The sequence below is a fragment of the Pediculus humanus genome, genomic scaffold (genome assembly GCF_000006295.1).
Source record: "Pediculus humanus corporis 1103172108265 genomic scaffold, whole genome shotgun sequence".
In the NCBI taxonomy this organism is placed as follows: Eukaryota; Metazoa; Arthropoda; class Insecta; order Psocodea; family Pediculidae; genus Pediculus; species Pediculus humanus.
This window is the reverse complement of record NW_002987834.1, coordinates 371,747-443,835: the sequence shown is the minus strand read 5'-3', so window position 1 is coordinate 443,835 and position 72,089 is coordinate 371,747. Positions and strand designations below refer to the sequence as shown.

Genomic DNA, 72,089 nt, shown 5'->3' with positions numbered 1-72,089 from the left:
ATCATCATCATCATTATTATTATTAATAATAATACTAAATTTTTAAAAAAAGGGTGACGTAATATTAAATAAATAAATAATTTTTGATGATAATGATAAATAAATAAATAAAGCGTACGTTTTAATTTTTAATTTTTTTTTTTTTACACGTAGAATCAGAAAAAATTTTTTTTTTACGTTCGACGTCGGAAGTGACGCCATTGTTAAATAGTAGTAATTATTAAATTAAATTACGCGCGTTAAATGAAAGTTTAGAAAGGAATTGAAAACGGGGGGCGAACGGGGTGAATAACAATCGACGACAACGATTCCTTTCGAAATTTTTCAGTAATAATAATAATAATAATACATGATCGTGTGTTTGGTCAACGGTCATCATTTTAACCGCCATCGCCGCTACCGACGCTGACGTGGATGAAAGAAAGTAACTTTTTTTTTTTTACGGTGAATGGGCAAAATAATCAACATCATTAATGATTTTTTTTTGAAAAATCAAATCGTTCGATTGATCGATATATCGATTTTTTTTTTTTTTAATTTGGCACCTATGAAAATTTTTTAATTTCTTTTTGTAGTTTTTTATTAGTACGAAAAACATAAAAAATTTCTAAAAAGAAATAATTATTATTGTTACTACTACTATTACTATTACTAGTACTACCACCACGACGACTACTATTTTTACACAGCTACTACTACCACGGCTACTAATAATGCTACTTCTATTACCACAACCCAAAGGGTAATTTTTAAAATAAAAAAAAAACAACCGCAAAAAAAAAACGTTTTCGAAACTCGTTTTCGAAATTTTCTTTTTTTTCACTTCGGTTAAGAATTTCACTTCGTCTTCACATTTACGAGATGTCATTTTTTTTTTTTAGAATAGAAAATCGATATTCTAGTTTACGCGCGCGTTTTTTTTTTGTGTAACAACCCCGAAGGCAATATCGATCGATCGATAAAACAAAATTTTTATTTCGCATCCGTTTGTTCTACTTTTTTATTTTATTATTAATTTCTCTACGACATCCTTTGTTTTTCACCTCCCCTTCTTCTTCTTCTTCTACTAGAAAATTTTGTTACGTTAAAGAATACGAGAGAGAGAGGTAGAAAGATTAACAAGAAGCAGAAGACGATTTTTAACGATTTATGATATTTTCGCATTTCTTTCTATACATTTTTATACATGTATATAAACATAAATTTTTTTTTTTTTTCATTCGTACAAACAAACAAACAGACAACGTAACGCAAACAAACACAACACAAACGTCCTATACCTCGTCCTATCATCATCATTTATTTAACTTTATTAGTTTTTATTTATTTTTTGTCATTTATTTATTACTGATACAAATTAAATTAATTTAGAAAGGAATTTTTAAATTTTTTTTTATTTTCAGGTACTAACAACTTTTTTTTTTTTTTTATTCATAATTTAATTAACCTGCGACAACGACAACGTTTCACGTACTCGCTAATAATACTAATAATAATAATATAATTAATTTTATTACATCACGTTATTTACAATTACAATCTATCTATAATACGATAGAAATTTAAATTTTCCCGCCTTTTCTCTCTCTCTCTCTCGGATTAAAAAAAAAAAAAAAAAAATTTCGTGCGAGATTCGTGTAATTTAAAAATTACTGTTTTTATTACGTTTAATTAAATCGTAAAATTTTATTATTATTATTATTATTATTATTATTATCATTATCATTATTATTATTATTATTATCAATAATACATTAAAATAAAAACAAATATATTTAAAATATAAACTCGTTTGCATATATATACCCACGCGTTCGCGTTTGTTTGTTAGGTTAAAACACGATCGGAAACGGTTGTTGTCGTTGTTGTCGTCGTTGACAAACAAAACTCATATGTTATCATCATCATCATCATCATTATTATTATTACGTTTTAATTTATTTATTAAAAAATTTTTAATGAGGAAAAATTTTTTACCGAATTTTTTTTTTTTTTTATAAACGCCGCGTCGTTTTTCAACTTGTTATTGATGGTAGGTAATAAATAAAGGCGCTGATCGTTGTGCGTAAATTATTATCATCATCATCATCATCATCATCATCATCATTATTATTATTATTAAAAGGAGTCGAAATTTTTTTTATTTTTTTTTTTATTTTTAATTTTCGTAAAAATATTTATAATTTAAAAAAAGAAAAAAAAAATTTTTTTTGGTAACGGTTTTTCCCTCCCTATTTCTCTCTCTTTCTCTCTCTCTCTCCCCTCCTTCCCCCCATTTTCTCTTCCGCTTTTCCCGCCATTTTTTTTTTGGTGATTTCAAAGAAAAACTTACGCGTGCGTGAGAGTATATAAAAATAAATAAAATATTAGTCGGAAAATATTTACGTATATAAATATATATATTAAATTTATTATTATTATTATTATTAATAAGCGTTTATAATTAATTTCAGGTACGGCTTGAACAAGGTTTTTTTTCTCTCTCTCTCTCTCTCTTTCTCTCTTATCAACTTCCTAATCGTTGTTGTCAAAAAAAAAAAAACAAAAAATTTCGAGTCGGAAGAAAATTATCGGGGGAGGGGTAGAGGAGAGGATGGGGTAAAGAGGCGGTTGGCGGTAGTCGGAGAGAAAAAAACCGAACGAAATATTATTAATAATAATAATAATAATAATTTTTTTGTGTGCTTAATTTATTATCATTACACTCGTTTTTTAATTATTTCTACGCGCGTAATCACGTAAATAAATAAATAAAAAATTAATTTATTACGAAAGCGTTTTCATAAAAAACGAGTCCTTTCTCCCAAAAAAAAAAACGCATAATCAAAAAGAAAACATTGGAAAATTTTTTAAATAATAATAATCGTGTAAGTAGAAAAACAAAAAAAAAAAAAAAAAAACGGCGGCATCATCCAATCGTGACTTTTATTTAATCTCAATGAGATTTTCATAATAGTAATAATAATAATAATAATAATAATAATAATAATAATAATAATATTTTTTTAATTCACCTTTGACGGCTACCTTTTTTTTGTTCTCCTGCCCCGCCCCCTTCCCCCGTAATTAAATTATTGCATAAATTTGACTTTAACGTTTTAAACGTGGTTTGTTTCTTTTTTTTTAACCGCTGCGCTCCCCCCTTCCCCCCATTTCCGCCTTTTTTCTCTTTTTTATATCCATTCACGATTTAAAAAATTAATCGCGGGGTTAAAATCGTTTACTTAAGAGAGAGAGAGAAAGAGAGAGAAAAAACTCACGTTTAAGTAAAATAAAAATTTTAACGTGTAAATAACAGAAAGATATTAATTTTTTTAAATATTAAAAGTTTTCCTTGTGACACGACAACAAGACCAAAATTTAAAAAAAAAAATTTTTTTTTTTTTTTACTTACTTATAATAAACAATTAAACTGTGAGAAAATTAAGCAATTTGTGTTGTCGTCGTGTCAAACAACCTGACCTTGGTTGTGTTTGTTTTTTTCCTCACGGTTGTACGGTTGTCGTTTAATCCGCCCTTATTTTTTAATTTATTTATTTATCGTCGTTTGTACGGGAATTATTACGTCAAAGGCGCGCCATATTTGTTTTTTTTCGTAAGGAAAAAAAAAAAAACATTCAGCGATGTTTTGTTTGTTACGTAATAAAAATAATTTTTGTTTCGTGAGGCAACGCAAACTTCCGTTTTCCGTTAAATTGTTAGTAAAGTATATCCGTCGCCGCCATTTTGAAAATTTCATAATTATTTTTTCATTAATTAATTAATTAAAAATTAATCTTATTATTATTATACGTGTTTGTTTTTGCGTCGGGTCATTATCATGTCGTTTAGGCAATTCTTTTTTTTCCGAACAGAGTTTTTTTTTTAATTATCGATCGATAAAAAAGGGAAGAGTGAGAGAGAGAGATGGATAGAGAGATAGGGAGAGAGAGAAAGATATATAAATTTATTTAGCGAAGAATACGACGACGAGTAGGCAGGAGTAATAAAAAAAAAAAAAATTATTTTCTTGTCGTTTAACTGTAAAAATGGTCAGTTTTTCCGGTTTTTCTTTAAATAAACAAACTCGTCGTCGTCGTCGTCGTCGACGTCGACAACGACGTCGTTTAAATTGACAAATTCAGATCAAAAAAAAAAAATATAAAAAAAAAAAAACCGCCGGTAACTCGTTTTTTATTTTTAATAATTAATAAATAATTACATTTATTATTTATTACGTAATAAAAATAAATAAATTATTATTATTATTATTATTATTATTATTTTTGAAAACGTTTCACCCGATTTTTTAATTAATTAATTTATTTGTTTATTTATTCGAGTTAATAAAATTCGCTGTTTTTTTTTTTTTACTATTGCCACGACGAGTATTTTACAAAAAAAATTATTTGCAATTTTTTTTTGCTTTTAGTTTTCCATTTCCGGTACGTTTTTAACGTTTGTTTTTCTTTTGAAATTTTTTTCGATTTGTTGCCTCAAATTGTAAAGAATTATTGTCGGTTTTGATTCGAACTACTTCCGGTTTATTTTTTTCTATTTGCACGTTAAAATCAAGACGTTTCGTATTGTTTCGATGGTAAAAAGAAATACAATTAAATGATTTTATTAATAAATATAACGTTCAAAATGATAAGACCTGGAAAATCTCGCCATTTTCTCCAAAACGAACAAAGGCAACTACAACAACAACAAACAAACAAACGAGGACGCCTACAGGTTTCGCATACTCGCGCGAGACATGTAATTATAACAGGAGCTAACCAAATAAATATAATAAACGACACCGCCACCGCCACCACCACCACCCCAACCACTATCTCTCTCCCTCTCATGATGACGAGAAGGTATTGATGAACCGGATGTTCTAAAAAAAAAAAAAAAAAAATTAAATGCAAATTCATATCCGGTTAATAAAAAGAAATACACGTCGTAATAAAACACGGATGAAAACTTGTTATGCTTTTTTTTTTTTTTTTTTTTTTTTTTATAATAATTATAAATTTTCGAAAAAAAAAAAAGTTACGATTGTGTTTTCTTATTGGTTTTCTATTTATACATATATATATAAAAAATTTATGCAAATTTTAATTATTATTAATAATAATAATAATAAACGTTTAGAAAGTTAATAGTAACGATAATAATAATAATAACTTTTTGTTTTCTTACTTAAATAATTAAAAGAAGGAAAAATTGTTTTTATGAGGATAAAACAGTAAAATAATTTTCCTTTTTTTTTTTTTTTTTTTTTTTTAAATCCATAAAATCGATTTTTATTACCTAATAAATTATTAATGTAACGTTTAATAGTTTACATAAATAAATAAATAAAAGTTTAATTTAATAATAATAATAATAATGTAAACGCGAGGGGGGGAGGGAATCATTAACGACCAGGACGGAAACAAAGGGAAAAAAAATTGGTAGTTGAAAAACTAGAAAAGTGGAGGAAAATTTTGTCTTTTTCCACTTTAAAATTTACACGAAAACAAACCGTTCGCGAACGTGGCAAATTTTAAAAAAATTTTATAATTAAACGTCACGAAAAAAAACGGACGGGGGGAGGAGGGAGGGAAGGGGAGGAGAAAGAAGGAACTTTTTTTTGGTTTTAACGTTGGTGGGCGCACATCTCACACATGGATGGATGAATTTTTTTTTTTTTTCATTTTGTTGAATTCGAATCCGTCCGTGTCCGCGTTGTTGTTGTTGTTGTTGTTGTTGTGGTTGTGGTTGTTGCATTCTCTACAATAATTAATCTTCTTTTAAAAGATTAGAATCTTGTTTTTTTTTTTTTTTATTGCTTCGAATTACTATCTTTAAATTTCTTTTTCTTTTTCTTAAAACCAAAACCATCTTCTTCCACGTTATAGTTTATTAACGACATTCATTTTTTTTTTTTTTTTTTTTTTTTATCTAAACGTGAATCCGCGATTAAAAATTATTTAATTTCAAATATGTCGTCGTCGTCGTGCTGTCTTCTGCTGCTGATATTTCTTTTTTTTAAAAAAAAAGAAAACTTTCGCCAAATGGTTAAACGTAGCTTAAGAGAAAGTAGAAGAAGAAGAAGGAGGAAGGAATGGATTTTTGTGGGAGCTTTTTTTTTATATATATGTTTCGTAATCGATCGATCAATCAATCAATCATTCGAATTCGTGACCGCAATATGACAAAACAAATAAAATGACGTGAAAAGAAGAAAAAAGGAAAAAAGAAATCGATATATATATATTTTTTTTTTTTTTAAATTTATGTATCAATGGATTTATTAATGATGATAATAATAATAATAATTTATTGATCGATGATTTATTGTTTTCGCCATTAATTTTTTTTTTTTTTTTTACGGTTTAAATATAAATGATGGTTTTATCACGGATTTCGCGGATTAAACGTGACTCGAGGTTTTTTTTTATTTTATTCTGGTCAGAATTTCACAGTTTTGAAATAAAAAAAAAAAAAATGTATCATTGGAATTCATTGTAATCGTGGCAATAGAATCAAAGATTTTATTTTTATTTTTTTTTTTGTAACGTTCGTCAAAACGAAAGACGTGATTTTTAGCTTTTGAAATTTGACCGAATTGATAAAAAAAAAAAACTTGTAGTTTCGTCTCTTATCACTCCTTTCTTTTTTTATAATCTCACAATTTTCCAGTTTTTCTCCAGAAAAACTGGAAAATGTAATTAAATTTTAATCCTTAATTAATAAATAAAGTTTTAATGACAAAGTGTAAACGTGGAAATAATTTTTTTTATTTGTTTTTTTTTTTTGGTTTCAGACTGGCTCTGATACTTAGATTTGGATTCAGATGAGTGCAGTGGACGCCGCTTTGGCGTGGTACTGCGTGGCGCCACTGCCGCACTTTCGTAGCCCATACACTATGAGGGAAAAAGATAGCAGCCCGCGTAAAATGCTGGTGCCGTCGAGCGGACATAGTTCGCCAAAACAAGCAGCCGTTTATCCGTTGACTATCAGAGTACCTGATGATAATCAACAGCACAACGCCGGAGATGAAATGCCTTTTGATTTATCACGTAACACTAGGTCGGCCGGACCCCACATGTCGCCCGCTGGCAGACCACCTCCCGGACCGACGGACGAAGAACAACCACTAGATCTCAGAGTAGATTATAAGAAGCTGAGCTTGCAGAGACGACGGATTGAAGACGAAAATCAAAATGTTATTTTAAGATCTCCATCTCCGACTTCTTCTCCTCCGTCGAAGGAACAAATCATACCGGCGTCGGATATTCGACAAAGTCCCGTTTCACCGAGGAGTCAAAGTTCATCGGAGAGGAGCAAGGAATCGCCCAGCAGTCCGTACCCGTTGTTGTTCCCGCATCAACCTCTGCATCCTTTCATGTTAGAAGCCATGTACAGAAACGTTGACAAATCGGCAAGGTTACCAATACCGTTTCCCGTGAGTCCTCCGGGATATGCTCCTCCGACGAGGCCTTTCGTTTTTCCATCGCCCGGTATAAACGGTCATCCGAACGGGGGTCCTCCGCCTCCTCCTCCTCCTCCGTTCGATTTGCTTCGGGGCGGTCCGCAACATCCCGCTTTGCAGACGCCGAGTAAAAACTTTTCGATGGAAAATTCCGTCGGCGGAGGCAAACTTAAAGATAGGTACGCTTGTAAGTTTTGTGGAAAAGTGTTTCCTCGTTCTGCGAATTTAACCAGACATCTTCGGACGCATACGGGAGAACAACCGTACAAGTGTAAATATTGTGAAAGATCCTTTAGCATATCATCTAATTTACAAAGACACGTGAGAAATATACATAATAAAGAAAAACCCTTTAAGTGTCAACTTTGCGAAAGATGTTTCGGACAGCAAACGAATTTAGATCGCCATTTAAAGAAACACGAAGCCGACGGTCCGACTATTTTAGACGATCACCGTCACAGCCGGTCTTCGATGTATCAACATCCAAAACAAGGGCATAGATTGTCGTTGTTACCAAGTCAAGGAATCATGAGCGACGAATCTTACTTCGAGGAAATACGGTCATTTATGGGAAAAGTAACATCGGAGGGAAGAATGGTGGATCCGATGGCAGCTCTGCTAAGAAATCCGATTCCTCCTCCTCCGGGATATCCGATTCCGCTTCACGCAAGACTCTCGGATCCTCCTCATTCGAGAAACGGTTTAGAAGATCACAAGAGGAGCAGTTGCAGTTTAAGCGATAAAGATCAATGTTCGTCTAGATCATCGATATCCGAATCGTCGGCTCCGGGCTCGGTGTCGTCTCCTCCGCTCACGAGCTCACCCAAAGGAAAAGAAGAATCTCACGGCGTGAACAATCAATCTTATTCGTCACCTCACAGATCCGGTGCTTCCACACCAGTCGACATCGAAACAACTGAACAAGCAACTCCTACCTAAGTTGGTCGTCGGTCTACAAACAAAAAAAAAAGTGGCAGCAATGGGCATAGTGTCCTGCCCTTGTCACGCTTTTCTTTTTTTCTATATTCGAACAGTATTTTTAACGTTTTCATGATGGCTACTGTGATAAGAGACTAGTTGCTTTGTCAGGTGTTATATTTTTCCAAAGTTAGCTTTTTTTATTAATTAAAAAGAAATTTAATTTTGTCGCAAACAAACAAACAAACAAAAAACCATCGCAAATATGTATTTCGTGAAGTATAGTATACTATGGTCACCAAACAAGAAAGACGAGGAGGCTACTCTAGTGGTGGTAGTAGTAGTAGTAGTAGATAGTGTTTGTTGGCTCTATACTTTCCATTATAAACTTTCACTATAATTCAGAAAAACGAGAGCACAGAGCTCGGGGAGACAGATGACGCAGGGCGTGGCGAAAGTGTAGCAACCGAGAGATATAGAGTTGCGCGCACAGCCTCTGGTGTCACCATACGTGTTTCTATTTCATTTTTTTTTTTTTTTTAAATTTCCACGTTTTCCTTGTTTTTTTTTCAACTTTTTCTGAGGCGTTTCACGATAGTTTCGTATATACATATGTATTTATATGTATAATTACTTAAATGATTTCATTCGCACACGAAAATATTCAAAAGATTACAGCAATGAATAAAAATTTTCGATTGTTTTATTATCATTATTATTATTATTAACGTTTCCAAAAATTCTAGAAATTCGATAGAAACGATTGCAGTGCTTTATTAACATTCCAACGATCGTAATGATGATGATTTTCGTAAAAAAAAAAATTATGACGACGCGCGTCATTTTCGAATTTTCTTTTTCTTTTTTTTTACTCTAAATTGATTATGTCAATCGTTAACAATGAATGGGAATTAATTGTTTTTTTATAAAAAAAATAATAATTATTACTTTACCTGTTTTTTAAATTTCAAATCCTTCGTAATTTTTAGTCAATCAATTTAATTACATTGTCACGATCGTTATTATTATTATTATTAATATTACTCGTTTTTTAACCGTTTGTTATGTTGGTTGTCGTCATTTTTTTTTGTCAAGTGTGATACTCCCTTTTCCTACTCTCGTAAAAAAAAAAAAAAAAAAAAAAAAAATTAAACGTAACCGTTAATTTCGCGGTGAAAAAAAAAGAAAAATTACGTCACAGCAGTCGGTGTAAAAAAAAAAAAAATGGCGCGTAGGCGATGTAAAAATATTTTTTTTTTATTAAAAATTTAAATCAAGGTTTCGACGGGGAGGGAGAGAGGGAGGGGAGGGGAAGGAAACGATGACATGAAAATTTAAATTAACGGTTTTTTTTTTGGGTTTCTTCTTATCATTATTATTGTATTGGGAATCTTGTGTAATCCGGGATTACGGTTACGGGCTAACTAACATGAGAGTCATATCTTATAAAAAACCTTTCACCTACCTACCTACCTACGCACCTGCTTTGATTTTTGTCACTTTTTTTTTTCTTTTCCATTCGGTATAACGATTATTATTATTATTATTTTTTAATCTTTGAATGAAATATTTATTCGTGAACATCCGCCATATTCGACGATCGATTTTACTTCTTTTTCCCCTACACCCCCTCACCCCCACCTTGCTCACGTCGTCTGCTTACAAAAAAAAAAAGTACAAAACAAACCGAGTAGGTAAAAAAAAAAAAGAAAAAAAAGAAAATTTTTTTTTTATTCCGAATAAGCACTGCCTTCCCCCTCCCTCCCCCCATCTCAATCCCTGTGATATTTTATTATATTAAATTATTCGTATTTAAAACGAATTTCTTACAATAATGACGTCATTTAACGTTTACGTCAAGTCTCTCTCTCGTACGTAATAGAAATAGGAAAACTTTTTATTAATTACTATTATTATTATTATCGATGTATAAAATTAAATATATATATATACATAAATATATACGTAATATATTGAAAAAAAAATTATATTTTTGTACTTTTATATGTGTTCCTATAAAAAAAAACAGTATATATATATATATATATATATATTATATTTATATTTAAATGATAATAATGATAATAATTGCGATACGTATATAGATATATGTAAACAAAAATTTGTTTTATATTATTATTATTATATATATAAAAATTTTTATATAATGTTATAATTTAAATAGGAGTTACCCCATTTAGAGTCTTAAATTTTTTATAATTATTATTATTATTATTATTATTATTATTAATTAGAATAGTCGTTAAATTTATACAATAATATAAAAATATATATGCATATAAATAATATTTAATTGTTTTATTATTATTATTATTGTTATTATTATTATCGATATCAAAACGTTTTCCTTTTTACTCAATACGCGCGCGAGCACGTGAGAAAATTCTTTTTTTTATTTTCAAGGTCACTCACTCGGCGCGAATTATTAAATTCATTCATTCATTCGTTGGCCGGTTGGGTTTTTAAGGTGTCATCTTTGTCGCGAGAAATTTAAAAAAATTTTTTCATTTTTATTTAAACACTCTCTCATCTTTTTCCTCTTTCGAGTGTTTTTTGTTTTTTTTTCGTCTGCTACCACGACTTTTTATTCAACGATAATTATTATTTTTATTTTGATGTTTGTTTGTTTGTTGGGTATGAAAATTAAAGTAATTCCAACATCGCCTTCTCGTCACGTAAAAAAAAAAAAATGTACATTTCAAGGTCATTTGTATAAACAATGTAACTGTAGTATGATAATGATAATAATAATAGTAGGAAAAAAATACGGACCGGAAATGAAACCGAATATTAAAATGAATAAGAATTTATAAGGGAAAAGCTTCTCGGTGGCGAGTAACGAGGACGATTAATTAATAGACGCCCTTCTAATAAACAAGGTTGATATTTTTTTTAGCTGACACCGCCCCTGCTACCGCCCCTGCTACCGCCCCTGCTACCGCCACCGCCGCCACTTCAAACCTTTTACGAATCGAGTGTGAAAAATATATAGCAAACGTATTAATAAGTAAAATTGTTGTAAGGGTGGGTGTTGTCAAGGTTCGATAAATGATTCGGTTACAAACAAAAAAAAAAAATTAACAACATATGAACTTTGACCTATTATTTATATAAATAAATTTGATTGTAATTTATCCAGGGTCTCTAAAAAATGAGTGAAAATTTTTTTTTTATAAAGAAAAAATTTATAGCGCTGTAAATAAATACTATGGGAAAAAAAACAAACGTTCGAACAAACGGTTGATAAATGCGTAAACAACCAAATTTGGTTTTTTTAGTTGTATTTATACAACCGTCGATAATGACACGATTTTACGATAAAAACAAAAAAAATAACCGCTAAAAACAATTCTACCAACTTAAAAAAAAAAAAGAACAGATCATCATCACCATCATCATCAGGAGCATCATCATCATCACGACCATCAGCATCATCAGCAGTATCGTCACCATGATCATCAATATCAGCAGCATCAACATCATCCTCATCATCAACAGGAGCATCATCACCATCATCATCATCATCATCATCATCGTCATCATCGGCAGCATCACCATCAGCAGCATCAACATCATCATCAAGGATAGAAGCATCATCACCATCATCAGCAGCATCAACATCATCATCAACGATAGAAGCATCATCACCATCATCAGCAGCATCAACATCGTCATCATCAGCAGCAGTACCATCATCACCATCATCAACATTCTCATCAAGAGGAGCATCAGCAGCATCGAAACGATTTAAGGTACAAACCCAATCCTATCGTTTGTTGTTGTTGTTGTTATTGTCGGCATTTATAAACGTTTACGTTATTACACAACAAACGGGATTTTTTTTTTTATTTTTCTCGACGACTCATCTCTTATTAAACGATGTATATGATTTTATTTAGTCGATCGGTCGGTTGTTGTTGTTGTCGTGGCACAATAAACGCCTACACAAATACATTATTTTAAATATTAACTGGCTCACAAGTATGTAATAATAATAATAAAGCGGCTTATTAACTTTAAAAAAAAAAAAGAGAGAGATCCCCTGTTGAGAGAGTTTTTTTTTTTTTTTTATCGATATGAGGGATTCTAATTAACGCATAAAAATCAATCTTTTCATTCGTTTGTTATCTCCAGGTAACAAACAACCACAACAACAAAAAAAATTTTTTTTTTCATTATCTGATATCTTTATTATTGACTACGATAATAAAAATATAAACGTTTATATCATTTCTTATTTTGGAATTTTAAAAAAAAATATATGTCTTATCAGTTTAATTCGTGTGATAAGAGATAACAGTTAAATAATAATAATAGTAATAATTTTCCACGTTTTAAAAAAGGAAAAACAACCAAACGAAAAAAATCTTCGGGAAAATTTCACAAACGATTTAAAATATCAAACGAGTCGTTTGTTTCAAAAAAAAAATTGTTGTAATTTTTGTAATGGTCTCAACAACAAACAACTGTCTTTGGAATGTTTGTTCGAATCGAAATGTAAATAATAATAATAATAATAATTGAGGTCATCGTCTTTGGTCTGACCATCAACAGAAAATTGATTTTTTTTCGTAACGAACAAACGAGAAAAAAAGAGAGCCATCATCAATTTGGGACACGCCCGGTTTACAAGGAAAAAAAAATACATACAAACAAGAAATTGAAGATGATAATGATGATGATGATGATGAACCAAAACCTAATTATCCTGGAGAAAGATAGAAAGAGAGAGAGAGAGAGAGAGAGAAACCGCAAAAAAAAAAAAATTCACATTTTTACGATCGTTCACCCAAACCAATTCCGATAATCGATATCTTTATAAATCAAACAAATTATTTTCTGTTGTTCATTACACGATAATAATAATAATAAAACAAGTAAACAAACAACAAACAAACAAATAATTTCTTATATTTATATACAAACTTGTTTTTTAATATTTAAAAAAAAAATAATAAGAAACAAATTTTTACTTTTTTTTCGAAAGGGATTTTATTTTTTTTGGAAAATGTCATCACGAAAACAAACAACAAACAAACGACAACACGCGCGTAAAAAAACGTTATTAAAAGATTTAAACTTTTCGTGATTAAGTACGAAAAAAAAACGCAGGGAGCGTTAACGTGCGTAACGGATGAAAAGGATTAAAAAAAAAAAAAACCGGAAAAGGTTTGACGTCATCACGTTTTTATGATAAAAAGAAAATTTTTATCACGGGAAAGTTGTAGTTGTTGTTGTTGTTATAATGATAGTGTTTGTTGGTAGTAGTTGTAGTTGTCGATAGGATAGTTAGAAAAACCAATTAATTGTCAACACATAAAAACAAACGTACGTCGTCATCAACAAACAAACATTTTTCAACCATTTTTTTTTGACATTTTCAGAAACAAACAAACAAACAAACATAACAAGAACAACAACAATTTCGTTTTTTAAAATTATATTATTTTATTTAATAAAGTCATGATATTTAATTTTCTTCTTCTTCTTCTTCTTCTTCCACTTCTTTTTTTCCATAATTTTCCAGTTTTGGAGAATAAAATTTTTAACGAAATCATTATTATTATTATTATTTGCACAATCGATTTTTGATACCATATAGAGATTATTTTCGAATCATTATAAACGTGATAATTTTTTTTTTTCATAACTTTTTTTTTTATGAAAATAAAATTATCGTGGTATTAGAAATAAATTATAAAAACATTCTTTTTCCACGTTAACCGAACCTTAGCTCTACCTTAAAAAAAATAACACTCGACTTGAATGACAAAGAAGGAATTCTTTTTTTACTTTTTCCACCATCTTTCTTTCTCTCTCTCTCTCTTTCTTCTTCGGTATAAAAAAAAGAAAGGTAGATGGGTCAATGCCAGATGAGAATAACATAAAAAGTTATGAAAAGGAGGTTACGAGTAATAATAATAATAATAATAATAATAAATCTCCTGATTGACATCTCTTTCAGTTGTGTGTTGTTATGATTTCTTCGAAGAGGAGGAAGAGAGAGAGAGAGAGAGAGCCAACGGTCACCTCCAACGATTTTTTCAAAAGAATCCGTTTTAAAGTTGACAATTGTTTTCTTTTCTCCCCCTCCCCTCCCCTCCCCCGATAATAATAATAATAATAATAATAATAATAATAATAATAATAATAATAATAAGGACAAGAGTGAAATGTATAAAAATTTACGTGGCACACGCGCACTCACTCACTCACGTTAAAGATTTCAATCAGGTACGTATATATATGAAAAAACTACTTTAAAAACATAAAGAGAGAGAGAGAGAGAAAATTCTCTTTACTACTAGAATATATTATTATTATCATCATCATCATCATTATTATTATTTTTTTTAATTTATTTTTTTTCTATGAATGACTTTTGACTTTTTTTTTAAACCATTTCTCTGGATGAAATTTGGAACACATTTAACGAAAAAAAAAAAATTGACTTTTTCGTCAAGGTTGTTGGTTGTTGGTTGCTGGTTGTTTCGGTTGTTGTTTGTTGCCTCTATAATGAAAGTAACCCGATACGTTCAGTCAGGAGCTTTTATGCGACGATTCATGTGTCAAAAAATTCTTGGATGACTTGATATATAAAAAGTATTTATTACGAGGATTACGTAATTTTTTATTGTTGTAATAATAATAATAATAATTTAAGATGAGTTTCACGGTTGTTATGTATAATAATAATAATAATTTTGAATAGACAATGAAAAGCGTTTAGGTTGTTGTGGAAAAGTCACGCCTTTTCAACAAACAACAACAACATAATCAAAAAAAACGAGCAACTCGAATTTTTCTCTCTTTCTCTTTTTCTCTTTTTCTCTTTTTCTCTCTTTCTCTTTCTCTTTCTTTGTTATTTTTTTTAAAATGAATTCGTTTGATTGTCATCGCAATAAAGAGAGAGAGAAAGAGAGAGAGAGAGAGAAAATTTTTTTTCCCAAGTTATTAGACAAAGACAATTAGTATCTCTCTGATGATGATGATAATGATTTAAAATAAAATGATACCCATTGAAAATTAAGTATTGGCTTATCATTATTATTATTTACATTATTCCCTTTTCGAAACGATTAAAATTTCTCCAGTTATGTGATTTTTAATTTTTCTCCAGGATCATATTAACACGTTGTTGTTTTTTTTATGTAAGAATGATTTGACCTTTGACACAGTGTTTCGTTTCCGATCGGTTTTATTTTTACGTAATTATGGGTCATTAACGCGATTCCATTACGAATTTTGCATTTATTATTATTATTATTTAAACTCCAGCAGGTTTTTATTATTATTAAAAAAATATTTATTACGGAGAATTTTTAAATAATAATAATGATTAAAATTACTAGAAGGAATTTTTTTTTTTTATTTCAAGACACGAATTCATTCGATGAATATTAAAAGTCAAAAAAAATTTTTTTTTTTTTTTTAGGTAGGTAGAATGTTTAATGGTTGCTAGGCAAGTACCTACTTGAGTAGCTCGTGTACCTCCAACAATCCACCCAGTTTATCCAGGTTCTACTAGTTTGCGTGCGTGTGTGTGGCTTTAGAAAGAAAAAGTTCCGAGTTACGCATCCTCCGATTTCCGGTAAGAAAAATTATTGTTTATTTTTTGGGAAAAACTAATACAAAATTTTTTGGTCGTGGGGGGTTGGGTTGGGGAGGGTGAGGGGGTGTACTTAAATTTGGAAATGAATGGAAAAAAAACTGGAATTTATTATTTATCATCGATTTTTTTTTTCACCGTGCCTGGAATAAATATTAACCGGCGTTTGTTTTCTCTCTCTCTCTCTCTCTCTATCTCTTCGTGTTTGTTCATCAAAAAACTGCAAAATCATTGGAAAACATATTCCAGTAAGAAGAAGGAGAAGAAGAAGATGTAAAGATGAATCAGGTAGTGAGTATCTTCTCTATCTCTCTCTCTCTTAAATTCTGGAATGAATAAAAATATCATGACGGTATAAAAAAAAAGCGATGGAATTAATAATAATAATAATAAATGGTTTTTGAATAACGAAACCGTTGAGAGATGGTTAGAGAAAGGTTTGTCATGTTGATCGACGTGAACTACTGACACGAAGTTTTGATAATATTCGGCCTGTAACCACGACTAATGGCACCCCATCATTATTATAACTTTCTTGTCGGCATCATTCAAATCCACTTTTTTTTTTTTTTAAACCGAGGGTGAACCTTTGAATACACTTATTGAAAAAAAACTTCCATCTTCAGGTTGTCTTCTGCTTCCCTTCCCTTACCCCTCCTCCTCCCTTCCGGTAAGAATGTACCACGTGAGTGAGATTTTTCTAAGAAAAGCGCGAAGCCGAATTATTAAATTTGGAGCGCGCGAGCAAGCAGACAAACCGAACGAAATAATTGACGTCATATTTTTTTTGTAAACCGATTTGAACGTTAATAAATCAACGGGGTCAAAGGTTATTTAACTTTTGTTTTTTTCATCAATTAAACATATTAATTATGAAATGAAAAACGTGTCAAATAAAAAAAAAAAAAATTTCGCGTTATTTATTGATGAATTCATCGAATTTTTATTATTATCACTACTCGATCGAATAAAGAAATTTTTTAATGTTTAACTTATATGCGGAAGAGAGAACGCGTTGGAAAGGGCGGGGGAAAGAGGGAGAGAAAGAGAGAGAGAAACGTGGCGGTTAAGCCTTTTTCTTTTAAAAAAAAAAAAAAGGAACTACATTTTCGTGACGTTGGTTGGTATCTTTTTTAACACCGCAGGGTACCTTATTATCTTTGAGGTATTAATACCTCCCTCGCAATAAAACTCAAGTAATGCCGGTTTACTTACTGACCATTTAGACACTAATGCTTTCTTTGATAGAGATACGTCAAAAAATAATAACAACACGATTTTTGAACAAAATTTTTTTTTTTTTTTTTACTCTATGGAGTGTCTTAAGTAATTATATCAAATGATTTTAAAAAAAAAAAAAAAACTCCTGACAGACGACATTAACGATTTTATTTTGGTAGCTTGACTTTTTTTTTTTTTTTTGTAAACAGTAAACACCACTCTCTACCACCTTGACAAGAAGACCGAATTAATAATGTTCCCCACCCCCCTTCCTTCTTCCTTCCTTCCTTCCTTTCGTACTTAAACTTTTACATAAGTTGAATAAGACATTCCCTGTCAAAATATCAATCATTTATTATTATTATTATTGTGGGAGAGATAAAATCCTTGATACGTTGTTACTAAATCCTTTTTTACGGCCCTTTTAATTATTTAAACTACCACGGCGGCCATCTTTATAATTCGCATTCATGTTGTACAAACGGTTTTTCTTTTTTACCCAGGAAGATGATAATGATGATGATGATGATGAAGCACGATATATTAGTTTGGTTGCCCTACAAATACGAATATGGTAACGCCCACATGGCCTTCGTGCGCTCGCGCACATCTGGCCGGTGGGAGTAAGTAACAACTCGCCTTTTTTTTTTTTTTTCTTTATCATTTATCACACCTCGAGCTTTCTTTGGCATTGATTAAAAATCTTTTTAGGTTTTTATATAAAATGGTTGGTTGCAAAATTTTTTTTCTTATCCGTACCTGAATTTAAATAAAAAAAAAAAATCATCCGCCGTTATACGATTCGAAAACGTATAATATTAACCGAGACCGCGACCTTCCATCGAACTCTCAATTATTATTATTATTATTACGCTCAGAAGAAATATTTTCATTATTATTATTATTATTATTATTTCACAGTTCAGAAAAGAATTTTTTCTGTCTCTTTCTCTCTCTCTTTTCACTTTAATTATCATAAATAATTAATTTTTTTTTTTCTTTTACATTACGTAAAAATTTCAATCCGAAGAATTTTTTTCCCTTCTCTCCCCTTATTCTCCCTCTCTCTCTATCTCTCTCTTTCTTTCTTTCTCACCTGGAAAAAATTATAAAGAAGTTAATAATCGATTAAAAAAATTAACAATGTGAAATATTTGTAATGATAATAATAATAAATTTTTTTTAAAATGAATTCCTGCGAAAAAAAAATTTTTCACACGATATTAAAAAAAAAAAACGTAAAATTTATTATTATTATTATTATTATTATTATTTTGAAATAATGGAGACGGTAAATTTTTTTAGAATGTTCCAGATTTTTAACCGATTCCTTAGGGATAAATCCTTTGACATCGAAGGGTGATGATTTGATTTTAAAAAAAAAAATTTTTTTTTGTGGAACCTGGAAAAAATAATTCTTGTCACTTTTACAAATGCGGACGTTAAATGATTGAGGATGGAACGCGACTTCCGGTTATTAACGGATTCACCATTTCCGGTTTTCGTTTTTCTCATTCCATCCGGTAAAATATCGATTTCCGGAATTTATAAAGTCGAAATTTCTTCGGTTTTTCCGCCGTCACGTTTATTTCAATCCGATTTTCGGATATTTTTTTTAACGATAACGACTTATTATTATTATTATCATTATTATTATTATTATTATTATTATTATTATTATTATTATTATTATTATTAATATTAATAATAAATTTTAAATTTACGAAGCAGACGAAATTTTTTTTTTTTTAAACATATCCAAAACAAAATTTCGTGACGAAAAAAAAAAAAATGTTTCAAAACTTTTTAAATAATTTTATAATCGTATCAATTCACGCGAATTTTTTTTTTTGACGGATCGGGAATGTTTGGCGGTTGTACAACAAACAAACAAAACAAACACGAAAACAAACGGAACAATCAAAAATTATAAATTTGAAAGGTTGTTCCACTACTACTATTGTAATAATTTAAATAATAAAAAAAATTATAATAACGTCTCAAATATTTTTTTTTTTTTTTCTTGTAATTTTTTGCTTTTTTTTTATATCGTACCTTTAACCGAATTGAAAACTCGTTTCTGCTACCACTTCGAGTTTACCTCATAATAATAATAATAATAATGATAATGATAATTAATTAAAGAAATAATATTATTTAACGTCATTCTCTCAAATCTCTCTCTCGGTGTCTTTCTGATAGATTTTCGATTGTTTTTTTTTTTGCGAACACACGCACGCACTTAGACACGCACTCACGCACGCACTCACGCATAAATTTGTATATGTAAATTATAATTTAATCATCATTATTATTATCTCTCATGTGATAACATCAAAATACCGATAAAGTTGATTTGATTGCCTCGATTTTTAAACGATTGTTGGGCGTTAACTAACCGACGTTAGGGAATCACTGTCAGAAAATTTTTTTTTTTCATAATTTTTTATATATATTAAAACCGGTATTATAAGTTATGATAATTTTTTTGTTTTTTTATGAAAACATTCACAAAAGGCGTTTTCATAAATTTTCTTATGAAAAAATTAATAAATAAATTGAAAAAGTTGAAGAAGAAGAAGAAAAAGAAGAAAACTTGGTATTGGTAGTAGTAGTAGTAATAGTAGCCAATTTAATTTTTTTTTTTTATTGTTTGTTGCTACTCTGCATATAATCGTCACGCCTTTCCCATATTTTAAAATTACAAATTTACCGTTAAATTTTTTTTATCCCGCCCCTCCCCCTCCTCCTCCCTCCCCCCAAAAAAAGTTTTTTCGTCGGTTTGTTTGATTTTAAAAAAAAATTAAAAGGTTTACCGACGATTTAAAATTATAATAATTATTATTAAAGATTATAAAACGGTTATTAAATATAAATTTGTATGATGTCAAAAGGTCAAAGGAAGTTTTAAAATCCCTCCCCGCTTCCTTTTCCCCCGGCTCCCCCCCATAAAAAAAACAAAAAACAAAAAAATTATCTCGACGATGAAAATTTCGTAAAAAAATTAACGACAGTATAAACTACGTCATTACGACGTCATACGGAATACCAAGTAGGAAAAAGTTTATTTGGGGGAGAGAGAGAGAGAGAGAGAGAAGTAAAGCAGAAAACAAAAATAAAAGAGTCAAAAGGTCTTCGCCATTATGTATGTCAAACGATATTATAATGTCAAGGACGAAAAAATTGCAATTCGAAATTTATTTGATGGAAAAAAAAATTTTGTGTAAAATTTATAAAGTGACATTTTCTCATCGTAAATTATCATTATGAGATTTTCGTTTGTTGTTTGTTGCGTTTGTTATCATCCCACCTGGATAAATAAAAAATCGTGGAATATTAAGCGGTCAACCTTGATTTGTTGCTCATCATTTTTGAATTTAATTAAACAGGTGAGAATAATTAGTTTTGAGATAAATGGCAACTTTATTACACCTAATTATTATTGGTTGAATCGATGAATCGATCGATGTATCGATCGATACATCGATAACATATCCAATAATTATTGATCGACCTTACAACCCTGACTTTTTCTTTTTTTTATTTATTATTATTATAATAAATATAGGAAAAAAAAATTTCGTTTTTTCCTCTTCGATTTTTTTTTTTTTGCGGCGGTTAAACACGAAATTAAATTTTTCTTCTGCCACTTGATAACTTATTTAATTACACGTTTCTTAAATTATTTTTTTACGAAAAAAATTTTTTCGATATTTTTTAAAAAATTAAATTCAGTTGGAAGTTGTCCCGGTTGTTGATAAAAAAAAAAATTTTCTTTTTTTTTTTTTTTTGCTCTTATTTAATGTTTTTGCTCTCGTTCAGGTCGAGAAATCTCGACCATCGTTGAGAATAATAATAATATCATTAAAATTATCTACTCACGAATTTTTATATTTTTTTTACCAAACGATCTGATTTTTCCCCCTTGAATTACGTCGTCGTCTTTTTGCAAATAATAAAAATAATAATGATAAAAATACTAAAAAAAAAAAAAAAAAAGAAATTTTCCCTTTTTTTTTTATTTAAATTATTTTCAATGTTGCCAACATTGCGAAAGTAAAAAAAAAAAAATTGGAAAGTTTTTAAAGAATTTTTTCTTTTTTTTTGCGTTTAAAAAAAAATTGATACTAGAAAACTATTAGATTTTATTAAAATAACGACGAAATTTATTAACGTGGTTTTAACTCGTTGCTCCCACGTACTAAAAAAAAAAAAAAAAATGAACCGATAACCCGATTCGCATTAAATTATTTTTTTTTGTCCCGTTTTTTTTTTCTTTATAAAAATTTTTTTTTTTTTTTAAAATTTTCCCAAGGGTAACAACATTTGTATCTCGTCGATACGAAAAAATTTTAATATCACAAATTATTATTGACAATAAACATATTTAAAGTAGCAAAATAATTTTTTTTTGTCGTCTGTAAATGTCTACTGCTTTTGTTTATCGCTATTATTATTATTATTATTACGTTTTGGAAAAGGTTATAAGCGACACGGTGAAAACATGACTAACATAATAAATTAATAATAAAAAAAAAATTTTAATTCTTTTAAATTAATAGTAGTTTAAACGTGGAGTTAAAATATTTAATAAAAAAAATGGCGGGAAAATTTTTTCAAAATTTTTTGGTGATTACGTCATTATAAAAAAAAAAAGTGGCAAACGTACCTCCGAAAAAAAAAAAACGATTGCATTGTTTCGCTCGCGTGTTTGCTCCAGTTTAAAAGATTTTACGTAATGACGATGATGATGATGATAATAATGATGATGATAATAATAATAAAGGGTTGGTTTAGCCTCACGTGTGACGGGTCATAAATAAAATAAAAAATACTCAGGATAATTTTGTTTGTTTGCCAAAACGAGATAGATCGAGGCGGAAAAAAAAAAAATTTCAATTTTTGCGACTTGAAAAATCATCATCGACAAATGAAAGTTGATTTAAGTAAAACCACGACGAAAATTTAAGAAAAGAAAAAAAGTCACGCAACGAAATCGCGGCGTACCAATTTTTTTTATTTATTTATTAATTGACATTATTTTCAAAAAAAAAAAAAAATTCGCGTAGATTTTTTTAAAAATTATTTTATAATTGGCCGCCGCCTACAAACAATAGCAGACGATGATTTTTTAATTAAATTACTTTATTATAACAATTATTATTATTATTATCGTCATAGTCGACGTCGTTTGTTTTTCTTATTAAATTTTTTTTTTTTTGAAATTTCCACAGGCGTAAAAAGTAGAAGATAATTAAAATTTTTAATTTCGGATCATCCATCATATTTCCAATAAAAAGGACAAAACTGATAATTGATAAGAGGAAAACGCTGTTGGGCGTGGTGGTGACCTTGAGGCGTCATTTCTTTTTTTTCTCCAGAGAGCAAACGACATCAAAAAAAAATTTACGAGTCGAAATTTTTGGTTACTTTCAAACTGGTTAACTATTGGCCATACTTCGGGGCATTAGAAAAGAGAAATTTTTTTATTCTCTCTCTCTGTCTCTTTCTCTCTCTTTCTCCTCCTCTTTCTCCCACTCGAAAAAAAAATAAAATAAATGATGATTGGTCCATCGATCGATCGATCGATATGCCGATTTACACTTTCGATAATTACTATAAAAAAAAAAAAAATTTTTTTTACTTTTCCAGAATGATAATTTCGCTTTGTTATATTTTCTAAAAACCTTCTTTCCATATTATCATCATCATCATTATCATTACCATCGCGTACTGGAAAGAAAATTAAAAAAAAAAAAAAAAAAAAGAAAGAACGAAAGCGTTTTATACGCGTTTAATAAAATGAGATTTTTGTTTTTGTTCTTATCATTGTATTGATAAGAAAGACAACGAAGAGTCTCTCATTTTAATTGATATCATATAGTCGGCCCTTTATTCTCGTCTACACGTTGTAAAAAAATTTTTTTTTAAAAATCATTTGTAATTGTCTTTTTACGGGCAACAAAACATCGAGCAATTACATGTTAGTTTTATTATATAATCGTGGCATAAGAATAAACTTTCTTTGTTAAATGCTAACACCACGTTATGGTTAAGTCGACAGTTTTCGTTCGAAATCCTTTTTTTTTTTTTATTGTATTGTATTGTTCGTTGTTGTATTAATTTAGTCGAATGATTATTTAAATTTTAATATTGAAAACTAATTAAATTTTTAATTCGAGAAAGCGATCGATCGATCGATTGAACGATCGAACGATCGTCGTCGTCGTCGTCGTCGTGGCAGCAGGGTCAAATAAATCCGGAAAAATTATTAATAATAATAATTTGTTTTGTCGTCGCCGACGCCGCCGCCGATTCGTTCCTTACTTTAAATAGGTTTGTTTGATTTTTTGTAACGTTAAAAGAAAGTGAAACGTGGAAGCAGAAGAAAATATTTTATTCGACACCATACGTTTTCTTTTTGTGTATTGTGAGAAAATAAAAGACTGACTCGCTTCGTCAAGTTGTCCAGTTCAAGGGGATTCCATAGACGATCTCCTTCGATCTGGTTTTTTTTTTGCAATAACTTTTACATATCGATCGTTTTTAAAAACTTATGAAAAACAAAAAAAACAAAGTGGCTTCCTTCCAACAACAACAACAAAAAGTCTTTTTTTTTTTCGTCTAGCCAGAAGATAAAAAAAAATTATTTGCTTCCGTTCACAGAAGCACGACAGTTACAAATGAGTAAACTTTTAAGTTGGTAGCCATGGTTTTTTTTACTGATGATTTATTTTAATATTTTTTAAAAATGCGATTAAAAAAAAAATCATCGTCTATCCAATTAAATCACGATTCGAATCCACATTATTATTATTATTATTATTATTATCGAAACCTTTCGTAAGGTTTGTTTAGGCGCCATTTTCTCCCTTCTTTTTTTCTCCAGGAACAATCGTGATGATAATTAATAAACGAACGATTAATTTCCTGTTTTTTTTTTTTCGATCGTCGCGTCATTTGTAAATTTTTTAAATTTGTCATGTTGGCAACAAGAATGAAAAATAATAATAATAATAAAAATCACCTTCGAAAAGAAAAAAGAAAAAAATTTTTTTTTAAAACTGGAGGAAACCTCGACCCGCGCGAATTCGAGGCTTTCACTTAAACCACATAAAAAAAACCAAGTCTTTCTCTATCTCTCACTCTCTCTCTCTTTCTCTCTCTCTCACTCTCTCTCTCTTTCTCTCTCTCTCTTTTCTTCGGTTAATTATAATAATTTTTTATTTTTTTTTTAACCGGAGCAATAAAATCTGATAACTGATAAGCATCAATTTATATGTAAAAATTATTTCGGTCCGTGTTATTAATATTTATGAAAAAAAAAAAAAAAGTGGCAGCGGTATAAAATGAGACGAATAAAAATGGCGGGAAATTTTTTTATAAAAATTGATGACGTATTTTTTTGTAATGACGTAATGAAAAAATTTTTAAGATTTTATTGCTCACAGGTAAGGCGTTTTTTTTAAAAAAAAATATTTTTTTAATTCAGGCAAAATATTAGAAGAACCATTTTGTTCAATTTAAAAACATGCTCGAGGGGTTTCTTTTTAAGAGAAGAATTTTTTGTTGTTTTTGTCCCGAAAATTTAAATTTTTAGAAATTTTTTTTTTTTTTTTTCCCCCCAATAATTTTATTTACTCATTTTATTAACCACGTGATATTTGCGATTCACTCTCTCTCTCTCTGTCTCTCTCTATCTAATTAAAAAGAAAACGACACAATCAAGGGCAATTTCTCTAAATTACGAAACATTTTCTTTATTAAAAAAAAAAAAAAGGGAATTGTGGGTGGAGTCGATGGGCTTTGCCTTCATCAATATAAAATTTCGTAATAACCGAACCTGAAATCAAAATCAATTGAAATTAAAAACCGAACCGACCCTTTGATAAAAAAAAAAAACAAGGGCAACATATTTACGAAAAAGGAAATCAGGTTCTGCAGGATGGTTTAAATAGTAGCGGAAGAAATATTATTATTATTATTATTATTATTATTAATACGATTTGTTTTTTTTTTTTTTTTTTTTATCCGAAAACCGAGAAAATGGGTAGCAAGGACGACAACATTAGGACAGGGCGTTGGTTGATTTTATTTTTTTATGTTTGCCCAACACATTTTTTTAAATTCCGATGATCGAAAACTTTCTTGTTGCGACAACAACAACAACCACAACAACCATGAAAATTTAAATAAATTTTTTTTTTTTAGTATAGAATTGAAAAATTTTTATGATTTTTCCCCCCCGCATTTAAATATTTTTAAAGGAAAAAAAAATTCATTCCTTTTACATTTGCCCATCGTTGAACAAAGGAGTGCCCTCATCGATCAATCAATCAATCAATCAAGCGATCAATCGATCGATAAGAATTACACATTGTCCGAAAACACGTAAATCCACACTGCTAATAAAAAAAATTTTTTTTTTTGCTTTAAAAATTCTTCCCGGTATAAATACGGGATTCGATCTTGTTTCAAGGAGGAGACCCCCACCCCCCGGGTAAGGACAAACGCTTTTGTCTGTTTGTTTTTGTTTCGGTTTCGAAAAAAAAATTTAATCGCGGAAACGAACGAATCTAATTAATTTTCTTTTTTTTTTTTTTTGTAAAAACATCTTTTTACTAAATAATTTTTATAGATTATTTTTACAGGTAAATATCAATAGGTAACCTCGTAAATTATTAAAATAATAATAATAATAATAAACCGTCCTTCGAGAAAAAAAAAAAAAAATTTCTCTCTTTTGTGCCAAAAAGGAAAAGGTTTTGTTCGTTGAGCTTACGTGAGGGTTTTAAATAAATAAAAAATTTGGTTGATCGCCTTGTCGTTGTAAACGGATTATAAGAATCAACGTACCCCTATGTTTACCTTACGAATAAAAAACACCATTTTATATTTTTTAAAAAAGTTCCTTACGGTAAAACTATTGATGAGTAAATGAAAAGTTTTTATCAATTTGATTTGGTTTGTTTGTTTGTTTGAAGTTTTAAGCTATTTTTTTTTTTAAATCATTATTTTACTGTTTGAAAAGGTCACGAGATGAGGTCACGATTGGGAAAAGAAAAAAAAATTAATCGTTGACGGAAGAAGAAAAAAAAGGAAACGAACGTGTTAAACGTCTAATAAAAAGTAATAAATTTAAAAGTGTAAAGTTTTTTTTTTTTTTTATATGTATTTAAATTGATGTCGTAGATGTTATGCAACAACCATAACAACTACAACAACAACAACAACAAAAAAAGAAATTGAATGTCGTTTGTCTCGGATTAAGATGCGTTGAAAAATGAAGAAAAAAAAAAAAACATTTTTCGTTCACACGTTCGTATTTCTTTCTTTCTCTCTCTCTCTCTCTTTCTTTCTCATATGTTAACTACCTTGAAAATTACCATGTTATTCAGTGGTTGAATCATCATTATCATCATCATCATCAAATATGTATTACTGTCATGTTTATAAAAAAGCTCATCATTTGAAAATTTTTTTTTTTTGGGCGGTTCGCAAATTCTCGATGAAGTTCCATGAGAAAATAAAAAATGAAAAAAAAAATGTTTTGAACTTTTCAGTCAAGGATTTTTTTTTTTTTTAAATAAATAAATCGATAATTTTTTGTTCTAGAAGTTTCTTTTTTAAAAAATAATATATTCACGACGAGAAATACGTACTTACGGTTAATTTAATTTGAATTAATCACGTGATAATTGAGAAAATTTTGTCATATTTTTTTTTTTTTAACTTAATTCATTCTCCAGTTTATTACGATGATGATAATGATGATGATACACGTGAAAATTTGAAGACGTTTTTTTATGCGCGCAATCTAAAACTAAAATGATGACCGAAATGATAAATATTGTCCGCCGTTTAACACGTGGGTTAAATAAATTTACGGCCTTTGACCTTTTTTTTATTTTGTTTTGTGAAGAGAAAAAAAAAAATGAATCCACATTTTAAAAACAAGCAGAAGATTTTTTTTTTTTATTCGTGTCCCATATTTAGAATTGTCCTTCGCTTTTTGCGTTTTCTTTGTTTGTTGATGTTAAAAAAAAGAAGAGAGAGAGAGACAATAACATTTAACCTCATCTCGAAAAGAAAGAGACAAAAAATGACGAAATTGATTTTAATTTACGCCGCGTTTTCCAGTCAAAAAAAAACATTCACGTGTTTAACTTATGACTGAAAAACCCTTTAACTTACGAATCAGTTTTGATTTTTTTTTTTTTTAATAATAATACTAACGATTTGGGACAAGTACGTCAGAACATAATTTTCCAAACACAACAGCAACAACAACATAAACATAAAAAAAAAAGAAAAAAAAAATTCACAACATTCGCTGGAAAAAAAAAAAAAATACTCCGACCTTTTTCTCTTACTCAAACTGACCTCCGAGTCAAACAATCGGATCATTATCATTATTATCATTATTATTATTATTATTATTATTATTATTATTTACGCATATATATCGATAAGGTACATATAGGATTTCGGCCTGAATCTGCGATGGCGATCGCAGTGTGTCGATCGGGGTGTGGCAAAAATTTTTTTTATTAACAATTCATTCGATTTTTTTTTTACCACACACACCAAGTTTCGAAATATCAACGTTTCATTATCATCATTATTATTATTATTAATAAATATTAATGCGTGCGTGCGCGTACACGCACGTATTAATTAATATTTAAATGGGAAAAAGAAAAAAGTAAAAATAAAAAAATCGGACGTGCGTAAAAAATTATTACGTCATCACAAAGAACCGTATTTTATTATCATCATCATCATCATCATTATTATTATTATTATTATTATTCGCTACAGCGTAATTTATAAATATTAAAAAAAATTTTTTTTTTTTGTAATTAATTTACCGTCATTTTATTACCGGGTAATTTTTTTTTCCCATGAAATTTTTTAAAATTTTCTGCTACTAAAACGGTCGCTTCGTATCTCACCGTCAATTATGTACATAATGTATTTATGTATACGACGTTCGGTGTTATTAAAAAAATATATATATTATAATTTTACGGTTAATTTTTTTTTTTTTGTACAACAGGTACGACAACTTTACAAAAATAAAAAAAAAAAGTTACCGGATTAATTGATTAAAAAAAAAAAAAAAATTTTTTTTTACCGTTCGTAAAACGTTTTGAATTCTTTTTTACATTTGAAAATTCGCGCGCGAATTTTTTTCTTATCACCATTTCTTATCAGTTGATGATGATGATGATGATAATCGATCGATTAAAACTTTGAAAAAAAAATCTCCCCACCTCCTCTCACGTGTTTCTTTATTTTTACAATTAATTTTCTTTCGGAATTTATTTTTGCGACATAAAAAAATAGTTTTCCTCGTTGTTATTATCATTATTATCATTATTATTATCACTACTACTTATGCATGCTCACCTGGTTATTCGTTCGCGATTCTATTTAATTACATTCGGTTGCATCACTTATTGATTTTCTTTTTTTTTTTTAATCACCTCGTTGCAAAATTAAAATTTACCGTAATTTATTATCATTATTATTATTATTATTATTATTATTATTATTAATATAACTTCCTCGGGGCGGATAGTTTAAAAAAAAAACTGTTCTAAAGGAATAAATATCGATTTGTTCAGTATGGAAAAAAAAAGTCATGACGTAATCACACTCAAGAATTAAAAAAAAAAGAAGAACAAACACCGAAAAAAGAAAAGAAAAGAAAAAATCGGTGCAAATTGTGTAATTATTATCATTATCATCATTAACGATTCCTTTAAAAAAAAAAAAGGAGGGTAAAAGGAAAAAAGGAAAGAACAAACAAAAAAAAACGTAAACGGAAACGGATGAGTCGGGTGATTATTAGAAAAATTTATTTATTTTTTTTTAAATAAACGCGAAAAGGAGCAGGTTGTCCGGTTACGATAATAATAATAATAATAATAATAAATGTGTTTGTTCGTTAACCGTTAAAAAAAAAACGGATGGGAATTAAATTTGTTTTTAAAAAAGAGCCGCTCCGGGAGTAATTTATCATTATTATTATAATTACCTATAAAATCGCGAGACATTTCACGATATAATTAAAAAAAATGAGAAGAAAACGAGGTAGGACGGGGAGAGGGGGAGAGGGAGGGGAATATTTCGTCGTCGTCGTCGTCTTGTTGTCTTTTTTAACGATAACGACGACAACCGCTAACAATAAGAGAGCACATATATATCCTTCCGTAATTTTATTACGCTCTTAGCAACGATAGAAACAAACAAACAAAAGAAATAAAAAAAGGAGCTTCGTCATTGACTACTATTCAAAGTAGATCATTTGCCGCAAGGAAACAAACAAAATTCGAAAGAGAGTCGCAAACAACCAAAGTTGTTGTTGCATCAGATGGAATGAAAACATAAAAAAAAATTTTGCAATAATAATTTCAGAACGTATAGAGTCATATTATATATCGATCGATGATGGTTTTAACCGTTTAGAACCCCCGCGTTGTTTGTTTGTTCGTTTGTTGTAACAACAAACCAAAAATTCGTTGTTCCAACAAACAACTTAAATTATTATTACCCTAAGGCTTTTTTATACGTTTACGAAATTTTACCGTTTTGAGTCTTTGTGTCAGAATTTTTCATGTAATTAATGAAAAAAAAAAAAAAAAAATGAAAACATTAGTCATCGATCGATCGATCGATCGATTCATCGATCCATCGATGAATCGATTTTCCAAATAAATGAAAATTTCATTAACAAACAAACAAAGGAAAGATTTAAGTCGATTGATTTTTCATGTATTTTTTCATCCTTCTTAAAAAAAAAAAAAAAAAAAATTTATGTTATCTTTATCCATCCTGTTTGTTTGTTGTTGATTGGTTAAAATTTTTTTTTCAATGGAGAACGATGATGATAATAATGATGATGATGATGATTAGAACTTGTTATGTTTAAGTATGCGAAACGGTCAAAGATTAACATGCCGTATAAGTTTAATCAACCTACCTACTCTCAAAGTACTTATATACCTAGATAGATGATACCTAATTCGAAAAGTTTTTTTGTTTTGTTTTGTTGAACGATAGCAAAATAATAAATTTTATTTTCCTGGAGAAAAAGACAACATAAAAAAACATAAAAAGTTTTTTTTTTTTTTTTAGTTTCGTTTTGTCATCGTTTTGTTTTAACACACACACACACACAAAAAAATTAGTTTTTATAATTATTATTATTATTATTTATTGTTAACATCGATCGGGTTTAGAAACAAATATTTTATAAAAAAGTTTTTATACCATATTTGAAAAATGTTAAAAAAAAAAATAATAATAATAAATAATAAATTGTATTGTTTTTGGAATGGCTGGAGGATACAAAAAAATTTATTTTTGACGTGAGAAAAATTTCGGCAACTTTTTTTTTTTTTTTTTGGAAAGTTCTAGAATGTATTTTTCTTCTCGAATGTTCTTTTCCATTTTTTTTCCCCATAAAAAATGAAACATTTACGGGAATTTCTGGAATAGTGGATGAAACGTGACGATGACGACTATATATGTAAGCGATGAAAATACGCACACACACAAACGATTGAATCATTTTAAAATATTCGGATCGTTGTGAGATGTAAACCCGGGTGACCTTGACCCGTTAAAAAGCGCGACCTTGAAAAAAATTTAGGATAAGATTTTGGTTATAACGATGATGATGAACTCTTGGAAAATGATCATCACTCCTTTGTGTGACCCCCAAAAAAAAAAAAATAAAATCTTTGAAAATTCAATCGATCGATATATCGATAAATCGATAAATCGGAAATGAAAACCTTTAACTTCCGGTCCGGTTTTTTTATCGAATTTAATTCAATTTTAATTTTCCAGTTTTCCAAATTAATTTTTTAAAAAAAAAAAAAAAACAAAATTTATGAATGAAATAAATTTGATGACGTAATCATTTAAAAAATTTTTAAGAATTTTATAATAAAAAAAATATATTAATAATAATGATGATGATGATAATGATGATGGAAATCACGTTTCGTTCCCGATTCTTCCAGTGTAAGAAAAAATCAGGTATAGAAAAAAATGTTATAGATTTGACCTTTGGCCGAGGGTGACCAAGGTGATCAAAAAACGGTGGCCATGGTATATATTTATCTTCTTCTTTTTCTTCTTCTTCTTCTTTCTTTTTCTATTGTTTTCAAGGTTCTCAAAGAACACCTGAATTTTTTTTTTTTTACGGTTTATTTATATAAAATCAAACTCGTGATTTTTCCCACAGTTTTTTATAGGCCAAATCCATGACCGCTAAAAGTTAAATAATTTATGGAACAAAAAAATGATGAGTTTTTTGTTGTTGTTGTTTATGACGTCACGTAAAGGTATAATAAAAAAAAATGAAAATACTTAAATTTTATATTAATTAAATTAAACGGTTGGAAAAAGGCATAAAATAAAATAAAAAACTTATTTATTTTCACACACCGGAAGTTGTTGATTTAATTGAAAAAATTTTTTTTTTTAAAAGGACGAATGCCGACTCGCCGCCGACGCCGACGACGAAGTTAATAAAATTTTTAAAAAATTTATACAATTGGAGTTATTATCATCATTATCATCATCATCATTATCATCATCATCATTATTATCATCATCATCATTATCATCGTCGAAGGGATCCACCCATCCGGTTTAATTGTTTTTTGACCTTGATGGTACCTCCCTAACGAAACAATCGTCGATACGAAATTATATTTTTGACGGTAGCAAAAAAAAATTTAAGAAAATTTCATAAAAATCGAATTAATAATGATAATAATAATAATACTGACCTTGAATGAGAATTTTCTGGAATGTGTATTAAACTCTCCCTCGGGTTATTAATAATTAAAAGAAAGAAAGAAAAGGAGGAAGATGTTGCGAAATTTTTTTTTTCTGGATGAATCAAATAAAAAACCACATAAGCTAAACATAAGTTTTAAAAAAAAACGTAAAACACACAATCGGGTGCGGGAGATTTTTAAATACTGTTATTATTATTATTATTATACCACGTTCGTTCGGTTTATTTTTTTTTGTTGTTTCAAAACGTCAAATAATAATAATGATAAAAGAATGTTCTATGGCAAAACGAATGAGGAGGACTAACCCAAAACCAGTTGTTAGGTGGCCATGGACGGATGGTAGATGGATGGATGGATGGTACAGACACGTGAATCGGGTCACGAATCGGGTATCGGTTTTTCCTTAAATTTTTTTTTTTTTTACCGGTAAAATTAAGATATCAATTAAAATTACCGTTTATATAAGACTGGTAATGATTTTTTTTTTTTAAATGGCAGCATCCTATCATTAATTATAAAATAGTAAAAATAAAAAAATAATAATAATAATTTTTGTTGTTGTTTTGAAATTTAATGCGCGTCAAAACAAGTTTTTTTTTTTCTCGTTAATATTTCAAATGCGATTATCCTTTTCGCAAATGCCGCCAAATTTCATTCTATCTATCTATCTATTTCCACGTCAAAAAATATTTATTCGGTCGTGCGAATAATTTAAAAAAATTTAAATAAATTTTTTTCCACGAGGGGATGTTCGTTTGTTCTTTAAAAATGATACGTGGGTGAATTTTCCTTTTTTTTTATTTTAAAAAAACCATTTTGTCAATTATAAATCAAATAATGGAAAGGGTTTTCTTACGTTGTAAAAAAACGAAAAAATTTATATAAAAAAATTTAATTCAACGGATAGAAAGCATTTAAAAATAAATAAAAAAAAATTATGATTGTGTCAAAATTTTAAATTTCCCTCGAGGACCAACAACAACAACAACCGCAACAACCGACACAACAAACGCAAGCTTGTTTAAAAAAAAAAAAACCTTCCATAGAACTTTCTTTACAAGAAAGGAAACACCTCGTTCTTCTTCTCTAAGACAAATCTAAATATAATAAATTATTTTATTATTATTATTATTATTATTATTATCCGTAGTCTTTCGGCTATCGTTTAAATAAATTTTTATGAATAGCAGACGATAAATAATAATAATAATAAAACAGTGACATTTTCTTTTTTTTGTTAAAATGCAAAACCGATAATTAGTTTAAACCTGTTATTGGTATCACGATTGGTATTTGGGCGCCTCTTCGTCACGGTGCTGTCGTTTGAGTGGGGGGTAGGAGGGAGAAGGAGGAAGGGAAGGGGAGAAGGGATAACTGGATCGATCGATATTTTTTATCTTTAGTTGTAAAAAAAAATAAAAATAATCAACCGTTAATCGAGGTCAAGTGAGAAGACCTGTTGGGGCACTCCTAACTGACGCCGCCCTTATTTAGGCGTCTCTTCGTATCATTATTATTATTATTATTATTATTATTATTATTACAGAAAACGTTTTAAAATGTTGCATTTTTTTGTCGTTTTGAAATCGAGTGAGTAATGATGGTGGTGGTGGTGGTGCGGTAGTAGTAATATTAATAATAATAAAAATGGCTACTCGATTACGATACTGACGTAATGGTTGTTGTTGTTGTTGTTGTTATTATCACCATTAAATACATTTTAATAAAAAAAAAAAAAACTTGAACTTGTTACAAATTTAATATCATTTCGATAAATTTATTAATAATAATAATAATAATATTTTTTGTAGTGGTCGTAGTGAGAGTAGTTTTCCTCGTTTTTAAATTACTTTTTTTTTTTTTTTCATTTCGAATAAACGATTTGTGCCACGACAAAAAAAAACTCATCTCGAGTTTTCAACAAACGCAAAAAAAAATTCCGTTAAAATTTTGTTCTTTTTTTTTTCAAGAAAAATTAACGGGAACTTTTATCGAAATGATAATAATAATAGAATAGAATTCACCAGCAGCAGCAAATGAATGATGATGATAATAATAATGATAATATATTAAATAATTTCCTTTTTTCGTTTCCTGGCCCAAACTTTCCAATTAAATTAAAAAAACGGATTTTTTTTTTATCAATCGATTCGAATTTTTTCTGTTTTTATTGCCTCATTGTTAACTTCCGTTATCATTATTATCATTATTATTATTATTATTATTTGTAATAACCGTTTCCATTATGTCCTCCTCGTTTTCCTCCCCTCAAGGCTCGCATTTTTCAAATCGGTTTTTTTTTTCTTTTTCTTATTTTTTTTTTTTCGTTTCCTTTCTATAATTTTCAGATCAATAACTCAAACGTGAATGATAATAATAATGATGATGATGATGATAATAATAATGATATTTAATTGAATCGATAATAAAAATAAAAAAAACTTCCGCCGAACGCGCGCGTAACAAAACAAAAAGTTTTTTTTTTTTTTTTAAGCGGCGAAAATTATATTTAAAATTAACCTAAATTTTTTTAATTTGCCCTCTCTCCCCCCTCTTCTGTTTCTCCTTCTTTATCCGCTCCTGCTGTATACCTTTCCCTCCTTTTCCTCTCTCTCTTAATCGCCGGAGTGTCTTTCACCATCGTGCCCTTGTATGCCTCGTAATGATCATTTCTTTCTTCCGATTTTTTTTTTTTTAAATATTTTTTTTTTTAAAGTTTGTGTGTTTCCCTTGATTTTAATATAATTATTAATTTTATCGATTCGACTAAATATAGACCGACGGCCCTGATCCGTAAAAAAATTATCATTATTATTATCATTATTATTATTATGAGTTTAATTGTCAACATTTTATTTTCACGTACTAAACTGTACCACCCAATAAACAACACGTTTTAATTACCCCCCATTTTTTCCTTAATTTTATTTTCATTCCTTTTAATCTCCTTTTGAATTATTATTATTATCATTATCATTATTATTATTATCATATTATCGAATTAATAAAATCCACGCGTAGAAACTTACGAAAAAAAAAAGGATCGTAAATAAACTTTGAACTCGATGAAGAAAAATGTTTTAATTTTTACTACTAACAAGAAGTAGCTTTAGTCGCTACCATGAAGGAAACCACATCCTCCTCCTTCGCCACCACCCCCACCACCGCCACATCGTAGAATAAACAAAAGGTAAGAACAATGTTTCATTAAACGATGATTTATTTTTTTTCTTCTCATCATCATCAAAGTACGAGTGTCATAAAAAAAGATTTTAAATTGAAAACAAAATTTTTTTTTAGTTTCATTAACGAATGTCAAAGATCACGGACAAAGAACAAACGAACAAACAAACAAACAAACAATAACAAAAAAAAAAGAAAAAAACAAAAACGCAAGTCGCATCTTTTTCGCATTTGTATATCGGGTTTGCTTGTAAGCCCCCAAGTTCGTTTGTTTATTTTATTTTTCTCTTTAAAAAAATATACGTCGTCTGCTTGCGTCGTCTGCTTACGTCGTTTGTTTTTCCATATCGAATGATAACGTTTAAAAAAACTTGATAAAATTTTCCATCTGCGTTTCGAAAAAAAAAAATAATTGGTAGTAAATTACATATACAAACGCGATTAGGTTCGCGCGCGTCAATTTTAATCAATGCGAATACCTTGAAGAGTGAGAGAAAGAGAGCGAGAGAGAGAGAGAAAATGAATTTTTTTTAGTTAAAATCAGACGTCGAATCAATTAATCTTCTTTCCATCATCTTCTTCATCTTGTTAATCCGCGGCGGATGGATGGATGGATGGACACGTACGGACGCATTTTCTAATTTATCTAAATATTAAATTACTAAAGGCCACCAGTTAAGATATTTTATTATTATTATCATCATCATCATCATCATCATTTAAAACTTGAATTTTTTCCAATTATTATTTGCCAACCACAACACAAAATCGATATTTAAAAAAATTTTTTTTTTTTTTACTCTCTCAAATTTGATCGATCGAAAATAAAATTGCATTAATATTAAAATCAAAACTTATTATTATTATTATTATCATAAAATAAAAACGAGAGAGAGAGAGAGGAAAAAAAATACGAAAAATAATAATAATAATAATAATAAATCAAATCAAACGCGAAATGAGAGAAAAGATGGCGACGAAATGTGAAATGTTAAAAGTTTAATTAGTTTTCCACTAAACAAAAAGTTATTATTATTATTATTATTATTATTATTATTATTATTAATAAAATTCAAAACGTTCGGATTGTTTGTCCTGTCGAACGGTTTTTAAACAGTTCGGATGAATTTTTTATTTTAAACACTATTAAGAAATTTAAAATAATTTTGACAAGAAAATAATAAATTTAAAAAAAAACCGTTTGTACTACCGAAACGTATTAACAATTGTAATTATTTAAAATTATAGTTTGTTAGTTTGTTAATAAAGAAACTTTCGATCGTTTGTTGTTTGTTTGTTTTGTTTCGGAAGGGAGAAAAAAATAAACAAAAAAAAATTATTTATTCGCATTAAAAACATATCGAAATCGATAACGAATCATATAAATTTAAAAAAATTAATTCAAAATATCCAATTTTCTTTTTTTTTCTCGTTTCAGTATATAATATATCTATCGTATTTAATATAAATTTATACTTTAATAATATTTACGTATACGTTACATTATATTTTGAATTAAAAAAAAAAAAAACGATTTCGAAGGTCGATAACGAAGACAATCAGAAGACAATCAAACGTTTAAAATTACGTTTCCGTTCTTAACTCTGTCCCCCCCTCTCTCTCTCTCCCCCTCCCTCCTTTCCTCTCTTCCTTCTCTCCCCTCTCTCTCACACTAATTCGTAGTATAAATATATATTATCATAATATAAACAAAAAAATTTTGTTAAGTATTCGAATGTCGTTCGAGTTCTTATAAGATTTTTCCTTATTATCCCCACTTGTACGTTCATCATCATCATCATTATCATCATCATCAACATCAGTATCATCATCATCATCATCATCTCATCGCTTTGTTTTTTTTGTTGCACATACATATAAAAAAAATTCACAAATTTAAATAAAACTTAAAAAAAAAAATTTAATTAACATCTGAACAAAGTTTTCCCCTCGAAAAATAATAATAATAATAATTATCCACCATGTTTGTTTTTTTTAGAAGGAAAGGAAAGAAAGGAAAATAAAAAAAATTCGAAAGCCATAAAAACATATAAAATATTATTTCGAAAAATAAATTAATTGCAAACGTGAAAAAAAATTTTTTTTTTTTATTTTTTTAATTACTATAAAAATAAATAAAAAGGGGAGGTAGGGAGTGGAGGAAAGGGAAGGAGAGGGAAGAAATAATATTATTTATTTACTTGATTTAAAAAAAAAAAAAACGAAATTTATTAGGTAATAAAATTATAGCGCTATATATATATTTACAACACGCGAGATGTTTATTGATTTACTTAATTTTTGAAATGATGTGTGTGCGCGCGCGTTTTCCCCTCCCCTCCTCCCCGAAAAATTAATCCGATTATAGACTATAATATAGTTAGTTGGCGGTTGTGAAACTTTGGGTGGTTTCGATTAATTCCATTCACAATATTTGCTAACGAGATGAACGAAAAAAAAAAAATTAAATTCAAGATGGATGGATGCGGATGAAATGATTTCGACGTGAAGAATTTTGATTGTAGGTGGTAAACCTGGATGTTGTTCAACGATGATAATGATGATGATGATGATGATAGTTTCGTAGTACTCTTTAACCAAAAAAAAATTTTTTTTTATTCATTTTAACAATATTGAAAAATCCATTAAGATGTGTCACAAAAGATGAGATCTTTGTAAACTCTGACGTAAGCATTTGAAGGGGGTGGGGAGGAAATGGAGGGTAGGGAGAGAGAGAGAGGTGGAAGGGGAGGGGATTACATTCGTTGTACTCGAAAATTAAAACGTCGATTTTTTTATTACGAATAAGATGATGATGACGTGTCATTATTAAACGAAAATGTAACAATTCAAATTCCTTTTTCATCTCTCACGCACGCGCACGCACGCACGCACGCACACACACACACACACGCCGTCCTTGCGATATATAAATTTTTATTACCTTTTTTTTTTTTTTGTAAGAAAAATCGGCGATTCAAAAAAAAAAAAAAAATTTCTTAAGAATAAAAAAAAAATTTATTTTTTCAAGTGGGCGAAATTTTTAGGTAGGGCGTTACCACCTTCGTAGTCTCATATATTTCACGATGCGGGTGCTCGTTCCACGTTGTTATGTAAGAACTTCTTCTTGTTTCAACTGATTTACAATGTCATATGAATCAAAAACTTGTTTCGGCACATAATAATAATAATAATAATAATAATAATAATAACAATCCGACTCAATTTTATATATACATATTTAAAATAATCAAGCAAACAAGCAAGCAAGAACGAATAACAACCACCGCCACCACTAAAACCATTAGTAACACGGTTGGCCATCATGTTAAGAGAAAGAGATTGTTGCGTAACGCACGCACACACACACATTTTTTTTCAAAGGAGGAGGTGGAGGAAGAGGAGGAAAAGAGTGTGTGTGTGGAGGGTGTGATATGGTCGTTAATACTCGTTTTTTTTTTTTAATATTCGTTCGTAATACATAAATTTAAATTATTATTATTATTATTACACGGTACGACGTTATGGATTCCATATTTTCCTCTTTCACAACGATTCTCACCCCGTTTTTTTATTTGATTTTATTAAAATTATCGAAATGCAAAAAAAAACTCGAATCTCGAATCGAAATTCAGGTACTTAAATGATATTTCGACCTTGAAATTGCATCACGAAAATATTTTTTGAAAATTAAACGAAATAATTAATTTCTCTCTCTCTTTTTCTCCTCGTACCGTTTATTATTATTATTATTATTATTATTATTATTATTATTATTATTATTATTAGTAAAACAAACAAAACTCGTTTTTTTCCAATAACATTATTATTATTAATACGCAATCGTCGTAATTAAACGAGAGATGGAATTTACAATAAAGAAGAAAACAAACAAACAACGATAAAGCAGAAGACGGATTTCAAGGGAAATCAAAACGGTGGTGCTGAACTAAAAGGTATTCATGTGATAATCTCATCCTTCCCCCCTCTCTCAACCACTTCCGGTTTGTCTGTTTTGGGAAATTAATTTTTTAACGAACGGAGTTATCGGCACGTCATCACAAATTTAAACGTTTGTCACGCGAAAACGATTTTTCCCCTCTCCCTCCCCATTTTCGAATTAAGTACCAGAAGAGGTCAAATGTCAAAATATTCTTAATAAATGTCAAGAGTAATTATTATTATTATTACTTAAAAAATTGTTCACGATTTTGAGAAAAAAAAAAAATTATTTGACAATACGTTAACGTACCTGAACTCTGTTTAAAAACAAACAAAGAGACGTTGAAGGTTTACTGAAGATGACAACAACAACAACAAACTTTTCTCCATAATTTATTTAAATTTTTAGGGTGGATTTGCAATTATTATTATTATTATTATGGGAGAGGTATAATGACGAGGAGGAAAAAAAGAGACGAAAGACCTTTCGACCCATCTTCGAAAATTTTTTTTTTTTTTGGTAATGAGAAAGTCATTCGTAAGGTGGTTCGATTAACCTCAAGTTATCGAGGTTGAAGAGAAAGGTTGATTCGGTTGTACAACAACAACAACAACAAACAAAAATCGATTTGTTTTTTTTTTGTTGGTATCATTTATGTGGAGAGTCACGCTTTTGATCTAATTTTCTTTTTTTTTTGTAATTACGACGTTTGTTTCAAGGAAAATCCCTCATTGATAACAAACAAAGAGAAAGTGGAAATTTTTTTTTTTTGTCTCGTCCCGGTTGTTGTTTGCCTCCTGTATAAAAGAATAATAATAATAATAATAATAATAATTGATTGACTACTTTGTATTTTACACTCTCTTTGTTTAACATACTTTCGACTTTATTATTATTATTATTATTATTATATTCTGTTGCGTTGTTAACAAACGAACTTTTTCGAGTGCTTTTTGTTGTTGTTGTTGTTGTTTCGATTGTTCAAAATTTTTTCGATTATAATTTAAACTTTCTCCGCAGCATTCAAGGAGGGTTACTCACAAAAAAAAAACCTTTTGTTATATCATTATTATCATTCTAATTTAACCACCCGACTTTTTTTTGTGTCACGTGATTATTATTATTATTATTATTATCGAGAAAAAAAATTTCTTTTCAATTCCGTTCGACGATGTCCGAACGTTTCTTTTATTTTTTTTTTTCAACGAATGGTTTGTTCTGACCAAATTTAAACTCATCCCTACATCTCTCTCTCTCCCCTCTCCCTCCCTCTCTCCCTTTCTCTCTCTCTCACTCTCACCTAAAATAAGGAGAGAAAAAATAAATAATAATAATAATAATCGTAATTCGTTTTCAATTATAACAGTTTGTCATTTTGTTGTTGTTGTTTTATGTTGATTTCATCTATTTCAATATAAATATTGTTTGTTACGTCCGCCGCCATTTTGTTTTTTTGTTTACTTAAAATGAGATTAGAACGTTCTAATTTTTTTTTTTTTTTTGTAAATATCAATTAATGAGTATTTTGTATTCGTTTGTTTATATTTTTTTTTTTTTGACGTGACGTGATTGTTACGATCGTTTGTTTTTATTTTTTCATTCGATGCGTTTGAGGCAATTTCTATTTCCTTTTATGGTCAACCTTTTGTTAATGTTTTTATCTCGTTTATTAATCCGAAATTTATTAATAATAATTATAATAATAATAATAATTAATACGTTTGTTTAATTTATAAATAAATAATTTTGTGTTAAAGAAAAAATGTCGGATTTTATTAATAATAATAATAATAATTTTTAAAATAAAATTTTCGTTAATTAGTATCTTTTGAAATTCTTTTTTTTTTGTTTAATTGGCACCCCTGCATCGTGTGTTGCCTTTATAAAGGTTGTTTTATTACACGACGGTATGTCTCACTCACGCGTTTGTTTATATTTGAAAGTTTTCGTAACAAACGCGTAATAAAAATGGACATTTTGCAATTTATGCACTTCGTGATTGTGCGTGTCGTTCGAAAAAAAAAAAAGAAGGACGAGAGATTTTGCTCTGGAAAGATGGCGACGACGACGACGACGACGTCGTCGACGACATGACTTTTCCAGCCTTCGGTACGTCAAAAAAAAAAAAAAGCAAAATCCGACGACAGACGAGGTTAAGGTGAACAACATAACGCGTTATTATGAATTATGTCACATAATAAAATAATATTTAACAACGAGTTGTTTGTTTGTTTGTTTGTTGTTGTTTTTTAGGTGTCCGGAAAGTAAAGCAACCGCATTAAATTTTTTTTTTTTTTTACATAAGATTTATTATTAAAAGCAAAAAAGGAACAACAAACGTAAGAATCTTGTTATAAAAGAAAAAAGAGCAACTACAAACGTTAATTTATTACTTAATATAAAATCGGCACGCAACACACGAACGAGAGTAAATAAAAAAATGGTAACGAAAATAAGAAAAAATGTCGTTCGTCGTTTGTTAATACAAACAAACAACCAGAATAAAAATTTTTCCGGGTTTTTTTTTTTTTAAATAATTACACACCTTTAAGTCAAACGAATCGACAAAAACTGGTGAAATTCTGGAAAATTATTTTTAATTTAAAGAAAGTTTTTGAGAAAAAAAAAAATTAGAAATTTTGCCTTATGTTACAACCGGTAAACAAACAACTAGTTTATTTATTAATGAAACAATTTTTGATCCAAACAAACAAACAAACAATTAAGTAAAAAAAAAGAGTTAAAGGGAAAAGATAAAGGGAAGAATCAAAAAAATTCTGGAGGTTTAATAAAATTAAAAAATTTTTCTTCTGCTTTTAGTTTTTAACAGCAAATAAAAACTCGATTTCTTTGTACAACCAACTACCAAACGAAAAACAACAATGAGAAGGAACGAGAATGAATGAGAATAAAAAAAAAAAGTACCTGAAAATGCGTAGGAGTTCAGACTCTCTTGGTGAGTACAAAACAATCTAATTAAATTGAATAATAAAAATTTATGAAAAAAAAAATGGGGGGCAAGGAGAGGGGAGGAGGGTTCCCCGAGAGATTATTGACTTATTTATTATTTAGCGTAGGATATAAATTCTCATTATGCCATTTATGAAAAACAATCGGCCATTAATAAACCTATTAATTAATTACCTTTTAAATTTGGCAATCGAATTCGCAACTGAAAAAACGCTTGCAACAACCACCAACCGACCGTCTCTCAATTTTATCTCGCGGACAACTAAATCCAACCGCCCCCCTCCCAAACAAACAACCCCTTTATTAAAAACAACAACAACCAGAGCGTTTGTCGCGAAACGACGAATCATAACAAATGTTAAAAAAATAAAATAAAAACAAAATATCGTAATCATAATTATTAATTATTATTTAAAAATTTTAATTAACTTATTTTATTTATTTATTTAAAATTTATTTATTTATTTTTTAAACACAAATATTAATAATAACGGAGTCGTTTAAATAATAATAATTATTATTATTAATATTTCATTAATAATACCGGGTTTCAAAAAAAAATTTTCTTTTTTTAACCTCTCCTTCATTTTTAGACATTAGTCTATTTTTTAATCTTAAATGAATAGCAAATAAATATAAGAAACGTTATTTTAAAAGTCTATTTATAATTATTTATGTGTTTAAAAATTTTTTTTTTTTTAAATTTTTCTTTTTTTTGTCATTTATTCATTTATTTAATAAAACTTTATTGATTAATTAATTAATTAATTAATTTTTTTTTTTGAAAAAATGGGGGGGGGTTATGTGGGGGCGGGGGGCGAGATAACGGAAATAAAAATCGTAATTTTTCTACGCAGCTTTTTTTAAAAAAAAAATAAAAAATAAAAATTTGAAACTTATTAAATGTTATTAATATGTATATCCTAAAATTATTATTATTATTATTATTATTATTATTATTTAAAAAGTTAATAAGTTTTTATTATTATTTATACGTCATTTACGATTTTTTTTCGCACGTAAAACAAACAAACAAACAAAAAGAGATTCAAACGAGGAGTCGATTAAAAAAAAAAAAATTAATAATAATAATAATAATAGTAACAAAAAAGTTTAACGGAGAGATAAAATGTATATCGAAATATAAACAAAAGTTTTTTTTTTTATACACGCGAAAGGAAAAGTTTTGCGCTAGGTTACGACCTCTATGGGTTCCTGATCCGGAGTGTTGTTGTTGATGGCCTCCTGTTCTGCTTTTACTTTAACGTCATACGTGAGCGGAAGCGAATAATCTTTGGGTGACAATGTTTGTCTGTCGTCGGAAAATATGGTCGGCGTAGTCGAACGTTCGTCGGAAAGGGTTTCCGAATCTTTATCGTCCTTGACGACGGCGACGCTCATGTCTTGGCTCAGTTTCGGCGACATGTACGGATAGTTAGAGTACATGTGAGATGGAGTATCTCCCGAATAGGTAACCTTACCCATGAACATTCGGATTTCGTCGAAGCAAGCATCTTCGCGTTCGCTTTCGTTACTCTCCGGACTGTCCGCGACGTGAGAATTTCCGGTTCCGTCATCCGCTTCGTGTTTTTTCAAATGTCTATCTAGATTCGTTTGCTGTCCGAAACATCTTTCGCATGAGGGACATTTAAATGGTTTTTCTTTGTTGTGAATGTTTCTAACGTGCCTTTGAAGATTCGACGATATACTAAAAGGTCTTTCACAATACTGACACTTATAAGGTTGTTCTCCGGTATGGGTTCTCACGTGACGTGTTAAATTCGCCGATCTTGGAAATATTTTACCGCAGAATGTGCATCCGTAACGATCTTTCATTTTCGTCGAACCTCCGTTTCTCAGTTGCGACGATAATACATCCTGATATGGTTTAACGCCCGTGAATCCGGGCAATGGATTTCTAAGAAGGTCTAAGGAACGTTGATTTGACTGTCCGTTTGGCAATCCATTCATTAAAGATCCCAAAAAAGGAAATGTTCTGGGAGGGCCGAATGGCGGAGGCGGAGGCGGAGGAGGTCCTAATAGTCTTTCACTGTGCGGTGGAAAACTTTGTGGAAAACCAGCAGAAGGTCGGTACATTGCTTCTAACAGCATCGGGTGAATCGGTCTCGGGTAAGCCATGGTGGGAGGAGTACTGTTGGTACCGAGCGTTGTCGATAGAGAAGTAGTAGTGGTGGTTGCCGAACTCTCAGGTGTTGATGGCGGCGGTACATTTAATTTTAACTTTGATTCCGAAACATCGGGAGTTTTTGATTCTTGAGTAGTGGGAGTGGTGTTAGAGGTGGGAGACAAAGTTTTCGATGAAGCGGATTTATTGTCAATGGTTTTTTCTTCCTCTGTAGAATATACAATTCTTTTTCGAGACACCCTCAAGTCAAGGGGTTGTTCTTTATCTACCGTACTACGACTACCACCACCACTTTTACTACTACTAGTTGAAGTGAATTCGCCACTCGATTTGACCGAATTCGATTCTTCTTCCTTAACTTTTGAATTTTTTTTATCAGGGGAAAGTACTTCTCTAGGATTTGAAAAAATGGATGTAACAGCGCTCACCTGGGGTCTAGCAGGAGATGGTTTTTCAACGGAAACTGCTTCTTCAGCAGGTGCGGGAGATATTTTAGATTTTAATATAGAAGATGATGGTGGCGGGGGAGGAGGAGTTTGCAATTCTTTTTCATGATGATGAACATTATTGATTAACCGACGTTTTCTATCGACGGGAGATGCAGATCTATCATTTTCATTCGAGTACGATCTTTTCCTATGAGAACTCACTCTGGGTTGACTGGGAGAAAAGAAAAGGGAATTGCTAATGAAAGGTGTCGTGACCGAAGTGCTATTGGAAAGACCGCATAAAGACGGATAGGGTGAAAGCAAAGATGTCGGATAAAAGGGTAAATGTCTCGGGTACATAAATAACGGATTGCTAGGATTCGCTCCTTGAATGTTTGTCGAAGGTTGAGACATTGGTGTTGCCGTAGTACCCGTCGCAGGTGACGACGTAGAATCGCAAAATCTTTTGTGTTTAGTCTGAGACGTGACACTACTAAAAGATTGTCCGCATTTTCCACATTTTATTTGTAGTCGACAGTCTGCATGCATTCGCCTGTGTCTGCAAAGGTTCGAAAATTGCGTGTACGCCTGGAACAATAAAAATTTCCTCATTTGAAACACGAAAAACAAAACGAAGACGAAAAAAAAGGTTTCACTTTCATTACCTTAAGGCACACTTCACATTGAAAAGGTTTTACGCTAGAATGAATGTGCGTGTGCTGTTTAAGACCGGAAGAAGTTGCAAATGTTTTACCGCATTCAGCACAGGCATGAGATCTGGCTCCTACGTGATGTGTCCTTATATGACGCTGAAGATTGCTAGGATCCGTAAATATTTTATTACAATTTTCGCAGGGATATTTTTTTATTGCTCCGTGTTTTATGGTTTGATGACGTAGGAGACCGGGACGCCAGGAAAACGCTCTAGGACATCGATCGCATTTAAAATGTTCGTAAGGGTACCTATGAGTCCTCACCAAGTGATCATCTAATCTGTAAGATAAAAAATATTTTATTCACATTCCTCTCTCTCTCTTCTTCCCCTCCCCCCCATTCTTTCGCAATTGTTTACAGAGACTAGAGAAAATACTCGCTCGCTGGAAATGAAAATGATGCAAAAAAAAAAAATGCGTTTGTTCTGGATTAAAAAAAAAGTATTTTAGATTTGCGTGACGTGGTCTCATTTTCTCTATGGAAAAATCAATGTCTGACCGACGATTTTTGTCGTGTTGTGACACTTTTCCTTTTTTCCTTTTTTTTTTTTTGTTTTTATTGCTTTTATCAGAGCTGATGTCGGTTATTAAATCCAAAGAAGCCTATTAATTCGTTATTTTGTGTAGTTAATGTTTTCTTTTTTTTTTTTTTCCTCCAGCGAAACGATTAAGCTTTTTTCCCTCAGTCCAGTTTTTTTTCTTTTTTTTCCCCTCTTCTTTTTATCTTTATTTTATATCAACTTATTTTATACTTTCATTTGGTCTTTAAACTTAATGGATTCTTTTGAATTTTTATTTCTTTTTCCTCCCCCTCCCCCTCCCTCACCCTCCCCCCGAGAAATTATTTTAAGAAATTTTTATCTTCGCCGTCGGTAAAAAAAAAAAAAAAAAAAATAATAATTAAAATCATTTATTTTATTACGACACAGTTTATGCACGCACCTCACCTTCCCCCTTCCTTGTTTTTCGCACCCCCCCTTGTTTTTACCCCCCCTGTAACCCCAAAAAAAAAAAAAACTACTCACTGTTCTATATCCGGATAAACTTTATTGCAAACCGTGCATCGAGTTTCGTTTTCTTCGTCTTCTATATCTTCACGATTGTCTTCAAATGTTCCAGAATGTTGAGAACCTGTTGACAACAAACAAATTTAATAAGTTAACAAAAAAAAAAATGGCGGCGGACAAACGTTAAATTTACAATTTTACTACCCCCCTTGGCTTTTTTTTTTTGGTTTGCAATCGTTGTGTGTGTTTGTGTGTTCAACAATAATTAATTATTCTCTTTCGACAACCAACAACCAACAACCATTGATGCAGTTTATTTATTTATTGTAATCGATACAAACGAACAGAATAATAATTAAATTTAAAAAAAAAAAAAAAAATTTACAAAAGTAATTTAATATATATATATTACTCGAGTGAAATATGTTTGGGGAGGAGGGGGGGCGGGGCGGGGTAAGTAATAATTTTAATAACCGCCCCCGAAGTAATTTTTTTGTTTATATTAATTTATTCATAGTTATAAATAAAAAAAAAAACAAAATGAATTATGACTAAATTTTCCTTTTTTTTTTTCATATAAAATAAACACGAAAGATTTTTTTTTAAATCAGGAGGTGACTTTAAATCGGCGACACCGTCGGCAACCATTTTTTTTTTTTTCGCTAACCATCAGATAAATAATCCGCGCGTTATTCGTTACGACAACAACAACCACAACCACAACAATAAATTTTTTATTTTTTTTATCTGATGTTTAATAATAATACCTGTGATTTTCCGTACGAGAAAATTAACGATTGAAAAAAGAACAAAACAAAAACTTATATTTTATTATTAATCACTTAAATTATTATTATTATTATTATTATTATTATTATTATTTAAATCGACACTTTGGATAAATGAACAAACAAACAAACAGGAAAAAAAAATTTTGTTAATGTTAACTTACTCACTCACAATCACCATTAAAATACAAACTGACAATAAAAATAAAAATGAAAACCCGAAAATTTTTCTCTCTCTCTCTCTCTCGACTAAAAGGAAAAAGGGGTGGCAGTCGTGGTGGTGGTGGTGGTGGCGGCGACGACAGTGACAATATCAATCGCGTTATAATTTTCCAAAATAATAATAATAAAAATTTTTTACGATGACTGACTCGTCGTAAATTTAAACAAAGGCTCAACGTGTTTTCCCTCCCCCGAACCCATCGGACTTACTTCCGGTTAAACGTAAATTGACTAAAAAATAAAAAAAGGCGGAAGGGTATATGCGAGATGGGTTTACGAGGTAGCAGAAAATATAAGAAGACGTCGTTTAAAAAAAATTTCCCGCCCTAACGATAACCCTATCGAAGCGATAGGGTGGGGGGAAGGAGGAGGCGTCGTTACTGCCCCCTTATTCCAAACCGGAAGTTAGAAAAAAAAATAGTGGGGATTATCACCTTTATTATAATTATTAATCGTACATTTTTATGTTTTTTTATTTTTTATTTTTAACTTTTAATCAATTCATCTCGAAAGGAAAATTTTCGAATCTTAAACAAGAGAGAGAGAGAGAGAGAGAGAGAGAGAGAGAGAGAGAGAGAGAGAGTGTGTGAGAGAGAGAGAAAGAAATTTTAATTAAATTCATATTCATCGAACTTTTCTTTTTTTTTTTCGTTTTTTTTTTTTTTTATTTTGTTGACCTTTTTGATAGGATCTTGACTGCTGGAATCGGGTTAGCAACCGGTAACCAAGTATTAATAATAATAATAATAATTATTATTATTATTCCTTAACATTTGTCATTTGAATTTGAATTATCGTTGCATGTCAAGATCATCTGATTCTTCTTATTAAGTCACACACACGCACACACACACACATAGAAAAAAAAATGATTTATGTTATTATTTTTTTGCAAAAACGACACGAAATCTTTTCATAATAATATTTAAAATAATAATAATAATAATAATAATAATAATAATAATTTTAATAATATTCTGATGATAATAATAATAATAATAATAATAATAATAAATTTCTATGGACGAAAAAAAAACTGGATAAAATACCCTTTGGTTTTGTTTTTTTTTTTTTTTTTTTTTTATAAATCCATTAAATTATTATTATTAATAATTATCCGGTCGTTTTATTTATTTAAATAATTAAATTAAAGTAACCGCACACACACGAAAAAATTATTATTATTATCATTATCATTATCATTAAGGCCCTCAAAAAAAAAAAAAAAATTTAATCGCGAATTCTCCTCAAGTTGTTATTAATTATGAATTATTTAAAAAAAAAAAACCTGATTCGATTTCATTAAATTTATTGAATTTTTTTTGTATTGAATGAAAAACGATTTCATCCCCTCCCCTCCCCTTTTGCCCCCCTCAGAAAACTATTAAACAAATAGATGATGATGATGATTGAAGATTTTTAGCGAATTTTGTGAAATTAATGCACGACGAGGAGAACAACTGCGACAGCCAAAAACAATCCGGAAGAAAAAAAAATCACCGACCTTGAAAAACGGGGGGGCAGGCGGGGAGCAATGACGGAAAATGACGGAAATGATTTGAATTATTGTGGGAGCAAGGGGACTCAACGCTCGATAAAAGAAAACCCGATGAATGATTTTTCTAGAAATCAAAAGTGAAAACCGTGTAAGGAAATGTCGATGTGTTATACGCCACCGCCCCCACTCCCACATTTATTCCTGTTGAATTAAATCGAGACACCTGGAACGAATCCTGGAATGTTTCTTAATTCGTAAAATTCATTAAAAGTGATAATAATAATAATAATACGATCAGCATATTTTATTCACTGGACTCGGTTACATCATCGTCATTATTATTTTTTTAAATTTTTAACTCCTCCTTTCCCCCTCCTTTTTCTTTTATTTTAATGGGCGCAAAATTTCTTAATAAGTTATCATCATCATCATCATTATCATTATTATTATTATTATTGTAAAAAAAATAACGACTCATTTCATTACCGGCTACCTGTGAAGTTAATAACTCGCCCACAATCTAATTCAAATTTAATTCTCTCTCTCTCTCTCTCTCTCTCTTTCTATCTCTCCCATTTATTATTATTATTATCATTATGTTTTCTTTTTGTTCGCTACACGTTTTCCCGACTCATTTTTAAAAATCGGCCCATATATTTCAATATTGTCGTGTCGATATTTTTCCATTCAGGTTCAGGCTTTCAGCCAAGTAGGAGAATTTTAATTTCAAATGCGAAGGTCGTTTGTGTGTGTGTGTGTGTGCGTGTACATGGAGGATGAAAAGTCACGTGGTTTACGCGTAAATTCCACCATATAATAAGGTTTCGCCGTTAAAATTGTCGTTTATAATAAAAAATTTATTTCCAGCATCCGAGCATAAAATTTGAGTATGTATGAATAGAATAACGTCGGCGGGTAAACTCCGAGTGGATGCCCTAATAAAATTACGTTGTTAATAATAATAATAATAATAATTTATTTAAACGAATGAACGAACGAACATTTCCGCATATTTTTACTACCTTGTTATATATATATATATATATTTAATAAGTTTATTAACTTTTTTCAAATTTAAATAACCGATAATAATCTATTGACACGTTTTTTTCTATATCGAACGCACAAACTATATCATTATTATTATTATTGCGCAACGTAATAATAAAAATAATGAATGTTTAAGACGAGGAAAATTTCATTTTTCAGAAATTATTTTAAAAAAAAAATATTTGTGAGTGTGTGGGGGACCGCATCCATGAAATAAAGAGAGAGAGAAGGGCAAATGATGACAATTTTTTTTTAAACGGGATCAAAAGGTTATCGGATAAATGAGGGAACAGGGGAAGAGGAGAGAACGGAAGGAGGGGAAAGAAAAACAAAATCGGAAGACCCATTCGTTCGTTTGGACAAAACTAATTTTCCATTTCGGAATTATTTATTTTCCAAAAAAAAAGAAAAATTAAGGGTTGAATTAATCGATGAATTGCCTGACACTAAAACGAACGGCTACCCTTATTCTCTTCCGAACGTCCGTTTATTTATTTATTTAACGTGAAATGATGATTTTCAAATTACGAACGCAAACACACACACACAAAAAACGGGAAAATTATTATTATTTTTTTGTTATTTTTTTCTGTTTAAAATAATATTGATAATGATGATGATGATGAAAAAATCGTACGGTTTAGAATGACAACGGTCGTAGAAAAAAAAAAAGGTCAAAATACAATGTCAGAAGCGTTTGACACCTACGCAAAGAGATATCCAGGTGTGTTGTAAACCAAAGAGGGAGTGATCCGGATGTTGGACACGTTTGTACGTCGAAGGAACAAAAAAAAAAAAAGTTAATAATAACGCAAGCCAAGGTGATAATAAATACATTATTAAAAAAAAAAAAAATAAATAAATTCTCTTCCGCGTACATAAGACGTTACCGTTGGGGATTTCAACAAAATGGCGTCATTTTAATAATGATCCCAGGGATTTGATTTTATATAATAATAATTCACCTGCTTCAAACGTTTTTACCGCCTGTTGGCAAAATTCATGAACCAAAACGGAAAATCCATTTTTGGAATATGGCACACATGACACATATTATTATTATTAACATGAAAAATTCCGGAAAAGTCACGGGTGGAATGTGGGAAACCTATCCAACGTACCTAACGTTTTTAACGACCGGTACGGTTTTTAATTCACGCGGCGTTAAATTCCGTTCGAAACGATTGTAATCCTACTACTATTACCACTACCCCCACTACTACCACCCCTACCACGAATTGACAATAGAAAAAGACGTCGCCATCATCGTCACCCTTTGTGTGAAATTATCCATATGTTTTCGTGGAAGAAGAAATCAAAAGTTTATTTTTGCTCTTTTTTGCGCGCGCGCCAGATCACCCGATCGAGAACTTCCTATTGTGTTTATTATTATTATTTTTAATATTAAAAAAAAAAAGGAAACGGAAATTAAATAAAAAAAAAAAGTTTTTCAATTATGGGATTTTAAACACCTGAATAAAATTTAAATATCCGAACTAAACTTAATTATTATTATTGTCATCCCGCTTAAAACTTTCCCGTTCCTTCCCCAAAAAAATTGGAAAAACAATTTAAATAATTAATAAATATTATTATTATTATTATTTGAATTTTTTTGTGACGTTACGAAGTGAAACTATGGAACGATGAATCCATCTGTTTCCGTTTTTGTTTAGGGGTAAAAAAAAAAAGTTTTCCAGGTTTTATCGAAATTTTTTTAAAAACAAATCTTTCGATTTTTGTGGAGTGACACGTCAGAAAGTGATAAGTCGAGTGGAGGGGGGGTTGTGATGTCATCGTAATCGTGACAACAAACGCACAACGTCACGTAACGGAGAGTAATTAAAAAAAAATCGTTGAAAACGGTCACGGTCCGACGAATCGATAGGGTAACAGATGTTAAAAACTTTTGACTTTAGTTTTTTTTTTTTTGATTATTTTTCCAGATTGCGTTCGGATTGGATGAAAAGTGGCGGGTCGACAGGTGCTATCAGGTCAAATAAACCTGAGGGAGAATGGAAATCTGATAGAAAAAAAAATGTTTGTTGGCAATGCGCAAAGAACACGCGAACGACAAAAACCAAAATAAATTTAATCGAACGTTAATACGTTCGTTGATCCTCACGCACACGCACACGCACAATTTTCCTTTTATTATTATTAATAGGTGTTGCCGACGCGAACGGCGATTTAAAATGATTTTCAATGCCTTGGTTAAAATGAAAAATGGACCATCATCATCAAACGACAACACCCCAAGTTTTTCTAAACCCAAAATAAATTGATTCTTCTCATTATACAAAAAAAAAAAAAAGGTCGTCGGTCCGCGCGGATTAATTGATATACACTTACAAAAGCAGACGAAAAAAAATCGTATATGGCTGACGCATAATAATAATAATAGTAACAACATTCAGTCAGTCGAGGGGGTTGAAACCTTCGATATAACACGCGTGACAACGACACACACACACACAATAACGTCACCCCGCGTTTTTCAATGAAGTTTTAATGCTACGTACGCGTGCAATTTTATATTAAGGGATTTTTTTTTGCTTTTTTTTTCTTATTACGATTTCGTTGCTTCGTGAAAAATAAAAATAAACGCATTTATATTTAACCCTTTTACCACATCGGAGGAAATTCTAGAAGAATTTTTGGAGAAAAACTGGAGAAAGAAAAATTCATTTCGAAGGTTATGTAATAAAAACTCACAAAAATACGACAAGTTGCTTAAACGACGTTTCAAGGAGTTACAAACGACATAGTTTTTGATTAAAAGATGGCGGGCGTGCGCGGCCGTCGTAGGAAAAATAAAATTTTTTTTTCCTCTGTTTTATTCTTTATACTACGATTCGTAAGAATATAAAAAGGAAAAAGGAAAAACAATAAAAACTTCTCTTTCATTCATCATCATCATCCCTCTTCTTCTTCTTCATTTTCTCTTCGTATAAAATATTTAAAAAAAAAAAAAATGGTGGAAGAGAGTTTTTAATTAAATTCTATTAACATTTTAATTGTTCGTTAACATCGCGTGCGTCGAATATTAAATCTTGTCACAAATTTTGCAAAGGATTTTTATTGGTGAAACTTCAACTCCGACAAACGACACCCTTCTCACAGAACAAACTCACAAATAATCTCTTTCTGCCACCACCCCAACCACCATCACCACCGCCTTCTAATAAAATCCTCGTCGTCACCGTTGCCGTTCGTCTTTCCTCCGTACGACCAAAAAAAAAAGGAAAAAATTGTTTCAAAATGAAAACTTTTCTTTCATTATTATTATTAGTAGTAAAAGGAAAAGAAAATAAAAACAGAAAAAGAAAAACCCTTTACGAGGGGAGGGGATGCGGATTAATACGTTTAAAGACAGTGCTGCCAACTGTTTTTTTCCCTCTCTCTCTCCCTCCCCCTTTTTTATGACAATTTTTTTTTCTTTTTTTTTGTACATTTAACGCAGATTTTCTCTTGTTTATTATGACATTTATAATTAAGAAGGTTTTTTTTTCCTTTTTTTCTTTTCCTTTTTTTCCTTTTTTCCTTTTTTTATTTTTTTCTTCTTTTGGTATTCTCCATATTTACGACTTTTTTTAATTACTTTTTCTTTCGATTATTTAATTTTTAATTTTTGTAATTTAATTTCATCCACCACCCTTCCTTTCATATTTTTTTTTTCTTTTTTTAACCTTCGGCATTTCGTTATTATCATTATTTTCTTATGTGTCTTTTTCCCTCTCTCTCTCTCTTTCTTTCCGAGTTAAAATAATAATAATAATAAAATAAATTAATTTTTATTAATATTACAAATCGTAAATATTACACCGTGACCGTTATAAACAAAAACATTCAATGACTTTAAACTTTTTTAAAAAAAAGTCAATAAAAAAAGTTTTCGGATCGCTGACGGATAAAATCGTCTGCTGGTTCATAAAATAAATCTTCTCCGTCGTTATTATTACTCATTTTTCTCTCTCTCTCTCTCACTCTCTTTCTCTCTTTTAAAAAAAAAAATTAATAATAGAAAAGAAAGAAAAAATTGTAAACCGTAAATGAAGCTGACAACATTATTCGAACCGCAATTGAAAGATTAATAAAAAAAAAAAAGAATTATCATAATAAAGTCATGAGATTTAACACAAAACAATTTCTGTCAACAGAAATTGCATTTTATTTGTGTGTGTGTGTGTGATATATGCTATTGTTACGCCTTCTTTTATCAGAAGAAAAAAGAAAAAAAAAACATGCCTCCATGTGTTTTTCTACAATGGCGAGTCCCACGCGAACGAAGCCGAAAAAAAAATGAAAACGACAAAAAAAAAAGGGTGAGATTTAAATAAAAATCGGTTATAAAAGTCAATCTGGATTATTACACTACAACAACACAATTATACACTACCACAACACACACACACACACACACACTACAACACCGCAAATCCTACAATAGCAATAGATATTAATATTGTGCTGTTGTTTCGATTGCAGTGTTGTTACGTTAAAACAAACGACGGGAAAAAAAAAGAAATTTTTTAAATTAAAAAAAAAAACGTGGAAGAAAAGAAAGAAAAAACAATAACAACAATCCTATCTGACACACACCTAAAACAACAACAAACAACAACAACAGGAAGAAGCAATTACGTTTAAAAAATTACACGACAGAAAAAGGAAATTGAGAGCAATCAAAAAAAAAAAAAAAAATTCATCTGTCTCGATTTTTGATTGACTTTCGTGTGAAAAAAAATAAAAACCTGAAGTCAGTAGGGGGAGAGAGGGATGGAGGGAGGGGAAATTTCTGAACAATTTTCATCCCTCATATCTCGCAAATAATAATTTCAAATACAACGCGCCGCCGCCATCACCTCGTGTGAATTTTTTTCATCATCAGGTTAACAAAAAAAAAAAAAAAAAAAATTATTTTCCACGTGAATGAAAACTCTCGAACGGAGGGGGGAGGTTGAGGGGGGTTTTTTACCCCCTTTCTCTTACCTGTTTCTATTTCTTTTTCATCCGAATTCGTTCCTTCTCCGAAAACATCGAGTTGAAGTGGTTCTCTAGGTCCTAGTAACAATTCGTCAGTCTCTTGAATGTCTTGAATCGTTTCGTAGTAAATCTAAAAAAATTACAACCCAAATTATTAAACGTAAAAGATGGGGGAGGGGAGGAGGAGGAGGAGTGAGAAGAATTGGGGGCGTGACGGGTTAAAAACGAATTGTTTTTATTTTTATCTTTTATCAATTTAGGGTATTTAAATCACGAGAAAAAACTAATAAAAGGCAAAAATCTCCTTGGAGCGGGGGGGCACCGAGCGATTTCTTTGGGGTAAGGGACGAGGAGGGGTTAGAGCGAGAACCATCGTAAAAATGATGACAGAACGTCACCAAATTATATTGAAAAAATTCTTTGTTTCACACGTTTTTGATCGACTTAATTAAAGTTGTCGTATTGAAAAACGCACCATCGTGACTTTATTCGATGATGATGATAATGATAATGATGATAATAATAATCATTAAAAAGCGCGAGGAGTAAAAAAAAAAAAAAAAAAAAAAAAAAAAAAAAAAAAAATTTTATTCGTCGTCAAAGTCATCGTTTTTTTTGTGTTATCGTGACCGTCACGCACAATGTCGCTCTATAATGACGATAAATTTAATGCAATAACTAATTGACGTCGAAAAAAGAGAGAGAGAGAGAGAAATATCCGACATGTCAGGTCAATATTAAAAAAAACGACGACGATGATGATGATGATGATGATGATGATGATGATAAAAGTTAGTTTTTTTTTTAGTTTAAATTTCATTTCGATATTTAAAAGAAAATTGTTTTTTCAAACCCGGGGAAAAAAATAAAAATGTACGACCGCCATTTTTTTTTTTTAAATAAATAAATCTTATCGATATCAATCAAAAAAAAAAAAAAAAATTTATTCGGTGAGGTCAGTTTATTATTCCACGCTAAAATAACGGACAAACGCAACCGCATCATTAACTCGCAAAAAAAAAAAAAAATGGAAAGTATGACACAAAAAAAAAAATGGGATCGTTTTTGTGACGACGCCGAACGTACAAAAAAAAAACGGGAGCCTAAAAAAAAAAAATTCATTGTCCGGCACGCGAAATCAAAACGACAACAACAACAACAACAACAATCACAAAAAGGGCACACGAAGGACACGACGATAGAAAGGTTTGTTCTTTAAAGAAGGCTGTGGTGGGATTCGGTTGGTCACACAAACACAAACACGGGGTGAGTTTCGTTGTTGTTGTTGTTGTTCGCGTGAGATAAGTAATAAAAAAACGTTAAATCATAACTTCTCCGTTAAGAAAATTATTAACACTCTGTCATGAAAATGAAAATCATCAAAATATCTGAATATATTAGCATACATTCATTTTTATCAATTCTGTTGGTCAACCTGTGTGCGTTGGGGAGCTCCCCACCCCACTCACACCCCTCACAACGACCACCAACCGATTTATAATAAAAAAAAAAAAATCACAACGATTTTCTTTATTCTACCGCAATTATACGTAATTGCCAACCTCGGTTGGTTGTTCTTTTTTTTTTTTACGCTTGTCGTTTGTTTGTTTGTTTCCTTCCTTGTTCATTTACATCGTCATTTTTTTTTCTTTCCTTTTCTATCTCGTTAATAATCTTTTCCTACAACGTAAAAATTGTAGTGAATGAACCACAAACTTATCAAAAAAATTTTTGTTTTTTTTTTATGCCACCCGCAATCGCCTCCCACCTCCCACCCCCCTTCCTTCTTTTCCTACTCCTACTCCGACGTAATAAACCGTTCACGTTATTATCATCATCATCATCATCATTATTATTTTTTTTTAAATTTTAATAACTGTGATTATGTATAATAAAAAAAAAGTAAATAATATGATAATTAATAACTTCTTTCGTTATTATTATTATTATTTTTTCCCCCTTCCCCCTCCTTCGTTTAAATAATTTCCACGACATTTTAAATGGGGGAAGCGGGAGAGTAGGGGGTGGGGAAAGGATTCAAACTCGTACCGATATTTAATTCATTTTCCGGTTTACGTAAATTACCAAAAATAAATAAATAACATCGCGACTTAATAGCTTTTCAAAAAAAAAAAAAAAAATTATACATAAAAAAATCGATCGTAATTATTATTATTATTAATAATAAATACGTAAAATAATACTTGAATTTTATGGGGGGAAAGGGAAAAAACGGGGGGAAGGAGACGATAATAGGTTTAACTTGTTTTTTTTTTTAAACTGGAAAATCTTTAAAAGTTTTCAAAAAAAATTTTTTTTTATTTTTAACGCGAAACGTAAAATTCGTGATGATGAAATGAAACGTCATCGATGACGTCATAAAAGATGAGAGGGGTAAAGAGAAGGGCGGGGGTGGGAAAAACAAAAACAAAAAAAAAAGATTTAATGAATTTGATGTCAATCGAATAGTCACGAAATTTAATAATTTTTGAAGCGTTTCCTGCTCGCTCTCCGCTTTCTTCCGCCCCCTCCCCCCGGGAAATTTGTTTGTTTTGGATTTTAATCATTATTATTATTAATATTAATGTTTGAGACTTACCTGACCCGTCAGCAAAAAATGTTTTAAATTTTGATTTTTTCCAGACGTCGATCTGATAAATTTCATCCAATTATTTATTTCTAATGTTGCGTCGAAATAACCTTTCATGTTGCTACTCGGTACTCGTACCTAAAAATAAACAAAAAAAACATAATTAAAAAATTTTCTCAATTTTCCAATGGCGGAAAAGCAGAAAACTAATTTATACATATAAATCTTGTTTTAAAAATAATAAAATTTATCTAAAATGTCATGATAAAAGTCACACCGATGGTAACGAAAAGTGTTTTTAGAGGGTGTTAGAAAGAGAGAGAAAAAGGGATACCGAAAGATGTAGTAATGCTTAGGGTGTGTTCCGGGGGTAGGGGGAGGTGAAGGGAGAAAAGGGAAAGAGGGTTGATGTGTGGGTTTGAGGATACGCATTAGAAATCATCTCGTTTCATGGAAATTTTACATCTCGTGATCGTTCTACCGTTTCAGGATTCATCTTTTCATTTTCAACTTTTTTTTCCTTTTTTTTCTTCTTACTTCCTCTATTCCTTCTTCTTTCTTTCTATTCATACGACATTTAAAAAAAAAAAAATTTCTTTTTTCATTCCTTTCTTTCTTTTTCCTTTTTCATTTCTCAAAAGCTTTTAAATATTAAAAAAAAAAAAAAACGACACAAGAAGCATTTTACCATTGTATTTAATTAAATTTTCTTCATTACGAATAAATGCGTGGGTGGATGGAAAAAAAATGATAATGATGATGATAATAATAATACAATTTTTTAATCGTGAGCAAGGAGAAATAAATAAATAAATAAATAATTAAAAATTAGTTGAAGAAAATTCAGGTAGATAGTGTTGATGTAAACAAAACAAACCTGCGCAGGTAACCTCTATCGGGGAAATTGTGAACTAATTTTTTTTTTTAATCCTAAACATTTGTGGGGGGAAAAAATGATTTTTTTTTTTTGATTAATTAATTAAACGAATTCATAGAGATAATGTTATCACTAAAAACGATAATAATTATAATAATAATAATGATGATGATGATAATAATAATAATAATAATAATAATAATAATAATAATAATAATAATAATAATAATAATAATAATAATTTAAATCAAGCGAAATAAAAAAAAAGAAAATTCACATGAATTTTCTCGAATAAAATGATGAGATTTTAGCTTAACTCCGATAAATTTAAAAAAAAAAAAAATTTTTTCCCTTTTCTCCAAGATTTCCAAACAAAAGATGTCTTCTTCCAGCACCTAATTTTTTTCTTTTTTGGGGGGGGGGGAAGGAGGGGCTTTCCCGATAAATTTTTTTAAGGAAAATTTAATTCACCGAAACTTTTATAAAATTAAAAAAAAAAAATTATTTTAATTTAAAAAAAAAACAAAATTGTTCCTGATGCTGTCGTTCGTTTTAGCGTCGCCGCCATCTTTCTTTTCGCGGTTTATTTTTGTAAAATGATAATAATAATAATTGACCTTTAGGTTAACTTGTATATTCGATCTCTCGTCTTTTCAAATCATCATTTAAAATTTTTCTATAACATTCCGCTAATTCGGTTTAGCAAAAAAAAAATTCTTAATCTTATTATTATTATTATCACCATACTACAACCTTTTAAATACTCGTTGAAGTATTATTATTATCATTATCGTACCTGAAATATTATCAATCACAAACAAGACCGATTTAACCGGGTTGGAATCTTATTACAAACAAACAATCCTCGAGTTTCAAATGACTCAAAATAAAAATAAAAATAAAAAATTTTCATTCCGGTACTTCTTTAGTTATTATTATTATTATCATCATCATTATTATTGATTGAAATGATTTCGATTTATTTCCAGTGTGGTAAACATTTTTTTTTTGTCATTGAGGTTAAAATCTATTGTAGAAAATCGAATCGTTTTTCACGGTTCCTGTTTTTTCTTATAAATTTACCGACGAAGTTTTTAATAAAAAAAAAAAAAATGGCGGACATCTTTTTTCTTATTCTCCAAACTCTCAATATCTCCAGAATAAGAAATAAAATAAAATAAAACTTTAAATCTTCGTTATTCCTAGCTCCAAATTTTTTTTTTTTTTTGTTTAAGGTGAGAAGATCCTCTTTGATTTTATTCAGGCAGACACGCATCGACTTATGTCATTCAATGTGATGAACGTACAACGACACCCCACTGTGCACTCCTGCTTCCACGATCCCTCCTTTTTTTTTTTTTCATTATCAATAATTCTTTAAAAAGGAAAAAAAAAAAAAAAGGCGCGTAAATTTATATACCCTGTGAATCGAAAACCCATGAATTCTTTTTTGTCGGTAACAAATTAATAAAATAATTATCAACCACTCATTTTAACCAAAAAAAAAAAATCTCACTCCAAAACCTTCTTCTTCCTCTTCTCCTAACTCACTTAACCGAAAAATTTTTTTTCAATTTAATTGAATCCTGGAGAAAACTACAAACGGAACACATTTAACACAAAAAGAATTATTTCCAACTGGAAAAGTTAAAATTAAAAAAAAAAAAAAAAATTATCTATTTGTACGTTGCACGATACGTCCCGTGTAATTTCATTCGATTTAAAAATAATGGGAAGAGAGGGGAGTGGGAGAGAGGGTGGGAGGAAATCACGATGAGAATCCCTTTTTTTTGTAAACTTCTCCAGAAAAAAAACATTTTATTAAAAACCGTATTGAAAAATGAATTTCATCATGTTATTTTCGTCATCAAATTTATACGAATCTTTGGTTGGTTCATGCAGCATCATCAAACATCTTCATTTAGACATGTCGAGAAGAATAAGAAGAAGAAGAAGAGGAGTAAAGAAAAAATTGCCTGTTGCAAAATAAAAAAAAAAAAAGTATTAAAGTCAAAAGAAAAAAAACGAAATGATTTATGTGAATTTATTATTATTATTACTACTATTATTATTATTATTATTATCAAAGGCTCATCCATAATCACCCGTGTACTGAATTAAGATGTGAAAATTAAATGGTTAAAAAAAAAAAAGAAAAAAAAGACACCTATCATTATTGTATTTATTTATTTACTTTTTTTGATTTGATTTTTTTTTAACGTAAAATGATCGACATGACGTTAACGATAACCTGAGCGATAATATCAATTAATATTTATAAAAACGTATTAGTGCAATAAGGGTATCAAATTACAATCAAACTGTAAATAAATGTTTCTCTTTTCGATAAATCTCGTCACATCCTTTTTTTTTTTTTTTCTTTCTCTTTTCGGGGTCGAGAAAAGTGGTGTGAGGGGAAACGCATGGAATCCTATTGAAATTCGGCAGCCCGTAGTAAATGCCATTGTCACCGAGGTGTGAACCCCACAGAAAGAGATATCACTAATCCGTGTTGTGTTGTTGTTGTTATTGTTGTTGTCGATACACTTACAAATTGTATTGTTTTCCTTTTTCTTCGTTTAAAAATCAAAGGAAAAAAAATTTTCAATCGATTTTATTTTAAAATAGATAAACAAACGATACGATTTAAATTTCCGGTTTTACGAGGAAAAAAAAAAAAAACTTATCAGAAAACTTGTTAAACCTTAAACACACACACGCACACAAATCAATTTGTTTTCTACCGGGGAGGTGAGGGAGTAAGAGGGTAAGGGGAGTTAGTGGGATGTAAAAACAAACAAACGAAAGCGAAAACAACCCGTCAATTTTTTTTTTTTTTTAAACGGATAAAATACAAAAAAATCAAAGGTAGATGAAAAAATTTTGCAAAGGGAAAAGGAGTTGAATTATCGAGGCGAGTGTACATTTGTACAGTAGTAAAAAAATATATAGAAAAAGACATCTGTTTCAAACGAATTGGTAATTCATAATATTGCAATAGACGTACATGATCTATTCTATAACCATCATCATCATCATCATCGAATACCTTTCAATATTGAAACCCCACGTCATCGTACATACGAAACCTTCTGGAATTTTTTTTTTTTTTTTCTATGATGGGATGTTTGGAAGCAAAAGGTAGGGAAGAAGCAGAAGATGAAAAAGAGGAATCAATTTCGTAAACAAGTTTGTCAATATTAGGGTGAAAAAAGAGCCACAATTATTAAAAAAAAAAAAAAAATTTTTTTCGTGTCAATAAACGTTCGTGACAATTAGCGGGATAACCCATTTTTATGGGTGACAATTTTTTTTTTAATTCTCCCCTCGGATCTACCCCCCTTCCCCCTATTTTTTTTTTTTTTTTTGAAAATTGAAGCCTTTTTTAACATTTAAAAATCCAGAATAATTCAATTTTTAACGTTTGTGTTTGTGTGTGCCCCGATCGCGTATTGTTGTGCACACAACAACAAAAAAAAATTTTTTTTTATTTTCTTTTATGATATTTACCGGTTTTTTTTTGTCTCGTCGTCTGCTTGTACGATTTATAAATAAATAATAATAATAATAAATATTTTTTTGCACCGCGCGTTGTTTGTTTTCACGTTCGAATATCAAATTTCTTACGTATTTTTTTTTACGATTGACGTGGAAGGAGAAAGTTTTACTACCCTTATACGCACAAAACGAATTTTTTTTTTTTTTCAATCAAGTCACGCATTAATTATTTTGTGCGTGCGTGCGTGATCTTTTGCAAACGTATTTTATTTAATAAAATTACCACTCGACCTTTTTTTAAATAAATTTTCGAGAATTTATTATTATTATTATTATTATTTAAAATATGATTTTAAGTAAGTGGATTCAAAAAGATTCCAATTTTTTTTTTTTTTTGACTTTGAATACGGTAGCTAAAAGAAAGTCCCCAAAACGTTTTATTTAGGGGTTGAAAAAAAAAAAATCACTTTAGAAAGTTAAGTGAGGCTCGGTTGCGTGATCCATTACCCGTGTTCATCCAGGCGAGAACGCCAGGCGGGGCCACTCACCCGAACGGATAATTTCATCCTCTCCTTTTTATTATTGTTTCAAGTGGAGGAGCAACAGCAAAAAAAATCCCCTTCTCCCCTTTGATGATATAAATTTTTTTTAATAATTTAACCGGAAACGGGAATTTTTTTCCACCGAAATTTTCTCTTTATTACGAAGAAAAAGGATGAAGAGAGAAGGAGGAGGAGTGAGAAGAAGAAAAAACTCTAAAGAAAATTAAATTTTAAATTGAGTGAAAAATTTGCGGACATGTGTTTGTTTCCCCTCCCCCTCCCTTCTTCCCCCTTCTTCCCAAATTTCCTTCCTTCCTTCCTTCCTTCCCTTGTCGGGATAAAGTTCCGGATTCACTCGAGTGATGTTAATTCCACGATCAATCATCTTTTCAATTTTCCTTCTCTCTCTCTTTCTCTCATTCGATTATTATATTAATATGAGTATAATTTTTTTTTTATTTTTCTCTAGAAATTTCGATTCTTCCGAAACAGAAAGAGGAAGGGAGGGGGTGAGGGAGTAAAAACAAGATAATTATCATTATTTAACCTTTTTTAAAAAAAAAAAAAGTTTTTATGACTTATTTAAAAAGCAACACCCGTGAATCGTTTGAAAAATATTTATGTTCAAAAATCATGCAACGGTTTATTTGAAATAAGAGAAGATTCTAGAACAAAAAACCACCCCTTTAACCCTGAAAATATTATATATATCCGAGACTTAATAAAAAAAAATTTTTTTTAATGTTTTACACCTCCCTTATTAATAAAATAATACTTTAAAAACTATACGTTCGTCCCGATCCGTCCGTTCGACCATCCGTCTGTTTGTCCGTTTATTTGTTTGTTTGTTTGTCCGCCCGTCGGTGTTTCTTTATTTTATTTAACCCACATTTGACTGGAACCAATTGCCGTCGTTCTGAGAATAAAAAATTACGTTTCCCTATTTAATTTAATACGGCATTAAAAAATAACCGACCCTCGTCATTACTTTGGATGGTGTGCGTGAGTGCGTGAGCGAGTGCGTCGTCGTCTTATAACATCCATAAGATATATAGGAAATGGTTGACAGACAGAACGTGATCTCAAATATAAAACCGAGTTCACGAGGTTAGATGAAAAAAAAGGCACAAACGAGGATAGGATAGCATAAGGCGTGGTCGAACAAAAAAATTTTTTTTTTTTTTGGTAACTTTTGCCTATGAATGGAACGCAATAATTTGGAGGAAAAACTATCGATTCGTTTGTATATAAAACAAAAGATACAAACAAACAATCTTATTCATTTATTTTTCCCATTGGGGGGTCGGTGGGGAGTGGGTGGGAAGAGAGAAAGACAAAGAGAAGTGGGATGATGAAGGGATTTAAAAGAGAAGCCACCGGTTTGTTCGAATCGAAAATTCAAGAGCGAATTTTTTTTTTAAATAAATACGTGTAATAAGAAATGACGCGAAGCGTGACACGGCACGTGTATAAAGACAAACATCTTTAACCACGTCGAAGATGATGATAATGATGATGATGATGCGGCGTGCGAGTTTTAATGTCTTTTAAACGTAAACCACGTGCTCCGGTATAATTAAAACAACAAAAAAAAAAAAATTAAATTGTTTACTTTCTCGCGTCGACGCCATTTTTATTTTAAATAAATAAATAACGGACGATAAATAATTTTTTTTTAAAATTTTAACGTTCGTTTTCGAATCCAGACCCACCCTCACTCATACACCGAACGACAACAACAACAACAACTTTTTCTTTCTTTTTTTTTTATTATACGCATTTATATATATTTATAAATAAATAAATAAAAAAATTTAACAAGCATGAGAGAGTGAGAGAGTGAGAGAGAGAGAAAAAGGTCAAACGTATAATAACATAATAGAATAACTATGTTCTAACAGTAATGCGACATAAAATATAAACATTATGAGACAGTTGACGAAGACATGGAAAAGTCACGTTTCTAACCATTGTCTCAACATTCAGGACCGGAAGAATTAAAAAAAAAAAAAAAAAAAAAAAACGTAACCAATCAAATGGTTATGCTTTGATTCCTTTACTCGATTTTTTTATTTTGTTCCAGGACTGGGGAGGAGGGGAGAAACGTTTTTTTTGGAAAGGATCGTCTCGTTTCGAGCAGAAGAAATTATATATATTACAAAAAAAAATAAAAAGGGAAGAGAATCGAAATGTTTGTAAACATTGAGTCCGTCCATCAGTCAGCGAATAATAAAACGAAGACAAACAAACAAACAAACAAATAAAAAAAAAAAAAAAAACCATTATCTTTTCTTGATAAAAAAAAAACGAATAAAGGAAGGGGGGTAGTAGGGGGGGAAAAATTGACTTTTGTGTTTAAATAATTGGTTAAAAATAAGGGAAACAAAGGAGTGGATGTGATTAATGATAAGGGATGTTTTATCAATTCAAACACGTAAATGGAGTTTTCGAAAAAAACGAATTTAAATCCGTCAAAAAGTTTTTCAAATGAAACGGAATTATTATTATTATTATTATTATTATTATTTCGCTTTGACCCCCCACCCCCTCCCCTCGTTTGTGTTTAAAACAATCCTTGTGTAAAAACATACACACAAAAAAGAAAAATCTTCAACCGAATCTTGTAAAGAGAAAATTTTTTAAACACTATTTTTCCTTTCTTACTTTTCACAAAGGAAAAAAGGAAAAGAGAGAGAGAGAGAGAGAGAATAAAGAGAGCAATAGAAAATTATTATTCCTTTTTCTCTCGTGATTTGACTTCCTCACAACCTCGAGGGCAATTTAATCTAAAACTCGTAAACTTTCGTTTTATCCAACTGTCAATGAATGTTTTCTCTCCCGATGTGCGTGCGAGTGCGTGAGTGCGCGTGTGTTTGTGCAAAAGAGTTTTCAGATATTGTTTATTAAAAATTTAAATTGGGCGCGTTTCGCCCAGAACGCATTTTACCCGTTCGTATATTTCTCTCTTAATTAAACTTTTCGGTTGGTCATAGAGTAAAAAAATTTTTTTTTTAAATAATAAACGCGTTTGTAAATTTTAGAATTTTCCTTTTTCCGTTTCAATAAAATTTTGTGTTTGTCACCAAAACAAAACGAGACCAACGGTCGCGATTGTTTAAAAAAAAAAAAAAGAGTGTGAGGAGAACATTATTACCTAATAATGATTTTTAAAAAAACAACGAAATTTTCCTCTAATAATAGTAATAATAATAATAATAATAATAATAATAATAAACTAAGAAACTTTATACAATGTTATAAGAAATAAATAAAGGAAAAACTTTTCGTGAAATTTTCCAAAAGGGAAAACCTTTTCTCCCTCCCCCCTTGTTTTTTATTTTAAGAAAGTTGTCCTCGTTGTCGTTGTTGTTGTTCTTAAATGTTAATAAATGTTTAATAATAATAATAATAATTTCCGTTTTGCCAACATTACGAGAATAAAATTTTTTTTTGATTTGAAACGCAATAAAAAAAAAAAGGTTTAACGATTTTTTTTTGTGTAGTCTAGTTTTTGAACGACATAAAGAAGTTTTTGTTTTCTTTCTTTCTTTCTTTTACGTAAATAATAATAATAATAATAATGATAATAATTCTTCAAATTTCAGGTATTATCTAAACTTTAAAAGAGAGAGAGAGAGAGAGAGAGAGAGAGAGAGTGACGTAATCGAAAGTCCGGAGGAAGGCTGGGGAATTAAAAATTTTTAAAATAAACAATTGACGTAAACAAACAAACAACAGACAAACAATTATCATCATTATCAATTTTTATTCGAAAGTTTGTCGGCGTTATGTTGGCAACAACCAACCATGTTTTGTGTTCGGAAAATGGAAAAGGAAAAAAAAATTAAAAGTCATTCTTAATAGTTATTATATGAAAGTTTAAAAAGTTTAAAATTATTTGAAAAATGTGACTTTGACCCCAATTTAACATTCGACATGTAAAATGATAAAGGAAAAAAAAATAAAAGGGAGAGATAGAGAGAGAGAGAGAGAGAGAGAGAGAAAGAGAAAGAGAAAGAGAAAGAGAAAGAGAGAGAGAGAAAGAGAGGACAAATGAAAACAAAAGGAATACCATCACCAACAGATGACGATGATGTACGACCTAATAACCGCTGTCCAACATCAATAATAACTTCGGGGAGACTCAAACTTTTTTTTTTTTTCCATTTCATATTTTGCACGATTACCTTCCTTTTTTTTCCTTTTTTCCTTTTTTCCTTTTTGACTCTTTTTTTTTCATTTTTTTCACATCATTTCCTTTGAAAATTAGAAAAAAGAAGAAGAAACAAAAAAAAATGCTACCACGAAAAAGTTTTACCCGGAGGGGTGGGTTAAGGAAAATAAAAAAAACGATTGGGCGGGGGCGGAGAGGGGGAGGGGTAGGGGTGAAAAGTCACCGACTTTTCCCTTCTTTCCATAAGAAAAAAAAAATCAATTAAATAAAATAATGATAATAATAATAAAAATAAAATAAAAGGCGTTAGAAAAAGGAAGGCAAATGCAATGTTTTGAAATTTCAAATGGGAGGGGAGGGAAAAGGGGGGTTAAAAAGAGAGATAATTAGAGCGGAAGGGTTGGCAACATTTGCATCATTCATATCCCTAAAAGGTTTACGACTTATTTTAATTTTGATTCAATGTTCAAAAAAAAAAAAAAAATTTTACGGCTCATTTACCCTCGCAATTTTGTTTGTGTCGCAAAAAAAATTTCCTTTTTTTTTTTTTAACTTTTCTAAAGGCACGACGTTATTATTATTACAAATCTTATTTTTATTCGTTAATGTACTAAAAAAAAAAAAAAATTTTAAGAAAGGCGCGCGCACGCGCCAAAAAAAAATTTTCTTTTTTTTTTTTGGGTATTCGATTCGCACACGCACGCACACGCACACGAGAAAAAAAAATTTATTTTTACTTCGTTTAACAAAATAAATTCAAAAAAGAAAGAAAGAAAAAAAAAAAGTAAAATTAGTTTTATTTCAAAAACTTCACGTTCTCTTAACGTCGACCCGAAAAAAAAAGGAAAAACCTCAAAAGGTTTTTCCTTTTTGTTAATAAAAAGAATTAAAAATAAAAGCTGACATTGAATTTTTGCCTTTTCGATAAAAAATTATTTTTTTTTTACTTTAGTTTTAGTTTTTCTATATTAACTATAAAATAAGCAAAAAAAAAAAAGGAAAGAAAAACCGGTTATGATAACGAGTATAATTTTTCAAAAAAAAAAAAAAAATAACCGGAAACGTTTACCGGGATAAAACGCATCCCTCCTTCGTCGTCGTGGTTTCGGTTCATTTAACTCGAAGGGATGGAAAAAAAACGAAAAATTGATTTCTTCATTCGCAAAAAAAAGAGAAAGAGAGATATAGAGAGAGAGAGAGAAAGAAAAAAAAAACGTGGCATTAACTTACCTCCCATGCGTATCTTCCATCGATCGGATCCGAAACCCATTTTCCAAAAAAAGGACCGTATCTAGTACCTTTTGGTATTTTTTCTCTTGCCCAAACTCCTCTTCCGGGTTCTTTTACTTTAAGTTCTTTTGGAATTCCACGTATGAGAGTTTTCGATAATAAATCCACGTGATTTCCGTTCGACGACGATCTTAGTCTCGTTGAAACGTCATAATCGTCGGGATTTCGAAATGTCGACGGCATCGACGGCGTCGTCGTCGTCGTCATCGGCATCGCATTTCTCAAACTTAAACGTTTTTCCGTGAGATCAGTCGCGGGTAATGAATTTTCATTCGTACGATTAACAACTACAACCACGTCGGTTTTTAATTTCTTTTCACCGTTTCCGACGTTTTCGTCATCATCGTTGTCGTCATTTCCGTTTCCGTTCTCTTCGTCACTTTTTCTCTTGGTTCTATCGGAAATAATTTTTCCGTTACGTTCGTCTTTTACATCATCTCTTCCATCATCTTCTTTCTTATAAAATTCTCTCTTATTTTCTTCTTCTTCTTCTTTTAATTTCACTATCGTTAAATCTTGCGGAAGTCCTCCTCCTCCCTGTTGTGATGATGATGATGATGATACTCGTTGTTGTCCTCGTCGTCGTCGTCGAATCGACAAATCTTCCGATGTTTCTGTCGTCGATTCAACCGAAGGACCTCTCGTCATTTTAACAATTAATTCCTCTTCTTCTTCTTCGTCTTCCTCCTCTTCGGAACTTTGTGTTGTTGTGACGTCACAATCGACCTCTTCTTCTTCGCTGCTTTCTGTCAACAAAAACATAATAATAATAATAATTTTTTTTCCTTCTTTTTCTTGTTCAAAAATAAACAAATTCTGTATTAAATATTATTTATACGTAAAAAAAAAGAAAAAAATCGCACCTGATAAGGTTCAAAGAATTTTCGTACAAAAAAAAGGTATGAACCTGAATTAGGTACTTGTTGTTATCTTTTAACAATTCGCTTTTTTCTAAGAAGTCAAAAATAAATCTTGATAGATTATAATAAAAGGTCAAAAACTAAACCTTCTCATCATTTCGAGGATTTAAATTTACCAAAAAAAAAAAAAAAACATCCGCAAGTAATTTTACAATTCATTGAATTTAAAAAGAAAAAACTCGTCTACAACCCTTATTATTATCATTATTATTAAATAAACAATTATTATTATTATTATTATTGATTTATTATCGACGATTTTTATTTAAATCCTTTTAAAATTAACGAATCATTTTTTTTTTTTCTTAGAAGAACAAACGACACGAACGGTCCCCTTTTAACAATGAACATCTTTGTTAAATCACCGGCTACGATGATGATGATGATAATAATAATAATAATAATAATAATAATAATAATAATGATAATTGTACGAGTTTGTTTCGCGGTAAAAGAGTGAATTTAAACATTTTCGATTTAGAAAAAAATGATTCTTATTGTTGTTGTCGTCGTTTAATTTATTATTATTATTACTACTACTCGGAATCGTTTTCCGCGAATAAAATTTATGTTTCATAAATAAATTTCCGTACATAAGAAATCAATTAACGACCGAAGAGGGCGAAGACAATCAATCAATCAAGGCCAATCAATCATCATTCACTCCGGGGTCAGAGTGAGAGAGAGAAAAAAAATATTGGTCATGTAGAAAAAAAAAATTTTTTTTAACCGAGCTTCTTCTTCTTCTTGTTCCGCACGAAAAAAAAAATAAGAAGGAAGTGGGGTGTGAGAGAGAGAGAGAGATTAGGGGGAATGAGAGGGGAGGGGGCTTTGACAAACATAGTTGCAGAAATTTATTATTGTTATTATTAATAATAATCATGACGACGATAATATTTATTTACTTTACGAAAAGTTTGTTTGACGTGGCAGTAGTGACGGTAGTGATGGCGGTGGCGGTGGTAGAGGTGGTGGTGATGGTGTTGGTATCCTTTTGAAACGATTTTTTTTTTTTTGTACTTTATCAGAAGTGCCGAACGATCGTAAAAATTCGACACGCAAAAACTAATAAAAATTAACGAGTGGTACGTGATTCGAGGGTTCTTCCAGGGGATAGTCGCCGCCGCCATTATCATCATCATCATCACTACCATCGCTATCGCTATTAATAATAATAATAATAATAATCGGATGGTCTCTTTATCATTGTCACGACGATTAGAAAAAACAAGTGAACGCGCGAGAGATTTCATTATCTCCAACTCATTTTTCGTGTGAATTCTGGAGATTTTTTTCCTTATCGTAATTTAATACCTGGAATGGGGATTCGTTTTTCATTCCTCGTCCGACATTTATATCTTTTTCCCCGAGTCAGCAAATGAAGACACATGAGTTGACAGATAAATCCCGATTTTTTTTCGTCATGTTTTTCCCACACGGATATCAGGTGACGGGCGCGCGTTTTAAATTCCAGGTGAGGGATTTTTTTTTCAAACGTCCTTGAACTTGAATTTTTTTTTTTTTCGGCAAAAAAATTTTTAAATCCGATTCGTTTTTCTTTTCATTTTCCCCATTTAGCCATTCCCCTCCCCCTCACCAACCCAACCCTCGTCCTCTTCGCTACGTTTCTTATTATTATTATTATTATTTCGTGATAAAATCGTAAAAAAAAAAAAAATCAATTATCCATTATGAAAATATTAAACAAAAAAAAAAAAAAAAAGATTATTATTGTTAACAAATCGTTGTTAGCATGGAAAACTTTTTTTTTTTTTAAACAAAAGATCTTTTGTTTAAAATGCAAATAATAATAATAATAATAATAATGATATTCAAAAAGTCATAAAAAAAAAATTCAGATATAAAGAAAAGCCTAAAAATCAAAATGGTTCTCTCTCTCACTTGTTCGAATTACGAGTGTTTTACGACTTTGGATAGAAAAATGGGAGGTGGAAAAAAAAACGCGCGTTATCAACGTGCGTGATTTTAAAATGAAAATAATAATAATAATTCGGCGGTGGTAAGACGACGACGACGACGGTTGCGGGGAGCCATTTTTTTTCTTAAACTTTCCCGAAAAATGAAAATCTTTTCCCTCCCACTATTACACTCCTCCTTCATCTTATTTGTTCTTTCGAATTTTCTTAGTACCGCCGCTGTCGCCACCACCACCACCCCCTCGACTATCATTCCCGCCAAAATTCAAAAAAAAATTGTTGCGTTTGTATTTTACTTACCTTTGTTGTAGAGTTTGTCCAAAATATTAATTTCATTTTGGCTTCTGCATAACCGAATCATAATTTATTTAAATAACATTTCTTGTTTGTTAAAAAAATTTAAAAAAAAAAAAAAAGCAACCCCCGCAAAGGTACGTCAAAAAGTTTCCGCAGTTTTTTACAACATTACGTACTTTTAAAAAAATATTATCATCATTATTATCATCATCATCGTAATCACTAAACTAATAAATCGTATAAAAAGTTTTCCTTACTTCATTTCTTTCTCTCTCGAAAAAAAAATAAAAATAAAAAAATAAACACAATTACAAACAAACGACAACATCAAAAACAAACAAACAAACAAAAAAACTAAAACATTATTACAACAACACGAAACTATTATTATTATTATTATTATTTTTAATTTCAACAAAAATAAAATAAAAAAAAAGTAAAAAATGTCGACGATCGACGTGATCACTAGGAGAAATAAGTAAGAAGTGTGCACCGGGGGTTGAAATCTGTGTTGCACGTCTAGAAAACATCAGGCGGGGATTAGGGAGGAGTTAGTTTCCCCCACCCTTTTTAAAAAGCAGCATCCCTTTTTGAAGTCAAAAATTTCTATCCCGGAATTTTAGGGGTTGAAAACTCTTTACCACACACACACACCAACGGGAAGATTTTGATTACGTACAAACACAAATATTTTTTTAAATTTTTTAATTTTTAAAATAAAAAATTTAAACTTCCGTATCCGGTAAAAATTTTTCCAATTAATAATAATAATAATAATAATTTATCAACGAGTTTATAACGTTATTAACGTTTTTATTTACATAAAATAAATAAATAAATAACTAAAAAAATCTTTTTTTCTTTTTTATTTTTTTTTTATCGAAATGAAGAACTCAGAGATGAAAAACAAACAAACAAACAAAAGAAAAAAAACTTTAATAATAAAAAATAAAAAATTCATTTTCCAAATGAGAGAGAGAGAGAGAAAAACC

At 30.1% G+C, this 72,089-nt stretch overlaps 6 protein-coding genes across 6 annotated transcripts; 2 read left to right on the top strand and 4 right to left on the bottom strand.

The window, feature by feature from the left end:
- Positions 1 to 6,808: 6,808 nt before the first annotated feature.
- Phum_PHUM496080 (uncharacterized protein) lies at positions 6,809 to 8,386 on the top strand (the record flags this gene model as incomplete). The annotated part of the gene is made up of 2 exons (XM_002430673.1): positions 6,809 to 7,475; positions 7,611 to 8,386. 2 exons carry the CDS (start codon positions 6,809 to 6,811, stop codon positions 8,384 to 8,386), a joined length of 1,443 nt encoding a protein of 480 aa, XP_002430718.1.
- A 34,939-nt stretch (positions 8,387 to 43,325) lies between these two features.
- On the bottom strand, positions 43,326 to 47,397 carry Phum_PHUM496070 (uncharacterized protein; the record flags this gene model as incomplete). The annotated part of the gene is made up of 4 exons (XM_002430672.1): positions 43,326 to 45,296; positions 45,374 to 45,701; positions 46,447 to 46,552; positions 47,385 to 47,397. The coding sequence occupies 4 exons, from the start codon at positions 47,395 to 47,397 to the stop codon at positions 43,326 to 43,328; spliced, it is 2,418 nt and encodes an 805-aa protein (XP_002430717.1).
- Positions 47,398 to 51,053: 3,656 nt separating this feature from the next.
- Positions 51,054 to 52,092, top strand: Phum_PHUM496060 (uncharacterized protein; the record flags this gene model as incomplete). Its single annotated transcript, XM_002430671.1, has 2 exons — positions 51,054 to 51,112; positions 51,933 to 52,092. The coding sequence occupies 2 exons, from the start codon at positions 51,054 to 51,056 to the stop codon at positions 52,090 to 52,092; spliced, it is 219 nt and encodes a 72-aa protein (XP_002430716.1).
- A 2,481-nt stretch (positions 52,093 to 54,573) lies between these two features.
- On the bottom strand, positions 54,574 to 55,345 carry Phum_PHUM496050 (uncharacterized protein; the record flags this gene model as incomplete). Its single annotated transcript, XM_002430670.1, has 3 exons — positions 54,574 to 54,588; positions 54,965 to 55,102; positions 55,295 to 55,345. 3 exons carry the CDS (start codon positions 55,343 to 55,345, stop codon positions 54,574 to 54,576), a joined length of 204 nt encoding a protein of 67 aa, XP_002430715.1.
- Positions 55,346 to 57,027: 1,682 nt separating this feature from the next.
- Phum_PHUM496040 (uncharacterized protein) lies at positions 57,028 to 57,679 on the bottom strand (the record flags this gene model as incomplete). Its single annotated transcript, XM_002430669.1, has 2 exons — positions 57,028 to 57,090; positions 57,572 to 57,679. 2 exons carry the CDS (start codon positions 57,677 to 57,679, stop codon positions 57,028 to 57,030), a joined length of 171 nt encoding a protein of 56 aa, XP_002430714.1.
- A 9,389-nt stretch (positions 57,680 to 67,068) lies between these two features.
- On the bottom strand, positions 67,069 to 68,591 carry Phum_PHUM496030 (uncharacterized protein; the record flags this gene model as incomplete). Its single annotated transcript, XM_002430668.1, has 2 exons — positions 67,069 to 67,080; positions 67,884 to 68,591. The coding sequence occupies 2 exons, from the start codon at positions 68,589 to 68,591 to the stop codon at positions 67,069 to 67,071; spliced, it is 720 nt and encodes a 239-aa protein (XP_002430713.1).
- Between the last annotated feature and the right edge of the window lie 3,498 nt (positions 68,592 to 72,089).